Below are 72,089 nucleotides of genomic sequence, written 5' to 3'. Positions count from 1 at the left end.
CTTCAGAAGATCTGTGGGTGTGTGTTTGTTCACAGACTGTCACCCTCTTCCAGACGGATATGAAGTTGGTGGAATGCCAAGAATCCACAAGACAAGCAGCTGTAGTGTGTAGAACATGTTTGGGTGTGTCGTTTAAATCACACACACAGAGGCAAGCAGAGAGTGGAGGAGGAGGAGGAGGAGGAGGGAAAGGCAGCTCTGTTTAAGAGCATCACCAGTCGCGACTCATTCATATTTCCAGGAGGAGAATCATTCTGCTCTCATCGACCCGCAGATCCACTCACAGGTATGCAGGAGACATTGGTTGAAATATGTTTTATTGGCAGGTTTATGAAGTATCTGAAATATTCTTTGAGATATTAAAAGGAGGTATTAAAATATTAAATGTTTATGAAAAACAGTCTCAACTTGATCCTGCAAACAGCATCAAACTGACTGATGCTTGATTATTTAATCAGAATCAGCAGTCATAATTTACTGTATAATGGAATGTCATGGAGTTGTTGTTGTTTTTATTATTTCTTCTCATTAAATGAATATCACCAAATTAAGATATTTTTCATCCATGTTTTAATTTAATCAGTGATGTTGTGCAGCACTTTGACAAAATTAAAATGCATTGTTTAAATGAATTGTCAGATTTGAGTACATTCTGAGAGATTGATTGCTCAGTGGATTAGACATGGCTTTGTTTTACTTTAAACCATTAAAACAGAATGCCATAAATAAAACAATGAATTCGGTAAGAAATAGACGTTTTTTTGGGGGGTGTCCTACATATATTGTGATGTTGAAGAGAGAGACTGGGACAGTAAAAAGTGCCATTTGTTTTTATATGAGCATTTAATAATTAATCAAATTTATTTCTGTTATAATTCACAAGATGGGAATTACATGGGAAAAACAAACATGTAATTGAAAACATGGGGAAAAAATAGCTGTTTCCAGTCTCTAAACCACTTGACATGTAGTAATAATAATATAACAATTCGTTTTTGTGGTAGTATTGAAGACTGTGTTATACACTGGTTACTATTACGGTTCTAAATCACCTTAGAGGATTATTTACCCAATTAATGTCCAGGGACTAGGAGGGGAGTAAAGACGCCAGAGTCATGAATCAGATTCACTGATTGTATTGATTGATAAAATAAAAGAATAAATGATTCAAAATATTAACAAACATAAATGTCTCAAATCAAACAGCGTAGGCCTACGCAAATTAACCAAACAATATAACAATGTGATTTGTCTCAAAAGATACAATTATGATGGTGAGATCAGGCAATGAAGTTGTGAAAATAGGAGTACTCAGTCTCTGCAAGTCCCAAGTGTTCCAGAAAAGTCCATTCAATGAAAGGAGGGTGCAGATCTTCTCAATCGTCGATCCTCACACGTGATGCCATCACATTGGTACCCGAACAGGTGGTTACATATCCTCATCTGGTCCTGAGAGGCTTAATGTGATGCAATATTAACAGATGCTTCGTGTGCTGCGGTGTTCAGTGTGCGTGATGGGTGTGTGTTAGTGATGACTGTCTGACACCGATGCTCCGACACAAGCTTCGAACTCGGAGCAGCATTTTTCTTGAACTACTGCTTCGGAGCTTGCTTTGGTGCGGAAAAACACACGTGACCGATGACGTCCGAAGCAGCAACTGCTTCAGTTCTCTAAGTGAATCACGTGAGTGGTTCAGACCAGTCGATACTGCTTCGCATCGCGAGAGGCTTCATGACGCGAGACTTTGCTGCGCGCACGCTTCAGCAGCTTTTTAGGTGCGTAATAGGACTATATAGACACCCAAAATGATGCACAAGATGTGGGTTTGTTGTATTAGGAGTTTGCATAGTTGTTATTATCACTGCATTGTTTGATCATCATCATGGAGCCAGCTAGGAAGAGAACCTGTTCTCCAATGTGGGAACATTTTTATCTGATCAGTCCTAATAAGGTGCTTTATTATACCTTGGTTATCCTACTGCACCTGGCTTATTTATTTTGTGGCTGGTTTATTTACATCATTCACACAAACCCTAGTTACACTTATACAGACATTATATTGCTATCTACAATTTCGCCACTAGATGTCACTGAAACGAAGCTTTGAATGAATGAACCCATTTTCAAAACAATTGATGAAGTGGTTCAATACTGATTCGTTGCTTCATTTGGACATCACTAGTGTGTGTGATATTCGCAAAGCGCTGTCAGCTGGACAAACGTGATTCTACAAATAAACAATAAAAACTCAATTAGTTCTCCGATATGATTATGTATAACAAAGTGCTGCGTCATTATCGTTTCACACGAGTGAACATACGAGACATCACAAACGTGTAATAAATGTACAATATAGCAGCTGATCCTTTACAACTGAATAAATGTCTTATTGATGCAACTAATATCACGTCAAGACAATGATTATTAAACTGAATAGTGAAATAAACACTTACAGTCGGCAGTGACGCACGCGATGGTATTCACCATACAATTCCACATATCTCTGAAGCGATCACACAACATCGGCCGCCCATCACATCTGAGAATACTAAACGGCTCCCAATATGAGTGCTCTATAGATGATTTATAACTGAATGTCTATAATCCGCACTAAACCCTACAGTATAAACACGCACCGCATTTCTTCCATCTCGTTCTCCATTGCCGTGTATCTGATCTCGCGCTATTATTCGCCGAACTCGCGAGACTTTCAATTAAACTCCGCCTACTCAGCAGATGCAGTACTAAAACAGAGCACTGTGCAACATCAATTTTACTTGAACATGGCCTTTTGCACAGTGGTTAAACTTTCTCTTTTCAGCAGTGGATCATGTCTATCTTCAACGTGACCTGTGCAGAGATTCAGTCCTCAGTGGGGTTTGTGTTCGTGATTCTGCCTGTGATCCTGAATCAAACACTCAATGACCCTGACTGTGAACAGAGCTGGTATACTGAGGTGACTGTTACACACACACACACACACACACACACACATTACTTGATCCTCTTGTGTTTGATTTGTTCAGGACGGGCGTCTGATTGCAGATCCATCATTTCCTCTCAGACTGGCTGATCCTGCAACATCTGTATCACCTGATCGTCTCGTCACTTCTGACTGTGTGAATCTGAATCATGAGATCATCTGTGATGAATCAAGAGTAAATCAACTCAATCATTCATCTGTTTTCATATTTAATCCTTCATGAACTCTATAAAAACTGCTCTGATGCTTCTTTCTTTCATTTCAGTTGAGAATGGAGACCATGTTCAGAGGTGAGAGACACTTCTGTAAAACACACTAATCTGTCCTGATTCAGATCAAACTAAAGTGAATCTGTCCTGATTCAGATCAAACTCTGTGTTAAAGTGAATCTGTCCTGATTCAGATCAAACTCTGTGTTGAAGTGAATCTGTCCTGATTCAGATCAAACTCTGTATTGAAGTGAATCTGTCCTGATTCAGATCAAACTCTGTGTTGAAGTGAATCTGTCCTGATTCAGATCAAACTCTGTGTTGAAGTGAATCTGTCCTGATTCAGATCAAACTAAAGTGAATCTGTCCTGATTCAGATCAAACTCTGTGTTGAAGTGAATCTGTCCTGATTCAGATCAAACTAAAGTGAATCTGTCCTGATTCAGATCAAACTCTGTGTTGAAGTGAATCTGTCCTGATTCAGATCAAACTCTGTGTTGAAGTGAATCTGTCCTGATTCAGATCAAACTCTGTATTGAAGTGAATCTGTCCTGATTCAGATCAAACTCTGTGTTGAAGTGAATCTGTCCTGATTCAGATCAAGCTCTGTGTTGAAGTGAATCTGTCCTGATTCAGATCAAGCTCTGTGTTGAAGTGAATCTGTCCTGATTCAGATCAAACTAAAGTGAATCTGTCCTGATTCAGATCAAACTCTGTGTTGAAGTGAATCTGTCCTGATTCAGATCAAACTCTGCGTTGAAGTGAATCTGTCCTGATTCAGATCAAACTAAAGTGAATCTGTCCTGATTCAGATCACACTCTGTGTTGAAGTGAATCTGTCCTGATTCAGATCAAACTCTGTGTTGAAGTGAATCTTCTGTAAGTGAATCATGATGAGTGTGAATGTGTTTTTCAGTGAGGAATGAAACTGCAGCGACTCCAAACTCAGGTGAGTTTCAGCTGATAAACGAAATCACTAATAAAGCACTGATTCAGATCTGGTTCAGACTCAATACAGTTTGAATGTGAACAGGTCTTTGTTTTTTGTCATATTGTCTGATATGTGTGATCATTGTGTGTTTTTAAAGATGTTCTGGATGAAGTGACTCCATCTCTCCAGCTCTCAGGTAAAACATCAAGAGCTTTAAACCCTTTAAACTCTAATATTGATTCATCATTGTTAGTGATCAGATGATTTCACTGGTTTATTATTGGAGTGGATCAGATGATTGTATAGTGTTGTTGTTTGTCTAGATCAGATCTGATTTTATTTTGTATGTCTTGTTCAGATCATTTGTGGTGGATTTTGGCCCTTTTCTTCATCATGGTTCTTCTGCTCTTTATGTGTTTCATGCTGCGTAAAAGGATCTTCAGGTGAGTCTGATCTCAGATCAGTCAGTAATTCTCAAGAGCTCATGTCATCAATCACATTTCCATTAATCGTCAATCGTTAATGGTCATCTCAACCATCTAAAGCTATAGAATCATGACAGTCTAATATTGTGATAGATATAATGATTTATAATAATCACTTTCCATCTGTTGTCAGATGTTTTCCTGCGTTCAATTCCCAGTCTTTCTTTCTCTCAGTTACTTTGAGATTCATTCTATTACATTTACATGAAAAGATCAATGTGCTCTTTGAGTGCAGATTAAGTCACTCAGATAAAAGCATCTGCCATATTATCTGTATTATCTGCTGCATCTTTAGGACACACATGGAGGTCATGTGATGATCCTCATTCAGTACAGGAATCTCAGCAGTTAAACGCTTCGGAGATTGAGGTCTGAATCAACATCACAAGTCATTTTTCATATATCTACTCAAACTGAACCAGCAGCACCTTGTTGTCCCTTCAAAATGAGGCACAAAGTTGATTTCCAGACCCTTCACCGTCTCTGTTCCTCTGTGGTGAAACGAGCTGCCAACCTCCATACGATCTGCTGAGAACATCACAACTGATGCTGAAGACATCTTATCCTCTCCACAACCTTAAAATCTAGTAAACGTACCAAAAAAAAACTGTTCTTTTCTGCATTTTTATTTCTGCTCTAGCTTGTTTCCTGATTTAGCTTTGTAATGAAGTTGTCATTTTGGATAAAATCATCTGCTAAATGAGTAAATGAAAACTGCTGCTCATGCTGTAATGCTGTTCAACTACTGTTTGTTGTTTCTGGTTGTGTATGATTTGTAATATAATGTATAGCTGAAATAATAAAAAGATGATGTATTCTAAATGACATGATTTCAGATTTCTCTTTCAAGTGTACCCGTACTGTTAATAAACTCTTTCTCTTATAAACCATGTGCAAACTGGATATCAGTTCACCCAGAAATTATCATTCTGTCCTCATTTATTCATCCTAATGTTGTTCAAAACTGTATGACTACTTCTGTGTTCTGCAGAACATTAAAGATTTAAAAAAAGAAAAAAAGAAAAAGTGTTTTTGTCTCTATAATGAAAGTCAATGGGGTCTAATGCTCTTCAAAATTTCTTCTCAAGCAGACAGAAAGTCAAGAGTGTTTGAACAACATGAGAGAGAATAAATGATCCCTTTTATTCAGTGAGATCACACTAATTCATCAGTTTACTGAAAGATACGCACTGAGATCCCCGAATCTCTGGAAATGAAGAATAATGAGCCTTAAAAATGAACAGTTTCAACCTTTAAATCTTTAACTCTTACCATATAATGCAGTGAAAACGTGAGCTGGAGAAAGAAACAAGCAGGAGAGTTTATACTTTTTTATTTTCTTTCATTATTTAGTAAAGAGTTGGTAAGATTAGTTGTTTAAGTGTATGATATTCTAGGGTTGTAAATCCATAGGAGAATTTTTATGATTCATAGGCCTATGTGTGTTTTTGTTTGTCTTCAAAAATGTTACAGTTTGAATATTTCACTTTGACGTTTTAAATTTAAACAGATTGTTTTGTCTTGTAGTGATGTTTGGTTCAGTCGTCTTTGTAGGTTTTTTGATCCTCTTACTTCAGCTGGAAACACTGGGACACAAACCTCTGGGAAACCTTCGGATTTCTCACATTCCTGCAAAATGTCTCTCCATCTTTTTTTTCACTCAGATATGCCTAATTACAAGGAAACAGTGAGTAACACACTGAATTAAACATGAACGACTGAAACAGTATTTTCATGTCAAAAGTACTCCATTAACCTTTTTTTAGGCTATTTACAAGTTCAAAAATCAGTGTATAAAAAGGCAGTTGAAAGACAACTCTCTCATTCAGCAGGAGTTACAGGAGGAAAATCACTGATGCTCGACATTTAAACTCTCCTGTCATGAAATCCTGTTTTTCACATCATCTGTTGTAAAGTTTTATCTCTGTTATGATCTTTAATCATTCTAAATTGTGAAAAATGCTGACTGTACAAAGACAGTGATATTCCAGGACCAAATTCATTCTGCAGCTTCATATTGACATTACATACAGGAGAAACTCAACACAATGATCATGTTACACACTTTCCCCATAAACACGATTACATAGATCATGATTAATGTACTATATTAATGTTTTCTATAAAGCGTTTTCGTGTGTTTGTTGTGATTGTCTTTATAATCAGGCTAGTACAGAGATATAGGACACGACTGCATTCATCACAAGCAAATGTAAAACACAATCCTGATCCTCAGACTCCCATGAAGTTCATGAAGTTGAAGTTCAGTAACAGACAGAAGGAGCATGAAGAAAGTCCCCTGTTAGGCTCTCTCTGAAATCCCCTGAAGAAAGTTTTATTTGCAGACAGTGCCTGAAGGAAGGTGAAGATGATTTCACAATAGCCTGATTGTAACCTGTTACTAATCTGTGACTCAGTGACTTTCCACAAACACATCTCTTCTAGGAGCAAGGGCGTGTTTTTTTGATGTTTGAAGTGTGAATCGTTTAGCAGGTTACCGGGGCATGCTCCCTCGTGAGGTCTGTTTGTTTGTGTAAAATGGTTTTTTGTGATATCATCTACTACACACCCAAAGTTAGGTGTGTGTAAACGTGATGATTCATTCACTTTCAACAGCCCTAGTTTTCTTCTCCTGGTGGAAAATCATATTTTCACTTTCAGTCTGTCAGGAGACCGTTCACCTCACTTCAGCACCTTAATTGTATGTCTGCATTTAAGCATTTTTGCCAGCATATAAAAACATATTTCATGCTACTTTTGATACTTGGGTACATACAGTGACATTAAAATGGTTGATTTTTTATTGTCTTGTTTTATGTTTTTAGAAATATTCCAGAAGTTTTGAATGTTTCATTTTACTGTTTTGACCTTTGAGAGATTGTTTTTCTGGTAGTGAGGTTTGGCTGAATCATCTTTCTGAGAGTTTGGATACTCTGAATCCAGCTAGAAATGCTTGGCATGAATCTTCAGGATTCGTCATGCTGGAATGTGTCACTCACAAACATGACGTCACTGTGAGGGAGGAGCATCAACCTGAGAAACAGAAGCACGCGCGCCCCCTCTGCTGGACATTCAAAAACACTTCATGTGGCTTATGCGTTATAAGACCAAACTCAGTCAGTACACACATTATTAATAAAGCATACAATGTACAGACAAGCAGATGAACCATAATATAAACACAGCGCGTTTAATTTGTCACTGAAAGTTCTCTGATAGGTATTAAAATACATATTGAACTCTGTTCCATCATCATATAGGTGAATTCAGGTTGAATGGAACACTTTTGCTCAGGCATCTCAATGGCAAAAAGTGTCCCAATCAATATGAATTCACCCCTATATATATATATATATATATATATATATATATATATATACATAAATCTATGAAAGTCTTAAGCTCAGCTGCTGTTTTCTTTGAACTTTAACCTGCATTTGTTGTCAGACAAGATGGAAACAGGTTCTACCTGAGCGACTCCACCTGCAAACTTCTTCCTGCATTCATGTTGGCAATAAGAGACGTCTAAACCTCGACACACAGGTAACACATTTCCTTATAAAACCCTCTTTGTGTTGTTATATGAATGTAAATGTGAGATGTTAAACCACTAATGAATGTGATTAATATCTTTATGAGGAGAGTTTCAGTTTCATTTGTCACAGAACCGCATCAGAAACAAATCTTTGTGAAGGTTTGTGTTCAATGTTCAGATGCAGAAATGTTTATTTTCAGTTCTTTTGGTACAAATGTAACATTTACAGTGCGATTTTTGAGCACAAACAATGTTGAATTACTGCATTACTGAAGATCTAAATCATGTTGATCAACACATTTTATATTTTTGACTTTGAATGAAGGCGCAGAGATCAGTTTATTAACGTCAGTAAATCAGCAGATGCTGTTATCTAGAGTGACTCACAGTGAACTGAAGCTGAATGTTTGATCAGTGTTTGTGTTCATTGGGAATCAATCCTGTGACTCTCAGCAGATGTGCAGCTCCATACGACATGAACAGAGTCTCAGGACTGATGAATCTCTGATCAGACAGACGTCAGGAGTCACAGAAGATGAGCAGATGAAGATTTATCAGTGAACAGAATATCAACATGTCCAGCCCTGACAGTACAGGTGATGAACACAGACACATCTAAATCTGAATGATTATTTACTTCCTTCAACAGAAGTCAAATTCCTTCAAGTTCTCTTTCATCATGATCAAGGATTATATGAACATGTAAAACAGTTTCATCATCAAATAAGTTTAAATTCGTAATAACTTCATATTCAAACAAATATGTATTATTGTTGATGTCCACAAGTCAACAACATCTGATTTCCCAGCATCCCTTTGACTTTGACCAGTGCTGCTGCTCTGGTGAATCATTTAAAGATGTTGTTTTCTATTGGTTCATGTTTCTGTGATGATAGAGGGAAATATACTTTTGTTTCAAACAGTAACTGTGGGCCACAAATGGAGCAAAGAGAGACCTGATATGAGTAATTATTTATATACATAAACAAATACATGAAATAACAAAATATGAAATCAAGGGTCAGATATATAACAGATGAAGTGTTGAAGAAGAAGACAGTGTTGAGTGTGTTTGTGTTTAATGGATCATGTTGATAGTTGATGTGAGGAACAAGAGACCATTTATAGCACCAAAAGTAACAGAAATACATCACATTTACATTTATTCATTTAGCAGATGATTTCATCCAAGTGATTTACAAATGAGGAACATCCATGGGCGTAGGTTTAGGGGGGGACGCTAGGTACTATAGTCCCTATCAATATTTTGAGATGACAAATTTGTCCCCACCAATATTTAGCAAGCTCTTTTGAACTGCTATTTGGATCTTTGCACTGCTATTTGGATCAATTCTAACGGCCAGGACGACGACAGTACAAGAAACGCCGTAATTTGATTGGCGGCGGGGTATCTGACAGGCTAAGCGCGGGCCGGGACTACTTTTGTGCTTGCACTAGCAGCGAGCGGGTGGTGTGTGTGCGTGCGTGCGTGCGCGCGCGCGCATGTTGACGACGCCGACGGTAAGTTACCAGGGCTGTCTCTCTGCCACATACAAAGGCCAGAGTAAAAACATTTTAATATTCCGTTTTTTTGCCCCTTTTTGTACTTTGTAGATGCCACCCAAGAAGAAGAAAGGGGACATAAGAAGCTTTTTCATAAAGCAGAGTTAGAGTGTAAGTAACGTTAGGCAAAATAACTAGCTAGCCACACAAATAAACTAGCAGTAGTGACTGACCAGGCTTTCAAATGCAGATTCTACTGTGGAAAATAGTATTAACTGGTGATAGGATGTGTTACCCAGGATGATAGAATGCTACGTTAGCAAGTAACTGAATGTCAATTAGCCTGTACCTTAACTTAGAATCTTGCAGTCAACAAAAACGGTGGATCTGAAAAGGTTATTATATTTATTTATTTAGATTTGTTTCCTTGTGGCAGAGTATTTTTTGTTAGTGTAAATACTAATGTACATAATTTATATTAATAAAACGTTTGGTTGTGCAGCATTACACAGTCTCAGGTTTTTATTTTTATTTTTTGAGAGTGCATTTTTGAGATTATACAGTTATACTAGCTCTTTAGGGACAGTATACAGGATGGTATATCGGGGTCAGGAATCCTGACTCAGGATACAATATAACGAGATGAAGTTGATTCACTTCTGTATTGTGATATTCTGTATTGCCAACAGTCTGAAATAAAAAAGGAAATCACCATTAAATCACTGGTATCTTACAACAAAAGAATTCAGGGCTTTGGTGTCCCCACCAAAGCTGAGACCAAACCTACGCCCATGGGAACATCACAAGAAATGTATCACCCAAACCAACTATATTAGTAACACATAGTGTCAAGTTTCTAGAGCTGAAGTTTAGTGCAGAAAAAAAATATTTTCTTAAAATGATGCAGATAAAGTGTATTTATGAATGGAGTCGCATGCAAAAAGGTTCATCTTCAGCTGTTTCTTGAATATTGTTATTATTTCTAGATTCAGATTGTTTAACTGTGTTCTAAATGATTTGAAATACCTAATCAGCAGATCCACTAACAATCTGTGTGTGTTTGTTTATTTTGCAGTGGAAAGAAGTAGTCCAGAGCTGGATCGCCCCGACTGTACGTTCAGCTGATTGACAGTAACAGCAAACGATGATATAGTTTTATAGATTTGATGAACTTGGACTATGATCAGTTCTTAATATTCAGCACTGTAAATGCTAAACATGAGAAACATCACAAGATGACAAATTCTGCAAGTGTATTATGTTTGTGAACTCTGACACTTCATCTAATTCATTGTTCTTCTTCTACTATTAGTTTCAGAGGGAGTGAAGCTGAATCTGGTTGTGTGTGGGAGTGACGACACATTAAAATCATCCATATCAGAGCAGATCCTGCAGCAGACAGACAGAAGATCAGACGTGGATCTTCATGGACGTCAGATCAGTCTGGTGGATCTTCCAGCTCTGTTCAACACTCGTCTCTCAGAGGAGGAAGTGATGCGTCAGGCTCTCCGCTGTGTGTCTCTCTGTCATCCTGGAGTTCATGTTTTCCTCCTCATTATTCCTGATGCTCCACTCAATAATGAAGACAGGGCAGAAATGGAGGAGATCCAGAGGATCTTCAGCTCCAGAATCAACAAACACGTGATGATCCTCATAATGCAGAATTCAGAGCATCAGACAGAAGAACTCAATGAAGAAACACAGTCTGTCATTGAGAGATTTGGAGGACGACATCATTTCTTTGGTCCCAACACACAAGTGTCCACATTGATGGAGAACATTGAGAAGATGCTGGAAGAAAACAGAGGAGAGTTTTACTCCACAGAGACATTTCTGGAGGTGCAGATGGAAAAACTGATGAAATATGAAGAGATGAAGAAGAAGATCGACTCACCAGAGACACATTTACTGTCACAAGGTAATGAACAGAAAATCAGTGAGTCTTAAACTAAATTCTGAACTAAAACTCTTAAACTTAAATTCTACAATAGATTTACTCTATAATAGCGTTTTATACATTTGTGTTTTTAAACAGCAGAACTGCAACATTTAAAATTGAAAAGTGGCTCATCTTACCCTGATCCCCCTGTTGATCTTGTCACGTTTTCTTAAATTTCAATATTATTTGTTCATTTATTTTCAGGTCCAAGAGAAAACACAGATGAAGTGAGGATTGTGCTGCTGGGAAAAACTGGAGTTGGGAAGAGTTCAACAGGAAACACAATCTTAGGAAGAGATGCGTTTAAGGCAGAAGAATCTCATGAGTCAGTAACTAAAGAGAGTCAGAGAGAATCATCTGAAATCAACGGCCGACGCATTACTGTGATCGACACTCCAGGACTGTTTGATACTGAACTGAGTAATGAGGAGATCCAGAGAGAAATCAGACACTGCATCTCCATGATCCTGCCTGGACCACATGTGTTTCTCCTGCTGATTCCACTGGGAAGATTCACGAAAGAAGAACAGAAATCAGTGAAGATCATCCAAGAGACGTTTGGTGAGAAATCTTTAATGTTCACCATGGTGCTCTTCACCAGAGGAGACGATCTGAAGAACAAAACTATTGAACAGTATCTGGGAAAACCTGGAACTCCTTTGATGAAGCTGATTGAAGCGTGTGGAAACAGATTCCATGTGTTCAATAATAATCAGACTGGAGACCGAACACAGGTGTCTGATCTACTGGAGAAGATAGACAACATGGTGAGAGTGAACGGAGGGAGTTTCTACTCATGTAAGATGTTCAGAGAGATGGAAAGAGAAAAACAAGAACAACAGATGAAGATCCTGATGGACAGAGTCAGAGAAAGAGAAGAACTGATGAAGAAACTGGAAGAAGAGAAAGAAAGTATGAAGATGATGATGGAGGAAGAAAGACAGAATCAAGACAAAGAGAGAAAGAGAAGAGAAGAGAAAATGAAAAGAGAAATAAGAGAAGAAGAGAAACATCAGAGAGAGATACGAGATGAGATGAGACGAGAACGAGAGACATTCAAACATGAAATACTGGAAATGAGGCAAGAAAAAGAAAATCTTCAGCTCAGATATGACACGGAAATAGACAAACTGATTAACAGAATAAAGAATGAACAACAGAATAATGACAAAGAGAGAAATAAATGGGAAGAAGATGAGAAAATAAGAGAGAGAGAAAAACAGATTAGTGATGAACAGATTCAGAGACTCAGGAGTGAAAAGGAGGGAATAATCAGAGAGAGAGAGAGAATTGAAGGAGAGCGACGAGAACAACTAGAGGATCTAGAGAAGAGACTGACAGAAGAAAGAAACAAGAGAGAAGATGAACAAAAGACTTCTGAAGAGAAACAGAAATTAAATGAGACACTTCAACATCGCAACCTGAAGATGAAGATTGATGTTATGAGAGCACATCATGAAAATATTCTTTATGAAAAGATCAAAGAACTTGCCATAAAACTCAAAGACAAAAGAAATGATGAAGAAACACTGAAGAAAGAGTTTGATTTGTTCTGGGAACAGAGTGTGAAGAAGATCATCAGAGACACTCCTGCGATCAGAGACATTGATGTAATGAGAGATGTGAGAGAGATCCTCAGTGACCTCTATAGTGTGTCTGTAGATCACTGGAGGGAGAGCAGGAATATTTTCTCTGTACCCAGTTATTCAGATTATATACAGTTAAAGAGATCCAGTGGATTTACAAGAGCTTTCAGAAATTACAACAGATTAATTAAAGATATGCATGGTTTAATTATATCTAAAGAAGATGAAGCTCAAATAAGATCATTAGTCACAGATGTTTCTCAGCAGACAGACAGAATGATTCAGTCATTTAACATTTCAAAGAAAGGCTACAACATCAGCTGCATTCAACAACTCACAAATTACATCAAAGTAAGAGTAACAAAATATGAGGAAGAACAAGTGAAATATGTGTTCAAGAATGAATTCTTCATGGATCTGTTTATTTCCATCTGTAAGAGATCAAACAAGATGATCACTGACCAACACAGACTGTTCAGAGAAGCCAATGATCTGGTAATATATGTTGAGAAGAAGAGAGAACAGTACTATAGTATTTTCCAGAAATACTGTCATGGATCAACATCAGCTGTCATGTTTGGTGCGATCATCTGTCAGAAACTGAAAGAGTCCATTGAGCAGAGCGTCTACAAGAAGACTGCCAGAGATCTGAGAGATGAAATGAGATCAAACTGTGAATCACTGAAAGAAAACAGATCAAATCTGGAGAAACACATCCTGAAGACTCTGGCAGAAGAGGAGGATTTTGACAAATACATGGACTACATTCATAATCCCAGAGATCACTTCAAGAGTTTCATCAGAGATGAAGTCAGTCGGTACATCTCTGATAACTTCAGTGTCAGTGTTTTACCCAAGATGAAGGAGAACATTGAACTCCTGCAGTGGAAGATCATGAAAGCAGCACATGTATCTACTGAACATGTTCAAGAGAAAAGAGGAAATGTTGGTTTGTGGTTGAAGAGATTCACAGAGAAGATCTCAGATGTGCTGATCTTCTCTAAAAAAGACCTCAGTGGAGTCAAACATGATGATGTTGATGATTTCAACCTCCTAAAAGATGTGATGAGACATGAACTTCCTGCTATAATTTATGAGATCAGCAGTTATTTCAATGACTTTCTGTGGAAGCTGGACTATAAGTTCAGGCCAGATGAGCTTCTGATTGATCACTTCTGTCAGTGCTGTTGGGTTCAGTGTCCGTTCTGTAAAGCCATCTGCACCAACAACATAGAAAACCATCATGGAGATCACAGTGTTCGTTTCCATCGAGTAAATGGACTAAGTGTGTTCTATTACGAAGGAACTCAGAATCTGTGTATGGAGTTTTGCTCAACTGTGGTAAGAAGTTCTAAATCTTTTAAATCATCAGATCAGTGGTTTCCATTTAAAGAATACAGAAGAGCAGGAGGAGTTTATGGGAAGTGGAGCATCACTCCTGATCTCTCTGAACTGCTCTACTGGAAGTGGTTTGTGTGCAGATTCCAGAAAGATCTGGAAAAATACTACAATAAAACATTTGAGGAGGATGGTGAGATACCAGATGAATGGAGAAGATACTCAAAACAGGACGCTATTGAGAGTTTGGATCAATACGTGTAATGGAGCAGATGAAGAAAGAGACTCTTGCGTCTCCTCTCAGATTCAGATCACAGTCAGAAATGAGTTTCTCTGACATTCATCAGTGAATCTGAGCTCATCTACACCTCAGAAGATCAGAGCTTCATCAAATACACCAGAAGAGATTCAGTTCCTCATACAAGTGTCTGTCAGATGATCAAATCAACATATTTCTGAACATATGCCTCATTGATATGCTTATAATCTCTATCATGAACTGAAAAAGATCTTTGATAAGGACATTAATGACAGACTGTTGATGAAATATGATTGAAGTGTGTGTTTGTTAAAGCTCAGTGCTGGAATCAGACGATGGAGGAAAGTGTGAGAAATAAACAGATGTGTGAATCAAATCTCTCAGACCTGTCAATCTGATTCATATTGATTCATATTAATATGATTCACTCCACACAAATACTGTCAACATCATGAATTTATTGACCTTGTCAAGTGTCCTTTCACACTTGTTTAATATTGACTCGTATTAATTAATTGCTGCTTCCTCCGACTGTTAAATTGTTGACTGTGGTGACGGGACAGTCTTCCTGAAAACTTCAGACTCGGACTGCAGAGGACCTTTCTTCTGGTGATTGTTTCTGGGATTTACAGAGATATCCTCAAGTTTCTCCAGTTTCTCAGTCCTGGTGTGTGTTGATGTTGTTTTCTGAGTGTCCAGCAGGAGGTGACAGATATCCATTATTGAGATCATCAGTGACAGAATGAATAAAGTTTCCAGAACAAACTCATGTTTCTCTGCTTGTGTCTGTTGTTGTGCTTCATAACGTGTATCAGTATCATTGTACATTGTACAAACAACAATAAGTCACAAAGCATAAACTGACAGCATATATGAAGTATAAGTCACATAATTATTCATAACTCCATAATGTCAGATTGCATTGCTGTTCAAAGTTGAGGCAATCTAGTAATTACTTTATTTCAGTCATTTAATCACAGTGTCTTGTAACTTCATCACTATCTCTATTCAGCTGTAATAATTCCTGAAGTCTTTACATGTGATCCAGTCAAATCAATAAACAGTGTATTCTGCTTAACCAAACCCTTGTCATGCTTTCACTTTTTACACAGTACATTCATAAAACATATTACTGGAACCAATTTAATACTTAGTCCACATAAACTGACATAACCATATCATACTGTTTCTATGTGCTTCATAAGAATTAAGCATTTTACCAAGCGTCCATATAAGTGTAAGGCAGTGTATTGTGTTGTCCACAAGGTGTCACTATACCACTGTTGTATTAAGGCAAATTCAAGTGCCTTAGCACGGTTTGAGCCTCTTGATGTACCGTAGTGTTGATGCTTTTCTTCAGTTCATGTTATCAACACTATAGGTAAGCCATGTTAATGATAGTGGAGTTTGCAATGTAAAATATCTTTGTTTGTTATCACGCTAAAGTTAAGTTATTTGAGATATTTTGTGTTTTAAACTGCTAAAGACCTAAATGCAGAGTAATAGGGAAAGTTAAAATGTTTTATTCTTTCTTTTAAATGTGATTAATGTGTGGTGGCTAATACAAAGCTATCTGTTATAATATGAGCAGCGAGAGCTTGCTATTAGATTACATGTACATTGAAATGTACTTTGATTGTTTAAAACTTAAGTTCAGTTCATGTTATCAACACTATAGATGCCGTGCTGTGGAATAAACGGTCGAGCCACAATCCCGAACCCCTCTGTGTCCGCGTCCCCTTCCTCTACTACCGTCCACAATCACACACAACACAACGCAGAGTAGCAGCAGCGGTGCTGGAGACCAGTACGCGCACGAAGAGAGAGAGAGAGGGTTACATCTTTGGTGCCGTGACCCGGATGTGGCACTGATGGACCGAAGAGGAAGATAATTCTGCAGCCAGTGGTTTAAATACTGAGTTATATTTAATGAACAAACTGAAATTCTAAACTGAACTGGTGATTTTGGGGAAACAGATGACCATCACCATTATATCCTTTACAGTCTGCTGGGAATCTTAACTGTTTTGCTGTTTCAGTTTGAGTAATTTGCTGTGATGTAAAACATATTTGATTTTGGTTTATTAATAAGATAGATTATTTCTGTCTATTGAGATTTGTTAAATTTATCTGACTGTGCATTTTCTTGATATTTAGTGAGACGCTAAGATGGATATTTAAGTATGGATATTTAACTGACGAGCCCTTTTAGTTTATGAGTCATTTAGTTTTTGGGATAAGTTGGTTACATGTTTCATTGTGCTGATCTAACTGAAATATTCAACTTACTTTGGAACATTTTTATTTCTACAAGATTGTATTATTTTACATAGATTCAACACCTCTATACAACCTAATTACACTGCTATTAAACCTGCTTGCACATAGTAAACACACATTTGGATTCTATGTCACAGACATATACAAACTCCCCTCAAAACATGCAGTGCTCCTCCAACGGTGCATCCAGTCTCCTACCGCCAGCAGAGCAAGTCACAAATGACTCTCCAGCCCTTATTAACTCACCCTATGCTGACCAGTATGTGACACCTGTCCATGCACCAAGGCTGCCAGGAGCTGGGGCCTCAGGGCAGGTACCTCCACTCTGTTTTGACAACAGCCCAGATGCAAGACCAGGTGGCCAGATAGATAAGTCAGTTGATGCCTCTGTTCGCAAACGCAATAAACATGGGCCCTCAGAAGCTACGCCCAGGCAAAGTTCCACACATCATGTTTTCGTTGAGATGCCAGTTGCGCAGCAGTCGCTCAAACACTATCCAGTTGCTGCACCGTACCCACCCCAGCCTATTAGGCCCAGTCCCCAGGTTTACTCTAGTTATTCGTATCCCCCTTCTGGGCCCGCGCCCAGAACCTCGTCAGAGCCTGCCTGGGGCAAATACTACAGTTAATCACGTAGCTGCTGAGCAGGCCTACCAAATGCATTCCCCCGAAGCCACATTTTTCACCACTCAAGTTCCAGGCTATAGTGGAGTCACCCCATCACCTCCATTTGCTAATGCTTGTGTTCCCAACACAACTCTGCACAGCCCTCAGGTAGCATTAGACCAGGCCGCTGCTGTTGCTCCTCCTGGTCTGTCTCCTCAACAGACACCAATTCCAACTTCCCACCTCAACATGCATGTTGATGCTCACTCTCCAGTTGCCCCTCCCCCTGCGTCTGCTAGCCAGTCTGCCCACCCATATGTGACACAGTTCGGGCCTCCAGGTCGAGCGGTCGCCAACCAAAACCTTCCCATGGCAGCCTATGGAGGTTTCATGCAAACACATCAGGTAAAAAATGTTATCCAGACTGTAAGATACTGGTGGAAGACTGGATTCGCGATATCCAATACCTCTTGGAGGCAATAGAGCTCCCAATGCACCTTCGTTTCTCCACTGTTGTGCGGCACCTGGGGGGTGAAGCTCGAAATCTAATCCTTAACCTACCTCCCCATGATCAGACCCCTGAGAAAGCATGGGAGGAACTGAGGGCCGAATACAGTGACACACGAGGCTCCCTAGACTTTTATGAGCGGAGCCAGAAATCAGGGGAGTCTGTCTGTTCTTATGCTATAGCACTGGAGGCAAAGCTGCGAACGGTAGAGGAGAAGCAAAGAGGAGGTAGGCCCTTCCTAGATCGAGATAGCAAACTAACCCGGCAGTTCATGAGAGGCCTCTCTGATGAGGAAGTGTACACCAGAATTGCACCAATGGCACCCAGGCTCTTGAGCTTCCGAGAGCTGCAGGCGGAGCTCCGAAATTTAGCTAGAGAAAGTAAAAAGTTCCAGGCGCTGAGTACAGCAAAGAAAACATATACTCAGGTGCAGTTAACATCAGGAGGGGGTGGAAACACCAAAGCAGAAAGGTCAAAGCACACATCTGAATTATCAGAGTTGACAGAAATGGTTAAGAAGTTAGCTCTCGTTCAGGAAGAACAAATGGCTAAGCTGTCACAACTGGAGATGAGAATGACCTCCCCACCCCTTGCCTCCCCATTAGCTTTCCAGCCAGCAAAGGGAAAAGCAAGCCAGAGTCCAAGCTTTACCTGTTACCGTTGTGGAGAGCCAGGCCACACAGCCAGAGTGTGCCGAGCAGTGCTTCCGGATCCGAGCCCAGCTGAAGCCCAGCAGCCTAAGACTCCAGCTGACAGGCACATGCACTCTGCTCAACATTTAAACGCTTAGTGCCCATGGCAGCTGGGGCATCCATGGGTGCACAGCAAGGCCCCCAACCGCCTGCAAAGAGGAATCACACTAAAGGAGGGGAAACACCCCTAGTGGGACCCAGGAACGAAGGGGAAGTAGAAGTCAATGGGAAGGCATGTAAGGCTCTCATTGACTCTGGCTCACAGATCACCAGTATTACATACAACTACTGCAGAAGCTACAGTCTTCTAAAATACCAATAGAGGGTGCAGCAGGTCAGACCGTGCCCTGCCATGGTGTCTTGCACATCGATCTGAAAGTGCTGGGGAAAGAGCTTAAGGCTGTACCTACCTTCGTTGTTCCTGATTCCGACTATCGCTCTTCAGTCCCTCTGCTGGTGGGAACCAATGTCATTCGAGCCTCCCTAACCCACCTTCAAGCAGCCTATGGCCCACAATTCCTGCTCCAGGTCAAAGAGAAGCATCCAGAGTGGTATACAGCTTTACTGAAGGTGGGGAGCGCCGAGCAAAGTGTAATGCATGATGTTGTGGGACCTGCTGTTTACACCGGTCGTACAGTACACATCCCAGGTGGAAAAGAGATGGATTTAAGGTGTAGGATTAAAGCTGGACCTCAAAGGAAGACTTATACGGCCCTGATAGAAGGCCATCCCTCTGTGCAGCTCCCCCAGGATATCCTGGTAGCCAAAGTGCTTGCAAATGTGAAAAGAGGTTGTGCTCCGGTTAGAGTGATGAATCTTTCCCAGCGAGTCATTACAATCAAACGACACACAAATCTGGCCAGCGCAGTCCTAGTGGACAAGGTGGTGGAGTTTCCTGATAGAAAGCATGGTGAAGCCGGGAACAGAGAGGCATGTCTCAGTCTGGACCAAATAGTGTCTATCTGCGGAGTTGACCTAAGCGAAGCAGCGGTGGAAAGTGAAGACCAACGTGTTCTACTTAAGGATCTGCTAGACAAGAATGCAGATGTGTTCTCCCAGCATCCCACGGAGTATGGTCACACCACAACCGTACAGCATGAGATTCCACTGGTTGACCCAAGGCCCTTCCGACTGCCATACCGCAAAATACCCCCCTCCCAGTGGCAAGATGTGAGGCGGTTATTGATGGAGATGGAGACAGCAGGAGTTATTCGACCCAGTAAAAGTCCGTACGCATCCCCTGTGGTGGTTGTGACCAAGAAGGATGGATCCCTTCGATTGTGTATCGACAACCGGAAGCTAAACTCCTGCAGCACCCGAGATGCATTTCCTCTGCCAAGGATAGAGGAGGCTCTAGAGGCTTTACGGCAAGCAAAGCACTTCTCCACCCTGGACCTTACATCAGGATACTGGCAGGTGGAGGTTGTGGAACACGATAAGCACAAGACAGCATTCAGCACTCCCATGGGGCTATTTGAGGCCAATAGAATGCCTTTTGGGCTGCAAAATGCGCCCTCCACCTTCCAAAGGCTGATGACCTCCTGTTTTGGGGACTTAAATTTCACCCATCTCCTTATTTACCTGGATGATATTATTATTTTCTCTAAGTCCTTTCAAGAACATCTAGAGAGGCTCCAGCTGGCTTTTGATAGACTTCGAGAGCATGGTTTAAAATTGAAACCCTCCAAGTGCCAGCTTGTGAGGAAGGAAGTGCAGTACTTGGGTCACTTGGTGTCAGCAGAGGGCATCAGGACAGACCCAGAGAAGATCAGCAAGGTCAAGGATTGGGTGAGGCCTACTAATCGTGTGGAAGTGCTGCGGTTTTTAGGTTTTGCGGGTTACTACAGGAGGTATGTTAAGGGCTACTCCAACTTGGCTGCCCCATTATACCGCCTAACCTCCGGTGACCCCAGGAAGAAGAAAAGAGGGATAAAGAAAAGCCCAGACCCTGACCAGCCATTTCTGTGGACTGCAGACTGTGAGGAGGCCTTTCAGTCTTTAAAAGAAAAGCTGATAAGTGCACCAGTGCTTGGCTATCCGGACTACAGTCAGCCCTTTCTGCTGCAGACTGATGCCTCAGGAATGGGGCTTGGTGCTGTGCTAGTACAAGTACAAGATGGGGTGGAAAGGGTCATTGCATATGCGAGCAGAGGCCTGAGTCCATCTGAGACAAGGTATCCAGCGCACAAGCTTGAGTTCCTCGCTCTCAAGTGGGCCGTGACAGATAAGTTCCATGACCACCTCTATGGGCGCAAGTTCTCTATTCTGACGGACAATAATCCTCTGAAATATGTAATGACCTCAGCCAAACTCGACGCCACTGGTCAGCGATGGGTTTCTCATCTGTCCATATTTGACTTTGACATCCAATATCGGAGGGGACAAGATAACTCCAACGCTGACGCCCTCTCACGTATGTCCAATCAGGAGGTGGCGGAGACCCTGCAATCATGTCCGCAGCAGGTGAGGACTGGTGGACCGAGATATAAAGAGACACAAACCACCCAGGAGCCTGAGGAGGTCTTAGGCGAGGACACAGCTGTCACAGAGGAGCCCGAAAGCTGTCTGCTGCTGGAGCCCAGTGAGGTGTATGTGGATGTGGGGATGGAGGCATTACCTGCTATGACCCCACAGGAGCTTCGAGCGGGACAGAAGGAAGACCGAGTTATCGGTCCCATCCTCCACTTTAAGAGCAGGAACCACAAACCAAGCCACAGTGAGAGGATGAATGTGGGTGCCACTGGGGGTCTCCTCTTAAAAGAGTGGAGGAGGTTAGTTGTAAAAAAAGGGATCCTGTATCGCTGTGTCAGAGATTCCCATAAAGGGGTGGTGGAGCAACTAATACTGCCAGAGAGGCTGCGTGAAACCGTCAAAACAGCCCTTCACAATGACTCCGGGCATCTGGGATTTGAGAGGACACTACAGATGATAAGGGAAAGATTTTACTGGCCAAGAATGTTTCAGGAGATCAAGGTTTGGTGCGAACAGTGTGAGAGATGCTGCCTTAGAAAAACTCCCACAGCCAATGTCAGGGCCCCCCCGTCAGTATCCATACCAGTGCCCCCATGGAGCTGGTTTGTGTGGACTTCCTGATGCTGGAGAAGTCCAAGGGAGGTATGGAGAATGTGCTCATTGTTACAGATCACTTTTCTCGTTATGCACAGGCCTACCCCACCAGGGACCAAAAGGCAGGCACAGTGGCCAGGGTCTTGTGGAGGAACTTCTTCTGCCATTTTGGCTTCCCTGCAAAATTGCACGCAGATCAAGGGCGCAACTTTGAAAGCGCAATTGTGAAGGAGTTATGCAAGTGTACTGGCATCACTAAGACCCACACCACGCCCTACCACCCCCAGGGCAACGGAACCACCAAAAGGTTCAACCGCACCCTGATGAACATGCTGGGAACTCTAGATGTGCACCTGAAGCCCCGGTGGCATGAGCATGTGGATGCCATGACACACGCATATAACTGCTCGCGGCATGACTCCACTGGATATAGCCCGCACTACCTTAAGTTTGGTAGACATCCCAGGCTTCCAGTGGACCTCATCTTCGGGTCACCCACAACGAACCAGCCTTGTAAATACAGCGAGTATGTCCAGACCCTGCACGACTCCCTGTCCCGGGCCTATGCCCTGGCTAATCAGACATCTCAGCTGGCGAAAGGACAGCAGAAAAAGTATTATGACAAAAAAGCTAAGAGTGAAGACTTTAGTCCAGGGGATAGAGTCTTAGTCAAGGTCTGTCATGTGGAGGGGAGGCAGAAGTTGGGAGATTGATGGGAGGCACGGCCATATGTTGTGGTGAAGAAGCAACCAGGTTTGCCTGTGTACGTGGTGCGACCAGGAGATGGAGGAGCAAAGAGAGTGGTTCATAGAAACCTTTTGACGCAGTGTATGTTCCTCCCAGTGGAGCGAGACAAAAGAGTCATCGAAGAAGGGGACGAGTCAGATGGTGAGATATGTGAGGCAGGCATTAAATCGGAAGCCGAAGAGGAAACAAGGAGTGACAGTTCAGAGAAGATGCTGGACAGAACACTGATTGGAACAACAGATAAAGAGGAGGATGACATGCAGACAGAAGAAACAAGTAGTGGAGAGGGAGTGCTTGTGAATGGTAATGGTGCCAACCCCACTCAAGGGCCCAACCCTCCAAGAAGAAACCCAAAAAGGAGCCGGCATCCCCCAACTAAACTCTCACTCGAGTCCCAAGTTGTGAAACTAGAGAGAGACCACCAAAAGATAGAAAGAGGGAGAAAGTTATGGCTAAAGGCCAGAAGTAAGAGGAGCAGCAGGGAGCCATACTGCATGCACCCTGATAACAGTTAGCTACCCATGCCCACACTTATTACACACATCATGTGATATACATTCACTCACAACACATGCATTGAGGGTCATAGATTAGACCACACTTGAGTTTTGGGTCAATTTGATGGCTGGGACGCCATCAATTAAAGAAGGGGTGGATGTAAGGCAGTGTATTGTGTTGTCCACAAGGTGTCACTATACCACTGTTGTATTAAGGCAAATTCAAGTGCTTTAGCACGGTTTGAGCCTCTTGATGTACCGTAGTGTTGATGCTTTTCTTCAGTTCATGTTATCAACACTATAGGTAAGCCATGTTAATGATAGTGGAGTTTGCAATGTAAAATATCTTTGTTTGTTATCACGCTAAAGTTAAGTTATTTGAGATATTTTGTGTTTTAAACTGCTAAAGACCTAAATGCAGAGTAATAAGGAAAGTTAAAATGTTTTATTCTTTCTTTTAAATGTGATTAATGTGTGGTGGCTAATACAAAGCTATCTGTTATAATATGAGCAGCGAGTAGATTAGCTAGTAGATTACATGTACATTGAAATGTACTTTGATTGTTTAAAACTTAAGTTCAGTTCATGTTATCAACACTATAGATGCCATGCTGTGGAATAAACGGTCGAGCCACAATCCCGAACCCCTCTGTGTCCGCGTCCCCTTCCTCTACTACCGTCCACAATCACACACAACACAACGCAGAGTAGCAGCGGCGGTGCTGGAGACCAGTACGCGCACGAAGAGAGAGAGAGAGGGTTACATAAGTATTAATCAAAGTATCAAAAAATGAGTTCACACTAAACACACATGAACTCAGATATGAAGTAATGTGTCTTCACCAATGAGATTGAAGTCAGGCCACTCAATAGTAAAATTATCAATCCAAATTTATTTCTTGAAAATCAAATTTCAGGGTAGTCTCTCTTACAACCAAAACCAACACGATCACATGAGAATGCGTATCAATAGTACGAGTTTGTAATCTCGTAGAATATGGTACGCGGTTTTTACGCATATCATATGCACGCGAAAAAAACGCGTACCATAAGCACGCCAAAACTCATTTTGGCGTATATATTCTACGAGATTACACACTCGTACTATTGATACGCATTTTCGTGTGATCGGGCTCACCAAAACACACCTCAGAGAGCTACGAAGTGAGCTCCAAACAAAAGAGTATTTATTCAGTCAAATTATACATATTAATTTTCCAACAAACAAAGACTTTCAAAATTGACTGGATAAATAAACAAATGAAAAAAAACCATCTTACTTCCTTTTATCATACAAGTACGCTTTCACCTCAGTCCACCAACATCCCATAATAGTTGTGTCCACTTGACCACGTGTATAAATAATTTTTAATTGGAAACATCTTATCTAACTTCTTCCCAGCGGACTGACCTTGACGGCAGAAAGGGTCATTATTCTTGCTTCTCACAGAAACTGTAGATTAGCAACATCAAAGAAAAATGGAAAAGCATAAAAATATATATTTTTTACCAAATGTATGACAGAAAATAACCCAATACTTAGACATAAATATAAATGTAACATGTATATCTCCGTGCTCATCAATCAAAATCTGACCCTTACATGTACAGCATAACCTCCGTTGGGTTCGTCCCCTTAAATTCATAGACAGTTAGCACTCGTTTGAAAAGTCCTGTAAGAAACGTCATATCTTAAAAACAATAAAAGATAAAAAAAATAAAAAAAAACATGCAATGGTTACATACATATCAACAAAACAAAGATAATACAAGGAAATCTATGTAACTCATGTAAGATTAACAAAATTAATCATGTATAAACAACATCATTGATCAAATACATACATTTCTCTTGCATAGCACAACTTAAACTTCTTATTAATCACAGTATTTATCAAAGTTGCTTGGTATTGATAGTCAGGTTTGGTGAATGCCTGTACTTTAGGCATTACATCCAAATGTTCTCCATTTCATCTCATTATAAGTCTGAGGGTGGATTTGATGGTGTGTATTTCCTGTTCCCCCAACACCCTTTCATCTGAGGATGACAAAAAGAAGTGATTCAATTAAAATATCAAACATTCATGTCATGAATCCAAGTATTTTGTTAGCTTTTAAACTGACTGTGAGAAAACAATGTTCCAGTAAAGCATGATCATATAGATCAGTTTATTTCTCAAACCTGCTGCTCAAGCCTCTTAACACTGGACATTGTGAATGTCCTTGTCTGACACACCCATCTTAGGTCTCAGAGTGTCTTCTCATTAGCTCAGGGATATAAGCCCACTGTCCTGCAGAGTTTAGCTCCAATGCTGATAAAAACTCTTTCTGGTGATCTTGAAGACAGTGATTATCTTTTTCAGGTGAGTTTGATTCAGGTTGGAGCCGAACTCTGCAGAACAGAACAAAGTTCATCCCTAAAACCCGATGACTTAATCTGGAATATCTGATTAGAGCAGTGGTTCTTTGAACTGAACATGTGCTCTCCTTTCGGATTGGAATTATGTGGGAATACCATGTATGGTGTTGAGACCACAGGATTAGGGAAACATTGAAAATGTGCTATATCTAAAAAATAAAGATGGTTTTATTTGGTTAATTTTTTTCACACATTTTAAATGCTAGTTTTTTAGCTTTAACTTTACTTTCACACACTACAAAAAATAAAATATTTATAGTTATTATGAGTATTTAAGACCTTATTTAAGCACATCCAGTTATGTTTTGTTGAATTTCTGAATCTCACTCTAACAGATTTCTTCCAATAGGACAAAATTGATTACATATGAATCACTATTCTATCTTCCACAGATTTAAATCGCTTCACAAATTTTGAAAATCGATTTTCTAAAAATGTATTAAAGACGTGATGTTGTCTGGTCAAAAGAGGTGAAAGTCATCTGGGAGAGCAGTTGAGCAGCAGGACAGATTAGAGGAGTGCACAGGCTTGCACCAGAGGAAGAATTATGAATGAAGCTTACTTAACAACAGTTACTATATCAGTAACTTCATGAACAAAAAATAGCCTTAAATAATGTTTAAGCTTTTCTTGCAATCTTGCACAGGTACTTTTTACACACACGTTCAAATACCTGCCTAAAAGCAATTGAACATATCCTGTATCTGATGCTAAATTACTAAATATTGAGAATTCAAGAGTGAGTATATATATATATATATATATATATATATATATATATATATATTAGGGCTGTTAGGGCTGTTTTAAATGATTAAAATTTTTAATCAAATTAATCAGAATTTTCAGTGGATTAATCAGGATTAATCACTATTTCCAATTACACCTGAATCCTAACCATTTTTTTTCTGAAATGCATACCAAAAGATAAATAACATAAATAACAGTTAATTTAGTCTTAGTCTTAGTCTTGTGCCAAATGTCCTTGTTAGTTTTAGTCATATTTAGTCATTCACATATCTTTTTTTGTTAGTTTCTTGATAACAGACCGCTGCTAACTATAACACACCGTCGCCATGAAAAACAGAGCGTTGCCATGAACACACAGGATTCTAACCGTAGAGACGGAGCGCACTATTTTCTTTAGCGGAAGCAATACAATCGTTTTTAAATCAATAAACTCCTTTTTAAATCATAATTTTGTGTCAAATTATTGATTTATTTGGTAGGTAGCAATGTAATAAACGGGATCCGAACTCGTTCTGAATATTTTAAAGGTGTAACAGCTGATGAAAATGCAGAGACGATTGTAGACGAAAATTAAGAGAGATTTTATCTTAGTTTTTATTTTATGCAAAACATTTTCGTCTCATCTTTTTTCGTCAAATTCATGTTAATTTAGTCTTAGTGAGCGTTTTTGGACAGTGGTGCAGTCTTGCCATCGTCTCGTTTTAGTCATGAAAAAAAAGGTCGTTGACGAACATATTTCGTCTTGTCTGACGAAATTAACACGACATACATACATGTTATTGATATTTGACTTGGTTTAATTCATTCCAGAAAATAATCAAAGCAATGTTATTTGATAAGTTACAGACTGATTTACCTGCATGGGTAGGATTTACCATACAAGCTTGAACAGCTCCGGTGAAATTGAAACTCCTTGTTACAAATCTTGCAAATAACCTTGTACTTGTTAACTGTACCATCATCATTTTTTTTTTTTTTGTATTTGAATCCGTCAATAGGCCCACTTTGCTCACCTTGCTCCATCTCGCCTCTAGCTCCCAACCACTTCCCTGACTTTCCTGACCTGAATAATTTGTCACACTGCGCATGCGTGAAATGCGTTAAAAACATTGACGTAATTAACAACAAACAACTAATTAACGTCGTTAACGCGCTATTTTTGACAGCCCTAATATATATATATATATACAGGTCCTTCTCAAAAAATTAGCATATTGTGATAAAAGTCATTATTTTCCATAATGTAATGATAAAAATTAAACTTTCATATATTTTAGATTCATTGCACACCAACTGAAATATTTCAGGTCTTTTATTGTTTTAATACTGATGATTTTGGCATACAGCTCATGAAAACCCAAAATTCCTATCTCAAAAAATTAGCATATCATGAAAAGGTTCTCTAAACGAGCTATTAACCTAATCATCTGAATCCAGTGTCAAGTACCCACAGTCAGTGATGGTCTGGGGTGCCATGTCAGCTGCTGGTGTTGGTCCACTGTGTTTTATCAAGGGCAGGGTCAATGCAGCTAGCTATCAGGAGATTTTGGAGCACTTCATGCTTCCATCTGCTGAAAAGCTTTATGGAGATGAAGATTTCGTTTTTCAGCACGACCTGGCACCTGCTCACAGTGCCAAAACCACTGGTAAATGGTTTACTGACCATGGTATTACTGTGCTCAATTGGCCTGCCAACTCTCCTGACCTGAACCCCATAGAGAATCTGTGGGATATTGTGAAGAGAAAGTTGAGAGACGCAAGACCCAACACTCTGGATGAGCTTAAGGCCGCTATCGAAGCATCCTGGGCCTCCATAACACCTCAGCAGTGCCACAGGCTGATTGCCTCCATGCCACGCCGCATTGAAGCAGTCATTTCTGCAAAAGGATTCCCGACCAAGTATTGAGTGCATAACTGAACATAATTATTTGAAGGTTGACTTTTTTTGTATTAAAAACACTTTTCTTTTATTGGTCGGATGAAATATGCTAATTTTTTGAGATAGGAATTTTGGGTTTTCATGAGCTGTATGCCAAAATCATCAGTATTAAAACAATAAAAGACCTGAAATATTTCAGTTGGTGTGCAATGAATCTAAAATATATGAAAGTTTAATTTTTATCATTACATTATGGAAAATAATGAACTTTTATCACAATATGCTAATTTTTTGAGAAGGACCTGTATATGTATATATATATATATATATATATATATATATATATATATATATTTCTAACCCCAAACATTGATCGGATCCAGCTGATAATCACTTACTTTGATTCTAAATATCTGCAAACTTGACGCTCGCATAAACTGGTCATAATTTATTGATGTAAAAGACGTGCATGCGCTGCTCATGCCGCAAAGAAAAGATTCCCACCCCTACCACCCAAGATCATGGATTCCATTCCCAGGGAAATGAACCAGAGATGGTCTTATCTTTGGGAGATACAAGAGTCCGTGGCTTTACCATTGGATTAAACCTAACGGCTAACTCACATCATGTGTGTCTTGATAACCAATCACATTACAGCCTTGGTATCTTTGAATTATGCACCAGTAATCACTGTTTGCAGATACCACTGAATGAGAAGTGCTGTAAACTGAATCAGGCCGCGCTATTGTCCAGGACTTTTCTTATAAAAAAGCATTTTTTCTTGCTGTAAACTAAAAATAGATCCAAAATGAATTGTTTAAGAGCAATCATGTTGAAGATTTGGGGCAGTCGATTCATTAAACGTTAAGTTATTTCGTCTCAGAAGTAGTTTATTCAGCGGAGTGAATCCTCCATTGACAACCATTAAAAACAGCCTCTTGTCTCTGCGTACTGCACAGTTACCAGGCGTTACGCTTCGAGTGAGCCTTCAACCTTAGCTAAGAAAGTGTAAAGCCTGGTAACTGGTAAAGAAACAAAACATACACAAGAAATACTGGAACACAAAATAAAAGCAAACTGAGACATTAACACTAAGTTGTCCAGTTTGCTTTTATTTTGTGTTCCAGTGATTTTATTATGTTTAGTTTCTTTAATAGAGTGTGTGAATTATTTGTCTAATTGATTTAATGATCTTTTTTTTTTCTTTTTCCAGGCACATCTTACCATCTCCTAACCACATTAATCTTGATAACTATTAATTATGTATTTAATTATTTATAAGTGATATATAATTGTTCATAAAGGCAAATGAAAAATGCCTTTGTAATGGTGGCGGCTCATCCAAAAATAATCTTTCAAAGTTTTAACTAAATTCTATTAAATTCGGGTGCCAGATAGGATTCAACCTATCAACAGGTACACAATATACCACCAGTTACATAAAATTAAAGAAAATACAACACTTTAAATCATGACACAAAACTGGATGCAGATCACTTCAATATATTTTCAAATTCAAGCAATTGGGGGAAAAAATACAGCATTTTTATCAACAACTCGCACTTAAAAGTCAGTCCGGGAATGCTTGTTAATAACGGCAGTTTCAAGTGTCCATTTCACTCCACATTATCACAGCAAAAAGAAACAAAACAACAAAAACACACAAAAAGCAGGGAGCGAAGCAAACTATTAATTAAATAAACAACTTTCTCAAAACTTCCAAAGTTTGACAAAAGAAAATATGCCAATCAGGTGATACATGAAAGTACAGACGTGAATGTGTGACTTTGTTGGCTAGTGTGTGCGTTGTGGTGCTGAGTGTGTGTGTACATTGTTTTGGGAATGATTTCAGAGGAGTTTGAGGGGTTCAGAGGACTTGCATGGAGAAGAAATACGTGAGCTTTTTTAGCACTCTTCTGCAGGGAAAACAGCACGGCATTGCTCCGCAGACAGTGTTAGGAGTAAAGCGCTTTCCACTTTGGGGGAAATTTCTTAATTTAACTACGTCCTCTGCAGTCACCAAGTTAATGAAGGACACTTTTCTTCTTCATGCTAGGGAAAGCACTTCTGACAGTTCTGTACAAACAAGCATTAGTCACATCAAGAGATCCACTTGTTTCACTTCGTCTCAGTATTTGTTCTATCACATTATACCCGATGATTGGTCTGGGCAATTCTTGGTCCTTCAAAACGAGCACAGGAATGTTTAACTCTTTCTCATTGGTCACAGGGGATGCCAGCTTGGTTTTCCACTCCTCATCTATAATGCATACTTGGGAGCCTGTGTCCCATAATGTTTCGGTCTTTTTTCCCTGTAGATAACAGGTAACAAGGCACTGTTTCCCCACTAAGGACGTTGTAACGAGGTCAGTAGATGTGGGAAGAAGGAGGCGGGAACCGGCGAACGTTCAACGTAACTTTAATTCAAAATAAACAAAGAACAAAACGAAAGTAACGTCCGCGAGGGTCTGCCGGCCACACAAACATAATAAAACGTAAAATAAAGTCCAGGCCTGGTCCTCTCTCGTCCTTCAAGGTCGTCGCTCCTCCTTTTATGCCTCCGGAGCTCCTCCGTGAGAGACTCGAGGCCGGCGCGCCTCGCAGGTGATGCTCATTATCACTCGCGCCGTTCCCTCACGGCTCTCGCCCGCCCTGCTCGTCACAGACGTGATGGCAGAATGCTGCTTAACTTGACAAGGGGCAGTTAAAATAGTATCAAGCGACTGGGACTCACACCCTGTCCCTTGGGAGTAACCCGCTCCTGTTTAACGGAGCTCCAAGCGGAGGTCCGGCACCTTTACTCTTACAGCCAGCGGAGAAATGCTCGCTGCTGCCACAGTGGTAACAATGGGTTCTTCTGCTTTGTGCTGCTGGAAATGGGAACATTGTCTGACTCGTGAGGGACGGGGCTGGAGGAACTGATGGCAAATGCATCTGGAACAAGCCTAATATCCAATAGGGTAATCCACTAAAATAATTAACAATACATACATGTAATACACATGTAAATCAACAACAATATAAACAGACTACCCGTTTGTGGCAATGCTACAGGTTTATGTGAAGATTATTTTAAGTTGACTTAAATTAAAAGTTTAAAGCCTATTAAACGTTAAAAAAGTATAGCTTTCAATTATACTGATATGTTGAATGGATATAATTAATAGCTAAAATTGAGAGAGAAAAAAATCCATTTAGGCTAATATAGACATCAGTATCAGTGATACAGGCCTTCATTCATAGTGCAGTAAAAATATGCCATTAAACAAATATTTAAAATATACAGTCTTTATGTTGTTTCAACATTATTTTGCCGATTTAATGTGAAAGTATTACAATATAAAAATATATTAAAAAACGTAAAATAGAAAAATGTATATTGGAATAAAATACAAGTTTTTGTGAAACAAAAATTCTCATTCAACTGCCTTTTTTTATAACGCATTTCTGAATGAACAGCTGCTTAAAGTACACATGAAATCAAAATTGATCCTGTTTACTTTATTAGTGCATATTACTGGTCTTGTTGTGAATAATTAATCCGTGCAAGTTAAAACAGAAAAAAAATGTTTGTTGCGGTAAATTTTTAAACAAAATCTGAAAAGTTACTTCCGGTCTGGAATTTTTGCTTCACAAAAACTTTTATTTTATTTTATTTCCTTCTCTGATAACGTCAGTTTGAGGTTGAAAATGCGCAAACCACTCCTCTGCAACTGTTCATCTGCTATGAGCGAGAGATGGAGAGGAGGAGCGCTAAAGTAAAACTCTGCCTTCTATTCAATATTCCCTTTCACTTGCAAATGCGTCTGTCACGGGTGTTTTGGGTTTGTGTTCATGTTTTGTATTTCGTGTCTTTTATCCTGGACTGTAGTTTTTTGTTTCATGTTGGGCCATGGGGTATGGGAGGACCGGGGTATGGGAGGACCTGGGCATAGCAGAGGTGGGCCTGGGCCGTGGAGCGTGGGAGGACCAGGGTCATGTATTCTGTAACATAGGGAGTCCACTGGAGGCGAGTGTAGTAGAACCCAAGTGCAGTTTAATGACAATAATCCAAAACACAAACGTGAACAGGAACATGAAAACAGACTTGAATTGACTTGACTTGACTAGAGCAGACTTGAACATGAACAGACTTGACTTGACTTGACATGACATGACATGACATGACAAAAACCGACAGCAGGTTACATTTACACAATACATGACAAAGGAACATGGGGAAGACAATGGCTATAAATACAATAACTGATGGAACACAAGACTAGGACGACCAATGGGGAAGTGACACAAGGAACAAGTGAACCAATGGCAGAACAGAACTGAAAACCACATGACTATAACCAACCAATCAGAACATGACACATGGACTAAGGGAGAACATGAGGAGCAAGGGAAGCATGACACAAACAAGAAACATAAATCAAACTACAAAATAAAAGACATGAAATACAAAACATGAACACAAAACCAAAAACACCCGTGACAACATCACAACACTGGACAAAAGTCGTTTGCAACTCAACTAGACATGTTGACAATACAGCAATGATAACCGCATTAGGAGAAGAAAATGATCCGACCTCAGGATGGTGCCGGCGCGCCTGATTATCTGCTCTCATGTGACGCTCTGAACGTAGAGCACATCACTGTTCTTAAAGTCCGCGTGAACCACTTGCTAACATTTTTATTCAAAATTGCGATTTCTCGATTAAAAAAATAATAAAATAGAGGCAAAGCATAAATTCGAATTAATTGAGAAAAATCTGAAAAAACGTCCAGCTCTACTCTGATGACATCATATCATACTCCCTCAACATGACAGTCCCCCTTAAAATACAGTGGCTGCGTTCAGAACCGCATACTTCCCTAGTGCTATATATATAATGAGAACCAGATTGTCCCTCACATGTTCTCCCACTCTTGCTTCAGGGTTGGGGGGTTCAGGAGGGCCATCATCAAGATCTTCCTCATCCTCTGGCTCAAAGATGTCCCCATTGAGAAGGGCGAGATTGTGAAGAACAGCACGTGACCACCTCAGGCACGAAGGCAGGGTTTACCCCTAAGGCCTTGAAGGAAATGGAGCGCCAGCGTGTTTTCATCATGCCAAAGGCTCACTCTACTATGTTTCATGCACACGAGTGCTTGCCGTTGAAACGAGCCTGCACAGCGTTCTCTACAGGCTTCCTGTATGGGGTGATGAGGCAGATGGGTGCACTCAGGCAGGGATAGCCACCATCCCCAAGGATGATGGGGATATAGGCTTCCGGCACACACAGGGCTGTTCCTTAGCACCCTGGCATCATGCACAGACCCAGGATATCCCACAAAGACATCAAGGAATTTCCCCCAGTGATCAGTGATGGCCTGGAGCTGGATGTAATGAAACAGCTTCCTGTTGTAAGAGCAGTGGGAGTTATTTGCTGGGGGTTTAATCCAGACATGACAGCCGTCTATAGCACCAACGGCTCTGCTGAAAGCTGGTGACCCAGCCAGCTGTGCAAATCCTGCTCCCACTGCCTCCAGGTCATCTACGGCTGGAAAACAAATCCTCAAAATTCCCATGATGGCTTTGCTCACTCTGTGTACAATGTCTTGGGATACCGAAGGTCTGTGAAACACCCTTTAGGATGCTGCATGGGCCAGCCAGTACAGGAAGACAAGCACCTCGATGTCCCAGTACAGGAAGACAAGCACCTCGATGTCCCAGTACAGGAAGACAAGCACCTCGATGTCCCTCTCTCATCCGTGGTCAGATTCCAGTCTGGGTGCACCAGTGAGGGACATGATGGACAACAAAGACAGGCGAAGGTGGGCACGGAGGTCAGCTGCTGAACGGGCACAGCTGTGTTGAGATGGCAGTAGGATGTGAAGTTCACCGCCTGTAGATGTGTGATAGTTTGTTAGAACAACACATTTGATTTGTTTCATGTGGTGTTGACTTTTATATGCATTCATTTATTGTGATTTACTGTGTATGAATTTGTTCATGTGTCCTATTGCTGCCAGTAAATAAAATATAATAATTTCATGAATAAATTGCTTGACTTAAAATTGAAGTATTCACAGCTGCATTTGTATAGTTTGTATTCATGCATAGCTATGTCATATGACAAAATTCAGATTGTTTTACTAAAATATATCATTTTCAGTAAGAAAATATGTAATACAATTAAGTGTTGGTCAGTATTTATCATTGTGCATAAGTGTTGGGGTGGGTTAATTAGCAATGCAATTCATTCTGAGGTCATTTAAATTAAGTAGTGATACTTACATTTTTTGAGTATAAAATGAACTTCTTCTCCAAAGGCGAGATCTTCGAGCAGCTGCCTGATGTCTCCTTTGTGCAGACACTCCAACCATTGTAAACGCTGACACAAACCTAGATCGACTGTCAAGTTACTGATGCAGTCAGGTGTCAGTGCACCTGTCACTCATATCTTTTAACTTGTTGTGCTTGTGATAACGTTGTAGGTCACATGATAACGTCAACATGGCGGATGATGTCGGATTGCATTCATACAACGAGATTTGGCTATTAAGCACCTACTCTTTTAGCACTCGATAAGTAAGTACCTATTAAAATTAAATACCTACTCATTGAGTATGTGGTTCTGACCACAGCCACCATGTGTGTGTGTGTGTGTGTGTGTGTGTGTGTGTATGGTTCGTCCAAAGATGAATCCTATTGCTTTAATAATAAGTTGTGCGATGTAAGAAAACAAACACAATAACTTTTATTTAAAATTTTAAAAATACTACTAATAATAGGTGAAATCAGAGGAGCACTTATTGGCAAATTTATCATTAGACATTATGGAATCATTATTATAGCATTTAAAATCTATTTTTGGCACTTTATTACATATTGTGACGTTTTGCACTTTCCCAGGAGAAACAGTCAGGAGACGAGAATCCAGATTGAAGCACCCAATGGACAGTGGTTTATTTCCTGAAGGTTTACAAACTAAAACACAGGTATCAGGAGGTGTCTTAACTTCCCCAAGAACAACAAAACGCAGAAAGAGCTTGACTACAGCGTTTCTTCCTCTTGACTAACGTTCAACTCTCTTCTTCTTCACTCCACACACTGTGTTTGCCCCTCTCTCCTAACTCGTTTTCCTCCCGGACACCTCCTCCCAACAGCAGGTGAATCAAGTAAATCACATTGATAACCGGGAATAAACAGTGCCGTCGCCACAATATGTAGGAAAAGCCACAAATTAAAAAACAAAACCTTTTCTTTAAATTGTGAATTACACTGTTAGTAAAATGTGAAAACTCCCATTTTAAACAATGAATCTGACTAAACTTAATTAATCTTTTATTTTCAAACTGTCTCCGCTTTGTTGTTTATAATGAGAGGATTTGTGCGTCTGTAGAACTTGGTAACATTTAACTACTCATGTCACAAATTCAACATCAAGATCACTTTGATTTACTTGCTTTTCTCTTTCATTAAACAATTACAAATTATAAGTTAGATGTAGTAATATAAATCTGTTAATACTGCACTAATAATATACTACCAGGCAGCTAAGGTATGGCAAAGGCCACCCCCTTTGACGCCCTATCCATCTTAAATTGTATGTGACATTAGTCATGTTCAATACTACTTGGGGCAGGTAATGTGGACGGTATGCAACCATAGTTAGATGCTTTTTTTGCTAAACTAACACAATACAAACAAGACGAAGGGTTTAGCTAACACATTCTCAACTGTGAAAGTTTATCCCATTTCTTCGGGAAAAATATCTCGGTCACAGCCAAATATTGTGCAGTGTATCCCAGGCTTAAAGTAGATGAATCTACGTAGACATATCTATGTTTGGAACGACATGAGAGCAGATGATGAAGAATTTTTCATTTTGGGGTGAACTGACCCTTTAACATGAAAAACCCAAAGTGCCTCAGTGTACTAGTGATAGTATAAATTGTTCACAGCATGTACATGACAGCATGTCGTCTATAAGTTTTATTCGTTTTTTGTTGTTGTTGTTGTTGTTTTTTTGATTTGTGCTTTTAGCTGTCAATTTATACTTACCTTCAGAATCACACAGAAGAAACCAATGATGCACAGTAGGGATATGACAGCAAACAAAATTAGTAAGTTTTTCTCATAGCGAAGAACTTCTTCTGGGCACTCTTTTTTTTCTTCTTCTGATTTTTCTATGACAGAATAAAAAACAAAGCCAGAGAATTAGCTCTATACTTTTCCTTTCAATATTCAAGCTGCTGTCCGTAATTTTTTTTTGTTCAAAATGTACAAAAATGATCTAATGAGCATGTACGTCATGATTTCATTATTACTGTGGTACACCTCAGTGTTTATATTCTGACTATTTTAGACCGGTCTGGTAGGAACCAGCACAGTACCTCCGTGACTCGCCATAGACGTAAACAGAGAGAAGTAGCTCCGGCTACAATGTTCTTCTGCAAGATGCGCAATTAAACAAAATGCATTTAATTATAATTAACATGACAATGTACAAAAGTAACGAATCATTCAAAAGCCGGAAAATTCCTGTTTATATTTACATTTTCGCCAGTCTGAGGCGTTGCCATAACGCGTTGCTATGGGTTATTGCGTGCGTTTTGATTGGCTGACTGATATTTCACAGTCTGTTCGAAACCTACGCTGAGTGCCTATATGGCTCCATAGAAGAAATAAATAAACCAAACAACTAATAAAATTGTGCCGTGACCGTGACAGCACCACAGGCAATTGCAGTACCGGTGTGTGTATGTCATGCATAGACATTTATGTTATGCCACTATGTCCCTTCTGACCAATCTTTCTGATAAAAATATTAAACCAATATGTTCAGCCTGATATAGGAAAATCAATTTTTAGGCTATACTAGCAAATAAATAAATAAATAAACTAAAAAAATAACACTTGTTTGTAAGGAAGGTTGTGAATGGCTGTCACATCACGTGAAAAAAGAACGAAGGTCTCAGACCCGAAAGACTCGGGAGATGAACTAATGATTCAGTTTCTGCATTCATCCTATGGGGCTGTGACGGGATGAATGAACGATTCGAACCCGAAAGACTCGAGAGGTGAACTAATCATTTCTGTTTCCTATACAGAACCTATGTGATGTTGCGCATGCGCAGTCAACACAAAATGAACGAATTACTCTCTGGGACAACTCGTTGTTCTCGGGTCATATTAAAGGGGCTCTATGTAGGAATGACACCCAGTGTTTGAAATAGATACTGCAGTCCAAATTCAAAATATTGATTGCCCCGCCCCCTCCTTCAAAGACGCGGGTGGCCAGCTTGAGGACACGCAACAAGAGGGAGCGCGATTGACAATGAAAGCTGAGGAGACTTACACACTGTAAGCTGATGAGTTGATTTATCTGTGTTTTAATATGATGTCATTCATAGAGATTTTTAGATGGATTTAGAGGTTTTTTAGGTCAAGTAGAATCTGCGATTTTCTGACCCAGTTTGTTTGCTGGTTTCCATGGCTACAATACGCAGTGTTTTCCGTCAACTGGCAACCTGTGATGTTGAAATACTATTGGATAAACTGGCAGCACACGGTTTCGCACAGACCAAGATTATTGTAATGCGTTATATACAGGGGTTTGTCAGTCGTCCCTGTCAAGGTTACAATTGGTCCAAAATACAGCGGCCAGACTGCTAACAAATACAAGAAAGAGAGACCATATAACTCCAATTTTGGCCTCTCTACACTGGCTACCAGTTAAACAACGGATTGTTTTTAAAATTTTGTTATTCGTTTTTAAAGCATTAAATGGCTTGGCCCCAGAGTACATCAAGGATTTATTGAAAATTCAATCTTCCTTAAGATCGTTAAGATCTAACTCGCAGATTACGCTAACGGTACCACGTACACATCTTAAGTGTAGAGGTGATCACGCTTTCTCAGTTGTGGCTCCTAGGCTATGGAATGATCTTCCTTTCTCTGTGCGTTCTTCAACCTCACTGCAGATGTTTAAATCACGTCTGAAGACCTATTTGTACTCACAGGCATTTGATGTGTAGTTTTATAGGTATTTATTTATTAATTACTATTATTATTTTAAGTATTTTTGTGTATGTATTTAAATGTTTCTTGTACAGCACTTTGGTATACTTTGCGGTTTTTTAAGAGCTTTAAAAAAGAAATGATTGATTGATTGATTGATTGAAAACAAAGACAGACATTCCAACACGGAACACACATTTCAAAGTAGAATATCTGGCTGTAGAATTGTTTTTCTGAGAAACAAGTAGGTGAACTTAGCATGTTTATCTGCAAACATATTGGGGTATTTTTATGCTTTATTAAAGTGAAAAACATATAGCCCTTTTAAGATTAGTTTAAAATTAATCTTTTCATGTAGCACCATGTTATATTGCATCATGTTTATCAACAGGGGTGCACATAAGTGGTACACAGGTACGCATGCGCAGTAAAATAAATGATCTGTGTGCACAGCCTAATGTTTGCTTGGACTAGACTTTGGTCCTGTTTATTAACCGTTAGAGCTCCAAAAGTTACGGACTGCAGCTTTAATAAGAAACTGACTGTACTTCTCAATCTTTGCATGTATAGAATGTTCTCATTCTCATCGTTTACATACTAAACACAGGACTACATTACATTCTAGACCACAATAAACCACATGTTTTATAATAAAATGATAAACATAAGACACACTTACCTATCCATAACCAAGTGAAACTGCCAAGGGTAGTTTTTTCTCCCAAATTAAATTCACACCAGTAAAGCCCAAAGTCTTCGGCAGTTGCTTTTAAGAGGGTGACGTTAAGGTTGGGAAGGGCTCCACTTACACTGATTTTGGATTCATTCAGTGTTTTATAGGTAAGATGTTTTGGTTTGTAGAAGTAGAAGATTTCCTGTTGTTTACTTGCTGCTCTTTGTTTGTACATGTACACTCCATCCTGAGGTGTCTTATCTACAGCGCACTCGATGAAGATATCATCCCCAATTTCTCTGATTAAAGTAACTGTTTTAAGAAAGGCAAATATTGAGACTTTTTTTCTTTAAACACTTACACACTGATGAATCTGCAAACTGCCTTGCATCTCAAATAATTTCAAAATATAGTACAAGATGCAATCAAAAAATTCAAATGCAATAAAAACACCTTCTTTCATTTACACTTAGTCTTTTCTTAACTAATGCAACACAACATTAACTACTACAGGGTACAGGCCGACCAATAGCGAAATAATCCATGCAAGTAACAATGGAAAGCACAATGTGAGCCTGTAACCATACCTGTCACGGATGAGTCTGTCCATGAGATGCAGCAGATGATCACTAGAAAACTGCATCTCAAAACACGCTGCATCTTCAAAGCTCTTTTTGACTCACTGAATATATTCCTGTATTATTCACTGTGTGTGAATAATCTTGACTTCGTAGTTTGCTTGTATTCCTTACTTTTGCTTTTCTTTTTGTGCATTAAGAAGAACAGCCAGACAGAGCCCCAGACAAAAAGCTGCTGACTGAGTCTGACCAGAGCGGTTGAAAAACAGTTGCGACACTCCCATAGGCTTCCAGAGGAACTGTGCATGAATGCGGAAGTAATGCGTCTCGTGGAGCAGCTACAGACACTGACAGTTCCAGCTCTGAACTCATTCATTTTCAGTGTTTCTGAAGTTCACTCGCTGATAAGTTGATGAAATTACTGCATTTTTGACATTTGAACGCATTACCTGACCTCTCATGAATCTAGTCAATAGCATTTGTATTTGATGTAACCAGCTTTAGTTAATGTTTATTGGAAGATAATAACGTTAGTTAGACTCTAAATTATGTTTTATTAACGTAGTTCGGGAGGAACAAGTCAAATAAGCTACACAATCATTACGTCATCTCAACCAGCTGTCAACAATCTGTAATCAACATATCTACCCAATCGGCATGAGTTCAGGCCTGTATATAATCACAGTCAAACTCACCCAAGGATCCTCGACAGTTTCCAGAATCCCTCCACCACCCCGTCTCCTCACACTCTCTGGGTTACTTCATATAACCTAAATGTTTTAGGATAAGTGGCAAAGACAATCCTTGGTTCAGTGATACTCTCTCTACACTTATTAGACAGAGAAATGCTGCCTGGGCCAAGGCAAAGAAATCGAATGATTTATAGATTGGGATTATTATAGAGCATTACGAAATTCATGTACTAAATCAATACAATGTGCAAAACGCGATTATTATCTTTCTATGGTAAATGAACATTTAAATAATCCTATTAAATTCTGGAAACGAGTTTATCATTTAAAGCTCCAGATCATTTAATTGTTAACCAAACTATTGTTAAGGGTAGAGCGAATATTGCTGAAACTCTTCATAATTTTTTTTTACTGCAGGCTCAAGTTCAGAGTCTACTGATTTAGGTGTCTCTACCTCTACAGAATTAGTTGTTCCTGATAAACATTGTCCCAGACAGGTGTTTAATTTCTCTCCTATTACAACATCCCAGGTTTATAATGCTTTAGTGAAACTAGATGTCAAATAATTGGCAGGGGTTGATAAAATTAACCTTATTTTCTAAAAATGGAAGGTATTGTAGCAGAAACAATTGCATCTATTTTTAATTTAAGTTTGATTTCAAATATTATACCAAGAGCGTGGAAGTCGGCATCAGTTATTCCCTTATTAAAAAGTGTAGATCCTTCAGATCATAGTAATTATCGTCCTGTTTCTAGATGACCAGTTTTAGCTAAAGTATTCGAATCATTGATAAACGATCAATTAAAGCTAATTTTAACGGATAATAATATTCTTAATGATCCCCAGTCAGGTCATAGTACCCTAACTGCAGCTCTGTTAGTTACTAATGACCTTATCAATTCCTGAGATTGTAAAAAGTCCTGTGCAGCATTATATGTCGACCTTTCAAAAGCTTTCGACTCTGTTGATCATAATTTATTGTTACAGAAACTTAGATCTATAGGTATTAGTGAAGCTGCTCTAAAATGGTTTGATAATTATCTATCTGAACGTACTCGGTGTGTGAATTTAGAAAATTATAATTCTCCTTTTCTTCAAGTAAAAAAAGGAGTTCCTCAAGGATCTATTTTATCTCATATTCTGTTTTCTGTTTTTATCAGTGATTTAGGTTTTGCAGTAGACTCCGCTAATGTACATCTATATGCCGATGACACAATTATTTATGCAGCAGCATCATCTATAAACCAAGCTCTGTTGAATTCACACAATGCGTTTAACCCATTTGTGCCCAAATTTTTCTGAATGGTTTCATGCATATAGTCGTATGTGAACATGTTCTGCATTTATTTTCCCCAGGTTTTTGTTTTTTTTTCTTAAAAAGCTTATTTGAATGTGCGGCAACTATAGTTGTCAGTGGGCAGATATGTTGTATGCACCTCTCAATGTAAAATTTGAATAGGAGGAGAACATTTATGCATCTAACTCAAAATAACTGCTTTCAACAGATCAATCAAAGTCGATGAACATTCGATGCGAACACAAAAAAGTTGCATCTAGCTTATAATCTCTTAAATATGAAAACAAAACAAAGAACAAATCTGTTTGTTTTAAAGTGGTGGAACATAGTGCAGAACAAAGTGCAGCCATTAAGTTGCTCCAACAGAGCATTGTGAATCAAAAAAGTTAAATTACATCGTTCATTAGAAAAAATTACTCCTATATGTGACCCTGGAGCACAAACCCAGTCAGAAGTTGCTCAGGTATATTTGTAGAAATAGCCAATAGCCATTGTAGGGAGACTTTATCCCCATACGCAGTACGAGTGAAATATCGAAAGGGAACTAATAAGTATTGCCACTCACAAAAAAACATGTATGACATATTAAATAATAGGCCCAAGTTATATATTCTGTACTAATTATTTTCAATTTGATTTTGTTTTATTTTGGGATGTTTCTAACTCAAGCAAGTGATCAGCTAAAGACAAAAAAGAAGGAATGACTTCAAATGACACCAACTCTGAATCAACATAACTTCCAAAACCATGTTGACTAGTAGATGACGAGGCTCTGCAGAAGAAGATCTGAGAAACTCCATGATCCTTGCTGTTTTTCACTCCAGATAAAGTGAGCTGAATATTCTGTTTCATTGTCATCTGCACTAAATTTCATTACGTTCAATCTACTGTATTCTGCAAAAGTGAATTTAAAGATGACTTAAACTCTCTTTGTGTTAGTGTTAGGATGAAACATTTAACATTTCATTCAAACCTGTGTGAGTTTCTTCAGTGGAGCACAGAAACATCACTTTATATAAATAATACAAGTAATAATAAACTAGTGAATAAACAACATTAAAAACATGAACAGCAGCTTCATATACATTTATTCAATCAAATCAATGATATACACTAGATTAGGGAACAAGCGGAAGCAGAAGTGAAATACAGTGTAATGGAACACAAAAGTGAAATATCTTGATTTTTAAGTCTGTTCACAGTGGGGAAAAAAAAGAAACAAAACAAAAAATAAAATTGCTTCTTATTTTTAATTAAACAGTGCTTCACTGAACAAACGATGGCTCTGTCTTCAAATAAAGTCTGTCAGTACTGCTGCAAAAGAGTACAGTTTACTTTAATACAATTAAGAAAAAGATCTTGTCCACATAGTTTGCAGAAAGACAGATCTGCTGGAGATGATTGCACATTTAGGGCAGTCTTTAATGCATTCTTCTAATGAAATATGTTTATCTACTCCAATTCCTTGGTGAAATATAAACCTTTAAATAACTGTTTTCATGACAGATTCATTCAAACATTCATTAAATATGAAGACATCAACAGGTTAGAAAAATAATGATAAATATTGAATATGTGATATATTTTATATACTTATCAGAATGCTCCTCTCTAGTTTGTCACTGAATATCTTTTCTGAGGTAACTGTGAAGTTGTGTGACATTATTGTTCTCAAGCTTTTTTTTATTGATTTCTGCGGTTAAAACACTGATTAAGAGATTACATGAGATATGATTCATTTCAGTTAGTTGTTCTGTATCTTCTGTTGTTCATTCATGTTTATTTGCTGCTGTAACTAGTAGTAAGGCCAGATTACTGTAACGCTCTACTGGGTGGTTGTTCTGCTCGCTTGATAACTTAATTTTTGAGACAGCTTAAAATTTAATTTAAATATATATATATATAGATATATATATTTTTATATATATATATAGATATATATATATAAATATATAAATATAATTCATTAATTGTATTATTAGGTTAAAGGATTAAATGAAAAATAGCCCAAGCTTTACTCACCCTTAAGCCATAGGTGTGTATGACTTTCTTCTTTCTGATGAAAATAATCAGAGAAATATTAATTAAATATCCTGACGCATCCAAGCTTTATAATGGCAGTGAACGGGATCAATGAGTATGAGCTGAAGAAAAGGCATCCATCCACATCCATCCATCATAAACACACTCCACAAGGCTCTGTGGGTTAATAAAGGCCTTATGAAGCAAAGTGATGCGTTTGTGTAAAAAAATATCCATATTTAAACAAGTTATGATGTAAAATATCTACAAACCCAATTCCAAAAAAGTTGGGACACTGTACAAATTGTGAATAAAAACAGAATGTAATGATGTGGAAGTTTCAAATTTCAATATTTTATTCAGATTACAACATAGATGACATATCAAATGTTTAAACTGAGAAAATGTATCATTTTAAGAGAAAAATAAGTTGATTTTAAATTTCATGGCATCAACACATCTCAAAAAAGTTGGGACAAGGCCATGTTTACCACTGTGTGGCATCCCCTCTTCTTTTTATAACAGTCTGCAAACGTCTGGGGACTGAGGAGACAAGTTGCTCAAGTTTAGGAATAGGAATGTTGTCCCATTCTTGTCTAATACAGGCTTCTAGTTGCTCAACTGTCTTAGGTCTTCTTTGTCGCATCTTCCTCTTTATGATGTGCCAAATGTTTTCTATGTGTGAAAGATCTGGACTGCAGGCTGGTCATTTCAGTACCCAGATCCTCCTTCTACGCAGCCATGATGTTGTAATTGATGCAGTATGTGGTCTGGCATTGTCATGTTGGAAAATGCAAGGTCTTCCCTGAAAGAGATGACGTCTGGATGGGAGCATATGTTGTTCTAGAACTTGGATATACCTTTCAGCATTGATGGTGCCTTTCCAGATGTGTAAGCTGCCCATGCCACACGCACTCATGCAACCCCATACCATCAGAGATGCAGGCTTCTGAACTGAGCGCTGATAACAACTTGGGTTGTCCTTGTCCTCTTTAGTCCGGATGACATGGCGTCCCAGTTTTCCAAAAAGAACTTCAAATTTTGATTTGTCTGACCACAGAACAGTTTTCCACTTTGCCACAGTCCATTTTAAATGAGCCTTGGCCCAGAGAAAACACCTGCGCTTCTGGATCATGTTTAGATATGGCTTCTTTTTTGACCTATAGAGTTTTAGCCGGCAACAACGAATGGCACAGTGGATTGTGTTCACCAACAGTGTTTTCTGGAAGTATTCCTGAGCCCATGTTGTGATTTCCATTACAGTAGCATTCCTGTATGTGATGCAGTGCCGTCTAAGGGCCCGAAGATCATGGGCATCCAGTATGGTTTTCTGGCCTTGACCCTTACGCACAGAGATTGTTCCAGATTCTCTGAATCTTTGGATGATATTATGCACTGTAGATGATGATAACTTCAAACTCTTTGCAATTTTTCTCTGAGAAACTCCTTTCTGATATTGCTCCACTATTTTTCGCCGCAGCATTGGGGGAATTGGTGATCCTCTGCCCATCTTGACTTCTGAGAGACACTGCCACTCTGAGAGGCTCTTTTTATACCCAATCATGTTGCCGATTGACCTAATAAGTTGCAAATTGGTCCTCCAGCTGTTCCTTATATGTACTTTTAACTTTTCCAGCCTCTTATTGCTACCTTGTCCCAACTTTTTTGGAATGTGTAGCTCTCATGAAATCCAAAATGAGCCAATATTTGGCATGACATTTCAAAATGTCTCACTTTCAACATTTGATATGTTATCTATATTCTATTGTGAATAAAATATAAGCTTATGAGATTTATAAATTATTGCATTCCTTTTTTATTCACAATTTGTACAATGTCCCAACTTTTTTGGGATCGAGTTTGTACTTTCCGCCAGACCCCCTTCCTTATTCAATGTACGAAGAAAGTGTAAAACTCTTGCTGTTCACAAATTTGCAAATTTGCAAATAAGCTTATGCTATGTCCTACGCCTTCCCTATTCAACTTACGGAAAAAGTGTAACTGACACGGCATGAAGGTGACTAATGCTTTAAATTATATATTGACAAACACCAGCTCTCTGCATATTCTGCAATTGTTTCAGAGCAGCCCACACTGTTTCTCATCGCACTGTGTGAAATACAGACTGAACGACGGTTCAAACCCAACCGCATCTGTAACATAAACTACATCTCTCAGTTGGGTAAAGAAAACCAGATTTGCTAATAAAGTTTTGATGGATGATGATGGTAATGAAGGTAAAGATGATTACAGTGACATACAGGAGTCGTGGCTCACTGATATTTCTGCATCTTTGCTTTCTTTCTCTTCTCCGACTTATCTTATTATTAGCTTATTGTTGCATCGGGCGAGGTGTTTTTTTCAAGAGCTATTTCTAGAAAGTTCCCTCAGTGCTGAACATAGATTGCAATATTGCACTTGACTATAACGTTCTTGTCCTTTTCTGTGAAAATAATGGGAGTAGCTATGTCCATCTCACAAATGTAGAATCCGTCTCTGCCGTTCATCTCAACCAATAAGTTCCAGCGGCAGGAAATAGACGTACTATTTTACCTGCTGATTTTTAATTTATTTATTTATTTTTATACTGCATTACAGCAAAAAGTAAAATATTACTGTAATATTAGCTATAATTACTTTTGTAAAGTGTTACTCCCAACACTTCTGACCACATTGGTTAAACAGACTAAACACCCCCTATAAAAATTATCTGTGGACATTTGCATTTATAAATATTATATTTTCCTGTTTAATATTCTGTATAGGTTTCGTTTTTGACTGCTGCTGTTGTGTAGGTTCCTATGTGAGGACTTTTATTTTGACGTGTTTCCACAAGCTCATGGCACAGCAAATGCTCGACATACAGTTTATGTAGCATCTGAGTCAATTCTCTTCCTAAACCCTGTCGAAAGCATTGGCTTTTTACTCGTTTCTGCTATAGAATAAACTGCACTGCATGTTGAATCATTAAAGGAGTAAGACACTCAAACCCTGGCTCTTTTACAGAGTTTGGCTTGTGTTTATCTATATTCAAGCTCTGATAGAGAACAGCACACTATCACGTGGGAATAAGGTCTCTAGTTCCTCTAACCAGACAGACTCCAGACAAAACCTTTGAACATGCTTTAATCACGGCCGGGAGGATCTCAGACCAATTTCAGAGAGAATCCCCCCAGCAAAAGAATACAACAGTTTTTACAAAATAGGAGCATAGCAAAGGTGGCATGATTCATTGAATCATTTTTGTACAATATGATTGGTTCTTCATATTTATAATTCAGCAGACCCTTCTGTTACTAGGTAAAAGCAAATCTGAATTCCTTGATAACTTCAGCTTGTAACTGTAGTTTATATATTTAGACCACAGTCTCATTTCATTTCCCCTTTAGACACACTTTGGCCCAAGTGTTGGAGACATTTCATTTTCTCCACCACAAAAAAGAAGAAAAGAATCCAAAGCATTGAGTTGAGTTTCACCAAGAAACACAGAGATGAGAACAGTGTAGACAGACATTTTTCAAAGGGCTCTCTTACTTTGACAGGGTTTATTTCCAACTTCCCGCTCACTATTAAGAGAAACCTGCCTCGTACAATCATGGAGCAGGAGCAAACAGAGATGCTCTGACTATGTTTAGATGCAGAAGTGAAACCACATGTATTAGAAAACTGAAGTGAAAATCACAAACTGTGCATTTACTGTATATTTCTGAGCAGAATTTGAAAGTTCTCTGATTGTTTCACTGTAAATCAGTGTTTCTGTTCATGGTCTAAAATTAGTGCCTTAAGCATGATCATCTTCCTCATTTCTTCTCATTTTATTTATTTCAGTTCACCCTCCACAACATCTCTGTCTCTGACTGTGCTTCCGCCGTCTCTGCTCTATAACCAATGGAGCTACGATCAACTTAGGCTTACGATGCTTTTGGGAAACTCTGCCCTGGTCTGCTCACCTGTATTTTAGTTAATGATAATTTCATGTTTTGTTCAATTATTGCCACCAAGAGGCACAATCCTACCATTTTTTATGTGTACACAGAGAGAGCCCATACATGTGAACATGTACAGTTAAACACACAATACACCATCGCATTATCCCTGGATAACTTTTGAATCACTATAATGAATATAGTGTATGAATGATGAATAATGAATTTATGAATTCACTATGTTCATGATATTTACATGATATGCACTTAGGCGCCTGTTGAAAACAAAACAGACATTTGAAACAGTTTTACTCTCCACCTGCTGTTCCAACTCATTCCGAAGGGAAGGACTGCAAAGAGTGGACTGCAGCTGGAGTCAGTGCTTCAAGAACCACTACGCACAGACGTATGCAAGACATGGGTTTCAGCTGTCGCATTCCTTGTGTCAAGCCACTCTTGAACAACAGACAGCATCAGAAGCGTCTCGCCTGGGCTAAAGACAAAAAGGACTGGACTGCTGCTGAGTGGTCCAAAGTTATGTTCTCTGAGGAAAGTAAATTTAGCATTTCCTTTGGGAATCAGGGTCCCAGAGTCTGGTGGAAGAGAGGAGAGGCACACAATCCACGTTGCTTGAGGTCCAGTGTAAAGTTTCCACAGTCAGTGATGGTTTGGGGTGCCATGTCATCTGCTGGTGTTGGTCACTGTGTTTTCTGAGGTCCAAGGTCAACACAGCCGTATACCAGGAACATTTAGAGCTCTTCAAGCTTCCCGCTGCTGACCAACTTTATGGAGATGCAGATTTCATTTTCCAACAGGACTTGACACCTGCACACAGTGCCAAAGCTACCAGTACCTGGTTTTAGGACCATGGTATCCCTGTTCTTAACTGGCCAGCAAACTCGCCTGACCTTAACCCCATAGAAAATCTATGAGAGGAAGATGAGAGACACCAGTCTAAATCAACTTTTTGATGATATTCTAATTATATGACCAGCACCTGTATATAGCCCTGTGTTTGTTCCTTTCTTTGTCAGATCTTGTCATTGGCACAGTGGTTGTTCTGTGCGTCAGTCTGAGTTTTTTATTTTTATTTTTTTAACCAGATTATTTTTCTCTTTTTTTTTCTCCACAGGCAGATGGCAGGCAGCGGCACATACTTCATGCTGTCAGTATGGCAGGAAACCCCCCTCCCATCTCAGAGAGATACTCAGAGGAACTTTGGCAATTAATCAGTCAAATGCTCAGTCGTGACCCTAAAGACAGACCTTCAGCTGAAGAGATTCTAGCTAAACCGTTCCTGACAGATGCAGTGGACAGAAACAGCAGAACTCCAGAGGCACTGCTACAGAGATTTAAGACGTCTATCACCGCCTTTGATGAGGCCTACAACAAGCACTATAAAGACTTTGAGGTTATAGTTAGTGAGTGGGGAAGAATAACAGATTCGATGGAGTCTGCACATTACAGCGCCACAGCGGGGAGTCTGTCAGGTTCAGTGATCGGAGCAGCTGGAGGAATCACTGCATCACCGTTCACTCTTGGGGCGTCTCTGATTGTTACTGGTGTTGGTGTTGGAGTAGGAGTTGCAGGTGGAGTAACAGGTGCTGCATCCACCATTACTAACACTGTACAGCAAAAATCATTCAGAGAGAGTCTTTAACAAATTCAGCAGAAGTATAAATCTGTAAGCGAACCAATTCTCACACCACTGAATACACTGAGAAAGGTCCTGAGTAAAATCTCAAAGTTCAGTGTTTTTTTCGGCAGCTCAGCTTTTGACAATGTGCAAATATCATGCAATTTAGACAGAAGGGATGTTTTGTGTGCCACACAACTCATGAATTTGGGTCTGTTGGCAAATGTTAGCAGAATTGCTACTCAGACTGCAAGAGTAGGGCGAGTTGTAGCAGAAGCAGTCTCAGGAGTGTTAAGTGGACTGTTAGTCTTACTTGATGTCGCCTTCATAGTGATGGATTCTGTAGACATTCACCAGATGAGACAGGGAAAAGTAGATGATCCAGAAAAGGTCCAATCCAGTGTGCTTAAATCCATTGCAGAGATGAGGAGAACACATAATGAGCTTTGCAATGTCCAGAAGGAAATACAAACAACAAAAGAGGAACTAAAAGACTATATAGAATGGGCCAGGGGTGACAGAGAAATAGACAATGTTTAGGCTTGCAACCAGGGTTAGGTGCTTCTACATCAATGTTATTCACCTATCTTTTCAGGTTATAGGTAGGATTAGGTTTAGGGGTAGGAATAGGGTTAAGACTAAATTTTCAGACTGGAATGTTGTTCCAGGATCAACAAAATATGTTGATGAACATGTCTTACTTGACAAAATCATGATGACCTTCCAGTCAAAGAATCAGACAACATTATACATGAGCATGAGTGATGGGAAAAAAATGAGTTTTTGTAGAAATCTAAATATTTATTATGTTGCTCCGGAACAACCATAATTAATGTTTATAAAGTGCCTTTTATGTACTGGTTGTTTTAGTACAATTATGCATCAAAGTTAATTTTTACATTTTAATTTTAAAGTTTAGTTAATTTCATCTATACAGCAGCTCTGGAGAAAGGTGATGTCACTGTCCAGCTCAGTTCAATTCTCATTCAATAGTGTCATTGCAGGCGGATCAGTAATATTGTTGAATATTAAGTGACCCCAAACTTCATCAGGTGACAGAATGGACAAAAAAAAAAAAAAAAAAAAAAAAAAGAAAGAGAAAGAGAAAGAGAAAACAACACTATAAATCAGGCACTGTTTATACATTATACTCAAACTGTATATACATTATACTTAAGTGTTTTCTAGAGGTGTAGGTTTGATTATGAATTATAGCATTTATGGATTACTATTGATTTACATGTACTTATTGGGGTGTGTTTTAAAATTGTTTTTAGTGATATGTGGGTAAATGAATTAAAGTCAAACCTGTATCTAAACAATTGAAAGACAAAAACAATACAATTATTCTGATATATATGAGAATATTCTTATAAGAAAGTGTTCTTAAGTTTAAAGAAAAATAATTTCAAGTACAAATGGACACAGTATATAATAGTCTATACAGTATATATTATACAATAAGCACATTTAAAGTATATTAACAAATATTGGACAGCACTCTTAAGTTAAAACTGAATCCTTTATTTTACATGTGATTTAGAATGTCAATAAATCAAAATAAATGTACTTCTTTAAAGCACTACTAAATTATTTAAAATGTACATTTAAGTTAAACTTACATATCATTACAAAGTGCATTTTTAAAAAGGGCACTTAAGAAAGAGTAATGAAAGTGTATTTTCTTTAAGTGACCTTTAATTTTAGTAATATTATCTGCAAGTAAACTCTGCAAGGTCAGTCTGGTTAGTAATAAGCAAAGATGTAATGCTGTTTGTGGAGTTGTTTAATCCTCATCTGCTGAGATCTTGAGAGATTTAATGTCTTTTATCTTCAGATGATTTCATCTAACGCTGTGGCTGAAGAAAGTTATAGTTTGTTTCTCTTTTTTCAGTTCTTGTTTCTCTTTCCTTCAGTGATTCTGCTTGTTAACAGCAGGTGTTCATAACTAATGCTCAATCATCACTTAATTAATCACTTAATTTCTGTATCTTATTAACTGCAACTCTGCTTCAGGTGGTGTCATTTAGCAATCTGTAGTGAGGACACAAACACTGAGGGTTTTGCTGGGTGGCTCTTTAATGGTCTTTCTTGACCACACCTATATGATTGGTCATGATCTGGTCCGTGTCTGCAGATTCAGCGTTGCTTGTCGGTTGAGTCTCGTAAGGTGGTTTGCAAAGTTTAAATCAAATCAAAAATATTATATAAGCCATAAGTAATTTGTAGTGACCTCTGACTCACTAATTCCTGTCATTTTATGGAATAAATTTCAATAAATTGTGGAGCTGAAATTTGTATGATTATTAAAACACTGCGTCACATGGGTTTGGAATGATGTGAGATTCAAAAGTTTGACCATGTTCTAGTGTAAGTCTATCATTTTCACAGATGAGTGAAAAGTCTGGAATGATTCACAACATACAAACATTTACTCTCGTCTGATGTCTGATATGCTGAAAACTGATGATAATGCTTTGTTGTGTTTGCTCCTCACACAGAAAGGCAGGGCTAAAGCTCCAAGCACATTCTTCTAGAAGCTTCTGATTGGTTAATTCATCATATCGATAGAAAGAGATCAGCAAGATGTACTGAGACTAAACAGAAAACTTAATGTCACTATTTTCCATAGTAGTGTCACTTAACCTTCATGCACTGTTCAATGCCTGGTTACAGCCTGTATTTTTTTGGATAAAAAAAAAAAAAAAAAAAAATCACACTATAAAAAAAAACATGCAATCAAGTACAAACAATTAACTTTTAATATCAATACATTTAAAACAATATAAATAATACATTTCTGAATTTATGTATAAAAATGTTTTCTTTTATTTTTAAGACCCTCCCCGCATCTGTGGGACATTTGCCATTATACATTTATAACAACAACATCTTAATCTAAACCTAAAGCAATCTTGACAAACTTTCATTTGAAAACTTCAGACTTGCTGACTGATTTTAAAAAATGAATGACAGCTATAGATTCTTCATTTGTGATGTGATGCCAAACTATTCTTTCTGTATGTTTTTATGTGTTTTAGGGACTGAATTCAAATCAAATATTAACATTACTGCCAAAACTGTTTATGAACTACTAGTTCATAAATATGTTGAAAATTATGAAAATATATGGTTCAGATCACTCAAACCATATATGGAAATCAAAGAGTGCTTATATGGCGACCAGTGGAGTCTGGATGTCCTCTAGTGGAAAAGTTTGGTACTGCTTTTTTTTTTTTTTTTTTTTTTTGAGATATCAACCTAAAATTTTCAGTTATTTAGCTCTGATTTTCTTTAAGTTTTAGAGTTAAATAAAATATATATTTTATATAATATATAATTTTTAAAATATTTTAAATTTTAATCAATTTAAACTTATATTATAAACCTTTTTTTTTTTTTTTTTTTTTTTTTTTTAATTGTTCAAATATGTGTGATGTTTCGCCTTTAAAAAATATATACCAAACTTTTTTGACAGACAGTTAGTTAACAGGTAAGACAACTTTTTTTTTTTTTTTTTTTTTTTAACAAACTTTGAAATAAAAAGTTGTTAATCTCAGTAAGACACTGCCACTTCACTACTAAAGTTGATGAGTTCTGACACAACATGAGAGTGTTTTATATTTTGGGTCTGTACAGATGCTTTTGAATGGTTTTCTATATGGCTTAAAATTGAACCCACGAACAGTAAGAATGTATGAAATTTCTGTGCGCATCTCACAACACATCAGCGTGTTGAAACTTTGCATGCATGTTCATAACCGTAAATGAGAAAACGTCACAAACTAAAAAAAAAATATCATGGGTTTAATTTTATTTCAGACATACTGAAAAAAGAAATAATGCCAAAACTGCCAGCATTGGGCCACAATTACACCAACAAAAACGGTACACTTAACCAGTTGATGTTTGAGTGTCCAGCAGATGGCGCCAAATTTCCATTCAAACTGATGACGAGATTTCAGTCATAAAGGCACATCCAGAATATCAGGCGTCTCCTCTATAGGATCACGTGATGCTGTGCTGATGACGTCACCGCAGCTGAGAGGAACCGAAAGTGAAAGTGAAAGTGAACAAACTTGAACAGCAGCTCGACTCCTGTGAGATTATATTTCACACAGCGCGGTGTTTTTATGAATCATTTCGAGAAAATACTGAGACAGTTTTCTTTTATCTGTTTTCAAGAAACCGTCTTTATGAGCTTTATGTGTTCAGATTATACAGTGAAGATGGCGACCGGAGATGCACCTTCTGAAACTCAGTTTACACGCTTTAAATAATAAAACACAAATGCATTTGTTTGAGTTTGTATTAATCCATCAAATCCAGCTTCACACTGAGCTGATGAATATATTCATGCAGGCTACTGATGATTTTAGTGACATATTTTAAGTTCATGTCTGCTGTCGCTTTTCTCTGAACCCGGGGAATCTCAACTCTTTGTTTTGATTGTTATTTTACAATCATACTCCATATTATCTTTCTCTTTCAGCGATCAGCTCCAGTCTAGATCAGGGGTGGCTAACCCTGGTCCTGGAGAGACTCAGTCCTGCAGAGTTTAGCTCCAACCCTGATAAAAACCTGCCTATGGCTTGCTAGCAACCTTTAAACCTTGATTATCGTGTTCAGGTGTGTTTGATTAGGGTTGGAGCTGCAGGACTGTGGCTCTCCAGGACCAGCGTTAGCCACCCCTGATCTAGATGATCCAATGATCCGGATTCTTCTGACGGACAGAAACACTCATCAGGAAACACTTTTATAATGTTACAAAAGAGTTTTTAACTTTTAAGCCTTTTTTAAACTTTTTTGAACTTTGTATTCATCAAAGAATCTTGAAAATACTGTCAGTATGGAGAGAGAGAGAGAGAGAGAGAGAGAGAGAGAGAGAGAGAACATTCCCAAAGTCAGTTCATTCTTTTGTGTTTATTCTGCTTAGACAGTGTGATTACAACATGGTGATTGATTAGATAATTACTCAAAGATAAAGAAATAAAGAAAGATAATTACATTTTCTGCAAGCAGGACCCAATGCAGAGCTCCAGACCCTAAATCAGTTAAGCTGGTTATCAGACATATAAACATAGAAATAAATGGTATTGTAATAATAATAATAATAATAATGGTTCATCTCTTCTATTTATGAAAACATGCTGAATCTCAGAGTGCAGAAGCAGGAACTTCATTAGTGTATGCTCTTATAATGTCAATAAGAGAGCTTTTCATAAATCAAACATTTTTAAAAAGATAAAGAATAAATGACAATATAAATATCATGTACAGCACAACTGTCCACTTCATCAAAGAAACCCTGAGAGTTTCTGTTCAATCAATCTTTAGGAAGAGAGATAGAGGGAGAAGGTGAAAGGAATGATGGAGAACATGAGAGAAAGGGAAAATAAGAGGAGGTTGGGCATGCATCCAAGGTTGGAGTTGGATGTTGGATTGAATTCAGCAAATCCAGGTGGATTGCTGCTCATGTAAGACTTGATCCAGTTCTGGTACTGAGAGACTCTGGCTAACACGCCAGGATATCTGGGTTCAGCACATCCTTTACCAAAACTCACAATGCCGGACTGAATCCACAGGGAGTCTTTCTTACTGACCATTGGACCTCCAGAGTCTCCCTGTATTCACAAACATTCAGCATTTATATCTCTGACGATATACAGTGAACAGTTGTTACAGATATAACGGTAAAAGAATGTCAGCCGTGTGTCCACCAAAGCACTTCAGTCATCAAAAATCAGTCAGAGTAAACACGGGGCTTAAATAAGCAACTAGGCTGGCAGTGTAAGTTTGCAGGTGACCAAAACTGTAAATTGCTTTGTATTAAAAAGTGTTAAAATGAATGACTGATGTCTTACCTGACATGAACCTTTTCCTCCCTGATTTAACAATCCAGCACAAATCATATTGCTTGTGATGCTGATGTTAAACCCTCTATAAGCTTTATCACAGTCACTGTTGCTCACAATGGGTATCATCACCTCCTGCAGTGTATCAGGATACTGGCCTGTGACAGATCAGAGGACACATTTTATGGCTTTTAAAAACCATTTCTAGGTAAATTATTGAGTTTTAGAGTATTGTTTGTATTCATTTAACAAATGTTCATTCACCTCCAGACTGTAGCGTGCCCCATCCAGTGACCCAGCTCTCTGTACCTGCAGAAAATACACTACCAGCTGCTGCCAGACAGACCGGCTTAATGTAATCAGAGAAGGTCACAGAAGAGTTGAGCTGAACCAGTGCTATGTCATTGTCAAAAGTAGAGGCGTTATAGTTACTATGTCTGATGATTCGACTCGCTGTCCTGATTATCTCATGAGGGTTTGAGCCGGATTGGTTCAGACGCCCGAAGAACATCACAGTGTTAGGATCACTGACATTACTAGACTCCCTGGTTGTAAATAGAGAAAGTCTGCATTAATTCCACTATTATCAATCTACAGTTGTATCTTCAGATTTATTTAAGCTTTCAACATACTTGAAGCAGTGAGCTGCAGATAAAACCCAGTCTTTATTGATCAGAGTCCCACCACACAAAGCGCTACGGGCATGAATCCTGACTTGCCACGGCCAGGCTCCTGCCGTCGCATCCTCCCCTCCAACAATCCCAACACTGAGAGGGGCTCGACCACACACTGATGAGAGAAAGACAATGAGGGAATTCCCAATTAAAATGAAAAAGATTGTGGAACAAAAGTCTTATGGTCGTTAAGAGTATGATAACTTACCATCTAACTGGCAGAGAAAACCTGGGAAACAGAGACCAAACAATTAGATGAACACGTATGAAACTGATAAACTGGTTTGTAGCCTGCAATCTCAAGTCCAAAGTATACTTCAACTGTCTGTGTCCTGCGATGGTTAGTACACTGTCCTCGTCACGTGATTTTCATCATCAGGAGTGTTTTCTAATGTCTGCACACACCGTCCATGTGCAGCTCAGTTTTTGGGTGCATCTCAATCAACTTCCTATAGCTTCGATCTTGTGAATCAGTACAAATCCTGCACTGGTAAGGGCACCTGATTTATTACACATTAGGACCACTTATCTATATAACTGACTTTGATTACTCATATAGTTTTAAACTTCCATCAAAGCCACTGGAAATGTTTGAGCGGCAATATTGCTATTCCCTACCAACAGAGGGCATCATTTGGTGCTTTTCCACTGCGTGGTTCAACTCGGCACGGCATGGGCTCGACTTTGTGAACAAATTATACTGCGGTGGCTGTTACTATTTAAATCTAATGGGTTTGGTGTCTCATGTTTCAAATCCAATGACGCTGGTAGTGACGATTTTCTCTGACCAATCAGTGATCTGCTGATCACATGTGCTTTAGGGCGCAGTGGTCCGAGGAGGGCCGGTCAGCGTTTGATTCGACTGTTCCCTGCCGGTACACCGCTTCAGGGCGCCGCTTCAAATGCCCAAAAAACATCAGAGGCCAGTCTCGAGAGACTGGTTCCCTTAGTAGAATTTCTGGAAGAATGGGAACGTCTTCCCAATATTTCTCAATGGGTGCTGCAAATAATAAAAAAAGGGTTACAAAATAGTTCAACGGGGTCCTTCCTACAGTGGTGGACCCTCAGCAGTCTCTAGTGATGGAACAAGAAGTTATGACACTTTTGCAAAAAGGAGCTATAGAGAGGGTTCCTCCTCCCAGCAAACAGTCAGGCTTTTACAGCCGTTACTTCATAGTTCCAAAGAAGGATAGAGGATTGCGTCCCATACTAGATTTATGTATGCTAAATCGCTCAGTACAGAAACTCAAGTTCAAGATGCTTACACTCAAACAGATCACCACACAGATCAGATCCGAGGACTGGTTTGTGACAATAGATCTGAAAGACACTTACTTTCATGTATCCATCCATCCTTCACATTGGAAGTTCCTCAGGTTCGCTTTCGTGGGCGAAGCTTACCAATACAAGGTTCTTCCGTTTGGCCTATCCCTTTCACCCCGCACCTTCATGAAGTGCGTGGATGCAGCTCTGGCTCCACTGAGACTCCAGGGTATCCGCGTGCTCAATTATATTGACGATTGGTTGATTCTAGCTCAATCAGAGCAACAAGCAGTTCAACATCGAGATGTAGTTCTGTCACATATGAGAAGGTTAGGGTTGAGACTCAATGCCAAGAAGAGTGTGCTTCTACCAGCTCAGACTACCAACTATCTAGGGGTAGTTTGGGATTCCACTACGATGCAGGCACGTCTGTCTCCTGCTCGGGTGAATTCCATTCTCTCAACCGTGAAAGGGGTGAAATTAGGCCAGTCACTCACTGTAAAACAGTTCCAGAAACTGCTGGGTCTGATGGCAGCTGCGTCCAAATTGATACATTTTGGCCTGCTGCACATGAGACCCTTACAGTGGTGGCTCAGGACCAGGGGATTTTCTCCGAGGGGAAATCCTTTCCGCATGATCAAGGTCACGCGGCGATGCCTTTGTGCCTTAGACATGTGGAAGAAGCCCTGGTTCCTGTCCCAGGGTCCTGTGTTGGGAGCTCCTTGTCGTCGCGTAATGCTAACGATGGACGCGTCTCTTTACAGGCTGGGGGGGGCGATCATGAGTGGTCGCTCGGCTCAGGGTCTTTGGGAGGACCATCATCGTTCCTGGCACATAAATCGGCTGGAAATGATGGCAGTATTTCGAGCACTCAAGTACTTCCTCCCAGACCTGAGGGGCCACCACGTGTTAGTCCGCACAGACAACATGTCGGTGGTCTCCTATATCAACCATCAGGGTGGTCTGAGGTCTCGTCAGTTGTACAAATTAGTTCATCAGATCCTCCTGTGGTCCCAGGGGAAGCTCCTCTCCCTGAGAGCAGCCTACATCCCGGGGCATCAAAATGTGGGGGCAGACATCCTGTCGAGGCAGGGGCCGAGGCCCGGGGAATGGAGACTCCACCCCGAGGTGGTGGAGTTGATATGGAAGAAATTCGGTCGTGGACAGGTCGACTTATTTGCCTCAAAAGAGACGTCTCACTGCCCGCTGTGGTATTCACTAACTCATCCATCCCCCCTGGGGTTGGATGCCATGGTACAGACGTGGCCGAGGCTGCGTCTGTATGCCTTTCCCCCGATTGCTCTGCTCCCCGGAGTTCTGGAGAGGGTTCGGCGGGACGGGGTCCGTCTCATATTGGTAGCCCCGTTCTGGCCAACCCGAATATGGTTCATGGACTTAGTGTCCCTTTTAGATGGCTCCCCCATGGAGATCCCAATCAGGCAGGACCTTCTGTCTCAAGTGGGCGGCGCGATAATTCACCCCCGCCCGGAGTTATGGAAACTGCGGGCTTGGCATCTGAGGGGGCAGAGCTCATAGAATCCGGTCTCCCAACCGAGGTTGTGGAGACTATACTCCACTCCAGAGCTCCGTCCACAAGAAAACTATGTGCATATAAGTGGAAGCTGTTCGCTACTTGGTGTAGCCAATCTCATGTAGATCCGGTCCACTCCTCTATCAGTCATGTACTGCAATTTCTCCAAGAAAGATTCTCGGATGGTTTAACTCCTTCTACATTGAAGGTTTATATCGCAGCTATATTTGCTTATCATGCTCCTTTGGAGGGTATTTCTGTGGGAAGAAATCCCTTAGTTATACGTTTTCTCCGTGATACCCAGAGGCTGAGGCCTGCTGTGCGTACGAGAACCGCGTCCTGGGACTTGGCTATTGTATTAGAAGGTCTGGCTGCAGCCCCCTTTGAACCTATAGAGGATGTACCTGAGAAGTTCCTCACTCTAAAGACAATATTCCTACTAGCCATTTCATCTCTCAAGAGAATTGGAGATCTGCAAGCACTTTCTGTTGCTCCGTCATGTTTAGAATTTGCACCTGGAATGGTCAAAGCTTTCTTACATCCTAGACCTGGGTATATACCCAAGGTCCCCACGAATGTCGCAGGGCCTATCGTACTGCAGGCCTTCTGTCCTCCACCTTTTCTGAATACGGATCAGGAAAAACTAAATCTGCTTTGCCCGGTAAGGGCGTTAGATGCTTACGTCCACAGAGCTGCCCTGTGGTGGAAGACCGATCAACTGTTTGTCTGTTATGGGTCTCCTAAGAAGGGAGGCCCGGCGTCTAAGCAGAGAATGAGCAAGTGGGTGGTCGAGGCTATCTCTCTTGCCTATGAGTCAGCACACTCGACTAGGGGTATGGCTGCCTCAAAAGCTTTAATCTCGGGGGTTCCCATCTTCGAAATAATTTCGTTTGTGTATGTTGTTATGTTTGAATGACTGAAGAAAAAAAATAAATTACATAGAAATATGTGATGCGGCTGGGTGGTCATCCCAGCATACCTTTATCAAGTTTTACAACCTCGATGTGACCTCCACTCCAGGTTCCTCAGTGCTGTCATCACAAAGATAACAGACAGGCACTTGGTCTTATGGCCTAGTTGGGATAGCGTTCCCAAAGCGGTTACGCAGCGTCGATGTTCCCATGAAAGGGAACGTCTCGGGTTACGTCTGTAACCCTGGTTCCCTGAATAAGGGAACGAGACGCTGCGTAGCTTAGCCATACTCCCTGCACACCTGTGAGCGCTTGCTTCATCCATATCAGAAGCTGGCGTTCTTTGTTCTCAGGAGTGCTTTATAGTTTCCTGGTCCGTGATGTCACCCGCTCTGACGCGCGTCACACTATTGGTTCGATTGCACGAGTGCTTCAGACTTAATCACGCAGAGGCGTTCCCAAAGCGGTTACGCAGTGTCTTGTTCCCTTATTCAGGGAACCAGGGTTACAGACGTAACCCGAGACGTTTTCACTACTCTCAAAGTATATGATTGCAGGAAAAATATATATGTTTGTATTGAACATTGATGGAGCAATATATTTGTGTGAAAACAAAATCATAAAGTGGTAAAAGTCAGTCAGCGATTCACTATCATGTTAATTATTGTGCCTTTTGCCCAACGTCAGGTGTGCTTTTTACCCCAAATACCATACTTTTACATATTTTACCATACTTTTACATAGACATGCTGTGAACAGAGAGTGTACAGAGCCTGGATCCCCAGATTGAGAGCAAAAACACCTTTTTTAAAATTATTTGAAAAATAAATAATCTATTTTGATGTCCTTACTAAGCTGGACACTAGTTGATGGTGTCTGGGGCAATTTTAATGAAGTGTTATAACTGCCCCCGACTTTACCACCCCGTGACAGGATACCCTGCTAGCTAGAAACAACAAAGCTAAGCAAAGCTGTTTGACAAAGATATCAAATGTTAGACAACAGAATGGTTATCAAAACAATACAGATTTAATTTCATAGACATTAATGGTTGAGACAGTATGAGGAAAACACTATAGATGAAAATAACTACTTTTATACCACAAAAAAAAAAAAAAAAGTTTGTCTTGCTTGTCCTTTAACATACAGAGTGGGATCTCCACAGAGCTCATGCACAATGAGTTTCATGGTTCTGTCTCGTTTCTGATCGGTGTACTGTAATTGCTCCCCTACTATTTAAGCAAGACATACTGTTCCGAACTGCAGTGGATAAAATGCCAACTGACTGACAGCTAAACCTGTTACCTAAAATCACCCGATTTAAAGTGCATCAGTATCACAGGATTACTTTTTAGGATATGTGTAAAAAAATTTAAAAAAAAAAGCTCCAAAAATGAGAAATAAATGTAATATAATATAATGTAATTCTTTGTAATTAAATTATTAGTAATTTCTGAGTCATTTATTTTTAGTGTACTCTGTATGTATTTGCATGTATGATGTGCATCCTGTTAACATAGCTACTTAAATAAACACACACTGTATTCTCGCTCACGAGTGCAGATTGAAACAGGTCTTACAGCCACTTGATTTTGTTATGTACCCTGGTGACATACTGGGACTGTAACTTATTAAAAGCAATTATGTTTTAATACTATCATATTTCATAGATTTGACATATATCCATTCAACAATCAAGCTACCCTCTTAAAAATAAACAATCCTTTAAAACAGACAGCTACTCATTCTTTTTAATTATTATCATGGTTTTCCGTATTTTAGAAAAATTTAGCTTCATTTACTCAACCAACCAATTTAAGTATTTGGTATTGATTAAGTCCATATGCAACTCATCCAATAAAAAAATATATAAATAAATACATAAATAAATTCATACTAAAAGCACAACATGCTGTATATTTATCCTTAAAACAAGTTTCATGAATTTAAGCATAAGGCTTTAGATCAAAAAGTATTTTGAGATTATGAGAAACACAAATTCAGTAAAGTTGTTAGTGTTTGTAGTCGATTATCAATTTGTGTTCCAAAGATCCCTAGTAACTGCAATTCAACTAAGCCATTTAAACATTAAACATATAGCTAATTTAACAGATTTGTGTAAGATCTTACCTGCTATGCTGAGAAGTATAACTCCAACAACACTGAAAGCTGTGATAAACTTCATACTTATGTTCTGGACTGGTTCAGACTGCTGTTTCTTCAGCTGTCAGGATAGAGAGATGTAAAAGCAGGTACTGTCTCGTTCATCAAGTGTTTTCTGCTCCTGCCACCACGAGTCTCGTCTTTTTGGAGATGCCTTTTTTTCTGTCAGTATTTACAGTACACGCCCTGGACACCTTCACAAGTAATGTTAAGGTTTATTATTAAGTGCCTTTCAGTTCAAGGTCGCTTCACTACACATTAAAGAGAAAGTTCACCCAAAAATGAACATTGTCCCATGATTTACTCACCCTCAAGACCTTCTTTCAGACGAACACAATCAGAGTTATATTAAAATATATCCTGGCTCTTCCGAGCTCTTCTGAAGCGAATCTATGGGTTTCTTGGTGAGAAAAATATCCATATTTAAAACTTCATAAACTATAATGACTAGCTTCTAGTAGATGGTTGACTTACAGAAAAACTGTAACTGATGTGAGGAATAATGTAGTTAAACTGCTTAGACAACGCTATGTCCTACATCATTCGGTGCAGATATTTATTTAGCAAAATCCCATTGATTTGCTTACATCAAAAGTCTTTCATTTTCTTTTTTTACTTTCATAAACTTTCTTGTCTGCCTCACTTGAGTCATGAAATAGACAATAAACCTCTCCAGAGTTTATAAGAATCTTAGTCTCCTCCACTTTTGTTATTTTAATTGTTATTTTAAAATGAATTTGTTCTAGTATTAAACCGTAAGATGCATATGTATAATACTGTTCAAATGTTTTGTTCAAATCAAAGTCTCTCTATCATTTATTTGATAAAAAAAGATAAAAGTTTTGCTAGTGAGTTCATTATGGCAAAAGGAAAGAATGTATGAAAGGACAATAAATGTACATTTACATCTTCTGTGTAAAAAATGTTTTTTTTTTTGTAAACATGAGTTTCCTTCATCAACACTGTAAAATAAGTACTTTTAGTGTTACTAATACTGTTTCTAACTGTTCGTATCATTTTCATATCATTTACTAAAGAGTTATTTGCATTTATGATGACTTTCTAGCCAGTAAAGCAAGTTTAGCCGGTTTTATTGGGCGATTATAAACAAAGGTGAATATTTCTCTCAGAGGAAAACATTTCCTCTATCCAGTGGTTGACAGGAGTTTTTAATTATCTGCTGATCATCTCTATATCATGAACAGCAATATTTGGAGTAAACACAACAATATTATGACAACCATGGAAACAAATCATGCTCACGTGCTCCGATAATATTCAATAATATTACAAAAATTTGACTTTAAAAAGTGTAAAAGTCACTCTTTTTTTCTAAAGAAACGCTGTCAAAGAGCGACACCCGCAGGTAAATTATTTTGTATTAACAAAGTTCGGGAGGAACAAGTTAAGATAATTAACCTAATTAGCACAGGTGGAGAGCATTCAGTTCATCAACTCAACCAATGACTAGAGGAATAAATTCAGCAGACTGACCTCTGTTCATCTGAGAGTTTATCAGCATCCCTCCTCCACCCTCATCTCCTCACTTCTAGTTATATCTACTTTTACCACACCGGGGGGAGTGCTCTGGGTTCGGGCCAATATTCAGAGCTCAGAGCCCTCTCCCCGGACAGCACGCCAAATACACAAAACTTTATTTACTCTTTATAAACTCTATTTAATTATATGGATACGTGAACTTGTGAAAGTTACAGCGGGGAGTCCGTGTCTCTGTGCCTCCCTTGATCAGCTCATAGAAATAAAGCAGAGCCTCTAAAGCATGCAGTGGGTTTAGTGGGGGGTAATTGAGAATGAATGGGGGAAAGTCACGTGAGAGGAGGCAATGCCTCAATTGAATCACATGATCATTTTTGGAACAGACGCATGATGTTTTATCGTACAGCTGAGACTCTGTGAATGAATCTGCATCTGCAGAAACTGAATGTGTTTCTCTCAGGGATCCTGAATCTGGAGTCCAGATGAAGATCGGATCTGATGATCCTGATTCACTGAGTCAGTGTGAATCTGAACAGTTAAACAGCTCAGTGTCCAGAGGATGATCAGTGTAGCGAGTTAGCTAAAGGGAAATATTAAGAAAGGGCACAAGTGCATTCATCACAAGCAAATGTAAAACAGTCCTGATCCTCAGACTCCCATGAAGTTCATGAAGTTAAAATTCACTTATAGACAGAAGAAGCATAAGGAAATCCTGGAATCTGAAATCCCCTGAGGGAGAAACCCTGAAGCATTGATGTTTTCAGACCGTGCCTGAAGGAAGGTGAAGATGGTTTAACAATTGCATCTTTGTAACCTGTTACGGTAATCTGTGATTCATGACTTTCCACAAACACATCTCTTCTAGGAGCAAGGGCGAAGTTTTTCTGTTTGAAGTGTGAACCATTTCAGCATGTTCCCATGTGAGGTCTGTTTGTTTGTTTGTTTGTTTCTGCTAAATGCTCTTTTGTGGTATCATCTATAGGGGTGTCCAAACTCAGCTGGAGGGACACTGTCCTGCAGAGTTTAGCTCCAACCCCAATTAAACACACCTGAACCAGCTGGTTGGAGCTGAACTCTGCAGGACAGTGTCCCTCCAGCTGAGTTTGGACACCCCTGATCTACACTCTCAAAGCAGGTTAAAAACATAACTGTAATAAAATAATTGCCTAAATGACTTGTTTATATAGATATTTTCACTTGCTTGAGCGAAGCTGGCAACCCGAGGACCCAAGGCTTAGCATCAGTTGAGATGATGGGTTGGAGGAAATCAGCGAACATGAGGCTGAAGGACTAGCTGAATCTGGATGAGGAGAAAGGAGAGGGATAAGCAACAACAACACAATCTCAATACAGGGTGATGAAACAGGCTTTATTTTGGGCAGGACCAGCAGTGATGATAGCACAGGAGAGGGGCAGGCTGGGGAGCATTACCTTAGTTTCCCAATCAACCTGTGCTCATTGTCTAGATGCACAAAACTCCCACAGGAACAGATGTTGTGGCTGTTGGATTTTGGCTCTGAGGCAATGGCCAGTGCTGTTCTCCTCCCAGGCGCTGGATCATTCATCATAGCAGATGAAAGCTCCCTGTCTGCGGTGGGCTCTGGTGTCACATCCATGCCTGGCTAGGCTCTAGGCAAGGCTGCATGGTGGGTTTTGTGTCGGAGGATGGCCTGTTTCCATGTTCCCATCCTCATATCCATCTGAAGAACAAAATACACAGATAACGAACTTCAGGGCTAGTGCTCTCAGATTTCATCAGAATATCTTAATTTGTGTTGTGAAGATGAAAGAAGGTCTTTGATTATCTGGTTCAGGTGTGTTTAATTGGGGTTGGAGCTGAGCTGTGCTGGACAGTGGCCCTCCATGAGCAACATCGCTCCTTTTTTTTTTTTTTTCATTATAAACTGCAGTAGTCATATCCAGCATTTTTGTTTGCCTTTTTTTCCATTCAACCCCTATTGACACTAAGCAGATTCTTATTTTATTTTTTCCCTCCACAGGCCGATAACATGTAGCGCCACATACTTCATGCTGTAAGTATGACAGGAAACCCCCCTCCCATCTCAGAGAGATACTCAGAGGAACTTCGGGAATTAATCAGTCAAATGCTCAGTCGTGACCGTAAAGACAGACCTTCAGCTGAAGAGATTCTAGCTAAACCGTTCCTGACAGATGCAGTAGACAGAAACAGCAGAACTCCAGAGGCACTGCTACAGAGATTTAAGAAGTCTATCACCGCCTTTGATGAGGCCTACAACAAGCACTATAAAGACATTGAGGTTTTAGTTAGTGAGTGGGGAAGAATAACAGATTCGATGGAGTCTGCACATTACAGCGCCACAGCGGGGAGTCTGTCAGGTTCGGTGATCGGAGCAGCTGGAGGAATCACTGCATTAGTGGGTTTAATTTTGGCGCCGATCACTCTTGGGGCGTCTCTGATTGTTACTGGTGTTGGTGTTGGAGTAGGAGTTGCAGGTGGAGTAACAGGTGCTGCATCCACCATTACTAACACTGTACAGCAAAAATCTTTCAGAGAGAGTCTTGAACAAATTCAGCAGAAGTATAAATCTGTAAGCGAACCAATTCTCACACCACTGAATACACTGAGAAAGGTTCTGAGAAAAATCTCAAAGTTCAGTGTTTTTTTCGGCAGCTCAGCTTTTGACAATGTGCAAATATCATGCAATTTAGACAGAAGGGATGTTTTGTGTGCCTCACAACTCATGAATTTGGGTCTGTTGGCAAATGTTAGCAGAATTGCTACTCAGACTGCAAGAGTAGGGCGAGTTGTAGCAGAAGCAGTCTCGGGAGTGTTAAGTGGACTGTTAGTCTTACTTGATGTCGCCTTCATAGTGATGGATTCTGTAGACATTCACCAGATGAGACAGGGAAAAGTAGATGATCCAGAAAAGGTCCAATCCAGTGTGCTTAAATCCATTGCAGAGATGAGGAGAACACATAATGAGCTTTTCAATGTCCAGAAGGATATACAAACAACAAGAGAGGAACTAAAAGACTATATAGATTGGGCCAGGGGTGACAGAGAAATAGACAATGATTTAAATAGTTTAAACATATAAACACAAATAAAGTACAGCAGCTCTGGAGAAAGGTGATGTCATTGTCCAGCACATTTCAATTCTCATTCAATAGTGTCAATGCAGGCGGATCAGTAATATTGTTGAAGATTAAGTGTCCCAGACCAAGCAAGCCAGAGGAGACAGCAGCAATGAGCTCAAACAGCTGACAGAATGGACACACACACACAAAACCTATACATCACTGATATATATATATATATATATACACACACTGTATACATCCATTATACACAAGTGTTTTCTATTAAATATGAGGTGTAGGGTTTGATTATGAAATAATCAGTCTGGTTAGTAATAAGTGAAGATGTAATGCTGTTTGTGGAGTTGTTCAATCCTCCTCTGGTGAGATCATGAGAGAATTAATGTCTTTTATCTTCAGATGATTTCATCTAGTGCTGTGGCTGAAGAAAGTTATAGTTTGTTTCTCTTTTTTTCAGTTCTTGTTTCTCTTTCCTTCAGTGATGCTGCTTGTTAACAGCAGGTGTTCATAACTAATGCTCAATCATCACTTAATTAATCACTTAATTTATGAATCTTATTAACTGCAACTCTGCTTCAGGTGGTGTCATTTAGCAATCTGTAGTGATGACACAAACACAGACCAGTAATTTTAACACTGAAGGTTTTGCTGGGTGGCTCTTTAATGGTCTTTCTTGACCACACCTATGATTGGTCATGGTCTTGGATGTCAATGTATGGAGATTCAGCGTTGCTTGTCGGTTGAGTCTCGTAAGGTGGTTTGCAAAGTTTAAATCAAATCAAAAATATTATATAAGCCATAAGTAATTTGTAGTGACCTCTGACTCACTAACTCCTGTCATTTTATGGAATAAAGTTTCAATAAATTGTGGAGCTGAAATTTGTATGATTATTAAAACACTGCGTCACATGGGTTTGGAATGATGTGAGATTCAAAAGTTTGACCATGTTCTAGTGTAAGGCCGGGTTCACACCACAAGCGGCAGCAGAGCGGAAGCAGCGCGTGAGCGTGAACTGCAGCTGCAGAGACGCGCGAGTATTCACACTGGAAGCGTTTGTACAGCGTCACAGCAGCGGCTCGAAGCTACATATAACGTGAGCATTTCTTTACAAAGACAGCTATAAATTTGTTTTTATAATTGGTCATTGTTAAACTTGATAGTCTTGAAAGTTTGTTAACATGCAAGTTGTACAACACTCACATATAAACATAAAATAGCCTAAATAAAAATAAATAAATAAATAAAAGCCTCGTGTCATCCATTGCTGCACACGAATGAAGTAAGCTTTGTGTTTTACATCATCTGACGCATGAACATGTTTACAAGTCTGCAAACTCGGCGAAAAAGACAGCAAACTCGGGTTTGATTTGGGTATGCAAGTTGGTTTTATATTCGCACATTCGGACTTCTGATAAATTCAGACTTTCCAATAAATGTGCAATAAATTAATGTTTGCGAATTTTAATCAGCGACATGATATTGACAACCAACGATTGTCAACTTACAACATTTTTCACAGTCGATCAAAATAGGCAAGTATTGTTTTAATGGCATATTTACTTGTGAATGTCCACTGAATGTCCAGTGTAGTGTGATTAACAAGGCTATTGAATACGGATGTCCGAATGTGCCAATATAAAAACAACTTTACCAAAGTGTATGCAAAAGCCTATGTTGCTGTCTGTGTAATAACTAAAATAATGTTTATATATCATATTTTCTGGCTAGTTTAGTTTAGTTTTCTATAATATACCATACTTTAGCCCAAACTGAATAATTAAAAACAAGTTTAAATGAGTAAATCTTCTATAAATATTTTTTTTAATATTGATTTTCTTTCATGACATACTTCAATTCTTGTTAAAACACACTAGATGTGCTTATTTTGTGCATTAAGCAATTTTTGTGTGAAATCATATTTATTTTATACATCAAAGGTGTACTTTCACTTTAATTGAGCGTTAGCAGCGCAGCAAAAAATAGGCCGGGTTTACACTGCACGCGTGTGCGGCACGTTACGGCTGCGACGCGGCTACCGGAGCTGATACGCGGCCACTCTAGTCAATGCTCGTGTTTACACCAGCCGCGGCGCGGTGCGTTTGAGAAGCGTCCCAGAAGCGGCTCGCCGTATGAGGTGTCGTTTCTCTATTTACGATGCTAACTAAGCAATCAGTCGTGTCGATCGTCGCGTACCTTGCCGTGAGCAGAAGCCGTGACCAATGACGTGTGATAAGAAGCGTGACACTTTCGTCGCCCCTCTTCTCGCCTGAGAAACCGTGTGAGAAGCTACGTGAGAAGCTACGTGACGTCTGCGCCGTGACGTCTGAAGTAAGTTTTGCCAGTTGTTATTTTGTAAAGTGTCTGAAGTTCTGTAAATTGATGTTTTTGCTTTGTTTTGAGCAAAAAGAAAACACATTTAACGCACCTCAAAATCGCTGAATATTTCTCCATTCCTAATTTTGTTTAAATATGTTGACGAAAACATGACCTAACGTACACTATTAGCCAATCAACTGACATTAAAATATGTGCTATTGCTTAACTTGAAAATGCCTGGGCTTAATGTCCTAAAATGACAACCAGAGACAACTAATCAACACATTTCTCCTGTCATAAACACTACTGCTAAGATAATGACAGCATTATCCAAGTAAAACATATTGTTACAGAGTTTTGTCCCCCATAGAAATCCTTTATAAAACAAAACAAAAAAAAAAAAAAAAATGCATGATGCATTAAAGACAGTTAAATTAAAAGACCAAATTCGAAATTAAAAGATTAATTCAGAGTGCAAGCTATGGCCTATTATCAAACACTTTAATCATGTATTTTAATAGAAATTATAATATTGTAAGCTATATACCGGAAAAAAGAAATGCACATGCAGAACAAACTGTCATAGGCTATTAGTTAAGACAGCATATAAAAATAATTATTCTTGGGATAAGCATTTCTCATATGTCAATGTACAGTAAAACTATATTGTCAGAACATGGTTAAAGAAATTTAATGGTTATAGTTCAAAAGTATGGAAACAGATAAGCTTAAAAATAAGGAAAATAAGCTTAAAATATTCCTTATCCTGTGGCTCCCTCTATTGGACAACATTTTCAGGCGAACCTCTTTCAGATGAAATGCTGATCGTTAAGAAATTGCTGTTAGCTTCCCGAGCATCAATAACTGTATTTGGCTTCGATGAGTCTGAGACTCCCGGCCTGAGATTGTGTCCCAGACGGCAATAATTAGTTCGTGAATTTGTAAATATTCATGGCTTAAACAGCTGGAAAATTGACTGTACTGCAGTTGTGGATGTTTTTCCCAGGCAGGGTTATTATAGTTAACTAAGAAAAAATAAAACTAGCTATTAAACATTTATGCTAATCGAAATAAACCTGAATATAAGAAAAAAAATATTAGTTAAAAAAAAACTTAAACTAAACGAAAACTAAATGTTGCCTTGTCGATGCCATTTCGTTTCCCCTCTGACTTTCAACCGACGAGATCATTATCTTTTCATTAACCGACAAGGTAAAATAAAATTCGAATTAAACGAAATTACAATGGATACGTGTCTGTGACCCATTAATAAAATCCCAGGGGTTTAATTAGTTTTAGCCTACATGAACAAATAGCAGAATAAACAACAGAACATGAGGATTCATCATCATCGGGCAGCAGCGCTTCTGAATGGAGAAATCCTATAAAAGGAATAAATAACCTATGCGCGAAATTTATTTCACCTAAATAATAAACATATTAACAAAATAAAATCAACAAACTGCGACAAGTAACTAAGTTATATGAGTTTCGGTTCATTTTTGAGAAGTCCACAGAAAGGAAATTCTCTTTTTCTTTCTTTATTTTACAGGCAATTTTTTCTTTCTATTGTGAAATAATAGGCCTATTTAACCCTTCACAGATTCGAAATGTTACATAAATGTGACCATAAATGTCTGAGTATTTTAATTTTTTCCCGCTTTTATAAGAAAATGTAAGTGATAGCGTCGGCGCCTCACGCACACACAACATTATTTATTTTTTTATGACTGAGCACTGTTCTTAATTCACTTACCCAGCAACATCACCTAAAATATAACTAAAGCTTAAATATAATAATTCAATTTATTGCATTAGACAAATCGAATGCAAGCACATGTGAACAAATAAATAAGTTTAGGCCTACTAATAATAATTAATGCAAAACATCTCAAACGAGCGTGTATAACCATGCAATATATTTGTTTATTTCGTTGTGCTAACCTTAAGGTTTTTTTATGCCATTGCAGCACTTTTCCATTATTTTTCTAAGTAAACATGCGCTTAAAAAACAAAACAAACAAAAAAACAAAAACATGTTTGACCGTTGAGCTCGTCTCTGTTATTTTATTTGTTTAGCTGCTTCAAGCCAAGCGCGCACTTGCAGGGTTACCATCGCCACTTATATGCATTTTTGGGCTTGTTATTTTATTATTATTATTATTATTAGCGTATTATTATTATTATTATTATTATTATTTTCCATATTAAGAAGTGAAAGCCTTAGTTCAGCTGGAATGGCCGGTGTGTCCTTTAAACGGAGAAAAGTCAGCAAATGCGGTGCTTGCGCAACAGAGGTGGCCGGAGGAATGGCCAAGCTTCATTCAGGGAGACAGATTTGTAATGCTTCCTACAATTATGAACATTTACACCTTAATTAAAGCTTCCTTTGGACAAAATAAGAATAAAGCTAAAATATTATTATCAATGTTATCCACACATACATTATCCAGACGCTAGTCCACACGTACGTTATCCAGACGTTTATCCACACGTACGTTATCCAGACGCAAAGTAAAAAATATACTTTCTCAACTACGTCGCTGTAATATGTGTGTTGCCTACCAGGTGAGGGCGCTAACAGTTAAGACTCCGCTGGAGAGCGGAGCCAAATAAAGTCTCAGTTGTTATTGACTTACATGGCGTGCAGACTCGTTTATAACATGGTGTCAGAAGTATCGAATTCAAGCCAAATATGGAAGGATTGAAGCCACCACAACCACTGCAATTTGAAGGCAACACGGCAGAGAACTGGAAAAAATGGAAACAAAAGTTTGAACTGTACATGACTGCATCGGGCGTCGAAACGAAAGATAAGAAAATACAAAGCTGCACACTGCTACATGTTATTGGTGACGAAGCCCTAGAAATATATAACACGTTTGAGTTCGCAGAAACTGAAGACAAAAACGACGTTAAATTCATAATAAAGAAATTTGATGACTATTTCGAGCCCCAAAAGAAAGTGACATTTGAACGGCATATTTTCAATTCGAGAGTGCAAGCGCCCAGTGAAAGCATTGATCAGTTCGTCACAGACCTCAAAACCAAAGCCAAGTCATGCGAGTATGGACAACTATGTGACAGTCTAATAAAGGACAGAATTGTTGTGGGCATTCGCGACGACGCACTCAGGGCCAGGCTGCTGAGAGAACCTGATTTAGACTTGTATAAAGCCATTCAAATGTGCCGCGCTGCCGAGGCGAGCCGCACGCAGCTCTCTCAAATTCAAGTTACAGCAGATGCAGAAGTTCATGCAGTGAGACAAACGCGAACAAGACAAGGAACACGATCCAACGATCCAGGCACGTCACGCTACACCATACGGAACTGTAAATACTGTGGAAGGGATCACAATAAAGGTAAATGTCCAGCATACGGAGAAACCTGCAAAAGATGTGGGAAAAGAAATAATTTTGCTAGTAAATGCATGACAAGACCTCAGAAAAATATAAATACTGTATCTGAAGAGACTGATTCAGAAAACGAATTATTTGTGGATGCTGTGAATGCAAGAAATGGAGATGATTGGATGGTAACTATCAGACTGAATGGCCATAAAACAAAATTCAAGATAGACACGGGGGCTCAATGCAACATCATTCCACAATCAATACACGCTCAAGGCTGTTCCAAGATGAAAAAATCAAAAGCAAGATTGGTGACATATGGTGGACAGTGTTTGAAACCCAAAGGCAAATGCTTATTATTGGGTGAATACAAAGGCAAGTATTATGATATTGAATGCCAGATTATGGA

The 72,089-nt window shown here is 39.1% G+C and overlaps 2 protein-coding genes and 1 pseudogene across 2 annotated transcripts; 2 read left to right on the top strand and 1 right to left on the bottom strand.

The window, feature by feature from the left end:
- The first annotated feature begins 33,847 nt into the window (after positions 1-33,847).
- On the top strand, positions 33,848-49,578 carry LOC137014610 (apolipoprotein L4-like; annotated as a pseudogene).
- A 4,793-nt stretch (positions 49,579-54,371) lies between these two features.
- On the bottom strand, positions 54,372-61,457 carry LOC137014603 (trypsin I-P1-like). Its single transcript, XM_067378992.1, has 6 exons — positions 61,403-61,457; positions 55,776-55,796; positions 55,526-55,682; positions 55,158-55,429; positions 54,903-55,051; positions 54,372-54,662 (listed from the first exon to the last, which is right to left on the bottom strand). The coding sequence occupies exons 1-6, from the start codon at positions 61,455-61,457 to the stop codon at positions 54,372-54,374; spliced, it is 945 nt and encodes a 314-aa protein (XP_067235093.1).
- A 1,789-nt stretch (positions 61,458-63,246) lies between these two features.
- LOC137014596 (apolipoprotein L3-like) lies at positions 63,247-66,012 on the top strand. Its single transcript, XM_067378979.1, has 4 exons — positions 63,247-63,265; positions 63,371-63,452; positions 64,399-64,525; positions 64,948-66,012. The coding sequence occupies exons 1-4, from the start codon at positions 63,247-63,249 to the stop codon at positions 66,010-66,012; spliced, it is 1,293 nt and encodes a 430-aa protein (XP_067235080.1).
- The last annotated feature ends 6,077 nt before the right edge of the window (positions 66,013-72,089 follow it).

This window comes from Chanodichthys erythropterus, chromosome 3 (genome assembly GCF_024489055.1).
Source record: "Chanodichthys erythropterus isolate Z2021 chromosome 3, ASM2448905v1, whole genome shotgun sequence".
NCBI lineage: Eukaryota > Metazoa > Chordata > Actinopteri > Cypriniformes > Xenocyprididae > Chanodichthys > Chanodichthys erythropterus.
Note: the sequence above shows the minus strand (reverse complement) of the source record. Positions and strands in the feature narration are given on the sequence as shown.

Excerpts from the sequence above, each read along its gene's own strand:
- LOC137014603 (XM_067378992.1), bottom strand. The coding sequence starts at position 61,457 with ATGAAGTTTATCACAGCTTTCAGTGTTGTTGGAGTTATACTTCTCAGC. Across the intron at positions 55,797-61,402 it reads TATACTTCTCAGCATAGCAG|GTTTTCTCTGCCAGTTAGAT; the intron begins GTAAGATCTTAC and ends TCTGTTTCCCAG. Across the intron at positions 55,052-55,157 it reads GGGCACGCTACAGTCTGGAG|GCCAGTATCCTGATACACTG; the intron begins GTGAATGAACAT and ends GATCTGTCACAG.
- LOC137014596 (XM_067378979.1), top strand. Across the intron at positions 63,453-64,398 it reads GATCCTGATTCACTGAGTCA|ATGCACAAAACTCCCACAGG; the intron begins GTGTGAATCTGA and ends CTCATTGTCTAG. Across the intron at positions 64,526-64,947 it reads ATGAAAGCTCCCTGTCTGCG|CGCCACATACTTCATGCTGT; the intron begins GTGGGCTCTGGT and ends GATAACATGTAG.